We start from the raw sequence: 72,089 nt of genomic DNA, 5'->3' as shown, positions 1-72,089 counted from the left end.
ATGAAGTTGTCTCAACAGAACTGGATTCAGCGGCATTGGAACTTGATTTTTTGAGGTCTTGGATGAGAGCTTGAGCTGAGTCAACAATTCGTCTACCAGACTCAGAGGCAATGTTGTAATTAAAGGATCCATCCAGTGTTGGCCCAGATGCCGGAAGTGGAGTAGAACCAGTTAAAGGCAGTGTTTGGTTCTGCTCGACATTGGAAACCCCAGCATTGTCAGTTGAGGCTGACTGAAGCTGATTCTGCACATTTACTTGGTGAAGTGGAGGATCGGCAGAAAGAGTTCCTTGCACGGTGTCAGGCTGAAGCTGACTTGGTGATGGAATTTGAGGAAGATCAGCATCCACCTGGGCAGGAAATTCCTTATCTTGCTCAACAGTTTGAGGAGCGGAATCTTCGAGCAATTGCTCGGCATTGCTTGGATTGGCGGAGGCATTTAAGTCGACATGTTCCTTTGGAGAAACAGAGGCTTGATTTTCTAAGTGCCCTTGGTCAGACTCAGGAGGGTTGGAGAAGTATTTGAGATGTAACTCAGTTAGGTCAGTGATTTCATCTCTCAGCGGGGAGTCTCCCATTAGGTCAATGACCGGTTTTCTAACGGCGCTCTTCTTTCTGAGTCGTTTAAGCTGTGGAGGAGTGGGGTCACAAGGAATGGACTCAATATAGTCATGAGGTGAGGTTTCCCGTTGAACAGCGGGAGTAACTACTGTGTGCTCAGTTTCTTCTTCTTCTATAAACTCATTGTAGATTGGTTCAAGCTGTTCATCCTCAGCTGTTTCTTCAGTGTCATACTGACCACTGTCTTCCTCGTCAAACTCATCATCCAGTTCTTCTTCTTCAAACTGGTCATCCAACTCTTCCTCATCAAGCTGACCACCTACTTGGTCTTGATCTTGATCTTGTTCTTTCTCAGCTTGTTGCTCAGCGTCAATTCCTTGACTCTGTGCATAGTGTGAGTTAGGAGGAACAACGATATCTGTCGGCATGGCCTCAATAGGTCTTAACTCAAAGTTGAGCTTCTTCTTCTTTCTTAATGGTTGGTCAGCAACTTCTCTTTCTTCGATCTCAGGCTCAACTTGCCTAGGTCTTTTCTCAGCTGATCTAGATCCACCCAGACCTTGCTGAGTTTGCGTTGTTCCTTTACATACAACTTTGATCCTCTTTGGGGTAGAGGCAGCTCCTTTAGACGTGCTGTGCACAGCTTTTATCTTCCTTTGAGTTCTGCCCTTTTTGCTCACAGCTCCCTCAGCGTTTTCCCCTTCATCATTCTGGACAACTCCTCCTTTTCCTTCCTTCACCATAATGGGTAGGTCATGGGCCAAACCGAATAAGGTAGCAGCCGTAATTTCGGTTCCCTGAACTCGAATTTCCGAAACTGTGTCCACTTTGTGATCCTGGAGGATTCGCGTGATGAAGGAGCCCAGCCTAAGGGTTCCAGTACTTCGTAGAAATCCACCGATGATGAAAATAGGCATGTTAATCGGCGTGTAGGTCAGCATGTGCCATATGAAGCACTACTCGAAGTTAGTTGCTGAGTTGGTGCAGTTGATTTGGGGTAGAGGAAATTTGTCAGTATGTAATGGGCCATCTTTTGATGCTGACCCATGGAAGTGCTTGAGATTTCACCTACATGACCTTCAGGTTTGCAGAAGGTCTTAACGTAGTCTGTTTTTTCATGGTCACCTGACTTACGCAGTATAGCTCCTTCATTTTTTAATTTGAACAGTGAGGCAAGGTACGCTGGGTTAATGGAGATGTTCTTTCCTCGAACATTAGTTGCTAGATAGTTCCTGTTGTCATTTGCGACTCTCAGGTTGGCGTAGAATTCACGTACCAACTCAGGGTAAGTGGGATCCCGAACTGAGAACAGCTCGGTCGAGCCATTGTTCTTAATCCATTCACAGAAAGGTTGCTCGGCCTCCACAAATCCTTTCGAGAACCACCGGGATTGGTCAATCTTCCACCCCCGCACACTCTCGAAGACTTTAGAGTAGGTGCGTTGTACTACTTTCTTACCCTTATCCTTTTGCTGCTGTTTCCCTTTAGAAGAAGTAGATTGGACAGTTTGAGCTTTCTTGCTTGATGTAGTAGCTCCAGCGGGATTGCGCTGAGTAGGAGACGTGAGATTGTCATCGGAGAGGTTTTGGGAAACACCGACACCGGAGATGTTTAGAGAGACTCTTGTCATATTCTTAGAGAAGTTTTAGGAATTTTGAGAATTTTTGAGAGAGAGAGTATAAATGCCAAAGATTTCTAAGCGTAAAGAAATAAAAGTGGAAATTCATCTACTATTTATAGCGATGTTGAGTTAATCCAAGGCGTTGGGTTGTTCGTTTTACCTCGAGATTCTCAAACAACACAGATTCTGGCATTTATGACATATACGGCGTGTGTGTTTTCTAATTATAGCCTATACATCATCCTAGGTGGCTATTCAATTCGCGTGCCTTGCATTAAAGTTTGCAACGGCTCTTTACTCAGTGTTAGGAATTTCAAGCGTTTAAAATTCTGAGTGGTCAGTGTTATGCAAAGGAATAGATATAATGCGTAGAAGCTCAGCTTGAGGTAAATACTCAACATATATATATTTATCTACTCAGTATGAAATATCACAAATCATTCATCATGGAAACTCACTCAGCATGCATACCATACTTGGAATTTATTGAAGAGGATTAAACATACCAATGGCTTCTCTAAGTATGTTGAATTGCTCACGAGCCAGTGGCTTTGTGAAGATATCAGCAAGCTGCTCATCTGTTGGGACATAGGTCAGCTTGATCTCACCTTTGAGTACATGGTCTCTAATGAAGTGATGTCTGGTGCTGACATGCTTCATCCTGTTGTGCTGGATTGGGTTCTTTGATAGATCAATTGCACTTTTGTTGTCACATTTGACTTCAATCGTTTTAGTCTGAACACCATAATCTTCAAGCTGTTGCTTAATCCATAGGACTTGAGCAACACAGCTTCCAGCAGCAATGTACTCAGCTTCAGTGGTTGACAGGGCTACCGACGCCTACTTCTTGCTGAACCAGGACACAAGACAGCTCCCAAGGAAGTGGCATCCTCCTGAGGTGCTTTTTTGTTCAAGCTTGTCTCGTCCATAGTCAGCGTCAGTGTATCCAAGAAGTGTGAAATCTGAAGTGTTGGGATACCATAAGCCTGCATTCACTGAGCCTTGCAAATATCTAAGGATTCTTTTTACGGCTATGTAATGAGATTCCTTAGGGTTAGATTGATATTTAGCACAATAACATACTGAGAACTGAATGTCCGGTCTACTCGCTGTTAAGTAAAGTAGAGAGCCTATCATACCTCGATACAATCTGTTGTCTACCGACTTACCATTCTCATCAGCGCAGAGGACAGTGTCAGTGCCCATTGGAGTAGATATTGGCTTACAATTTTCAAGTTCATATTTCTTCAATATCTCCTTTGCGTACTTAGTTTGACTTATGAAGATGCCATTTTTCCCCTGTTTGATTTGAAGTCCAAGGAAGAAGTTGAGTTCTCCCATCATTGACATTTCAAACTCAGTTTGCATCTGTTTGCTAAATTCCTTGCACATTGACTCGTTAGTGGCACCAAAAATAATGTCATCCACATAAATCTGAGCCAGCAGGTTATCTTTACCCTTTATCTTAATGAATAAGATTGTATCAGCTTTGCCTCTGACGTAATTTCTAGTCAGCAGAAAACTGGTCAGCCTCTCATACCAAGCACGTGGTGCTTGCTTGAGGCCGTACAGAGCCTTTTTGAGTTTATAAACATGGTTTGGGAACTTAGGATCCTCAAACCCTGGAGGCTGATTAACATAGACTTCCTCGTTTATAACTCCATTAAGAAATGCACTCTTAACATCCATTTGAAATAATTTAAAGTTCATATAAGATGCATATGCACATAAAATTCTAATAGCCTCTAGTCTTGCCACTAGGGAAAAGGTCTCACTGTAGTCAATACCTTCTTGCTGACTGTAGCCCTGAGCTACAAGTCTTGCTTTGTTTCTGACCACGTTCCCTTGGTCATCCAGCTTGTTGCGGAAGACCCATCTTGTTCCTATGGTCTTCTGGCTTCTTGGTTTTGGCATTAGATCCCATACTTCATTTTGTCTAAACTGATCAAGTTCTTCTTGCATTGCATTCATCCAGAATTCGTCATACTCAGCTTCAGCAAAATTCTTTGGTTCCTGGATTGAGACGAATGCCACGTTGCTGAGGTATCTCTTGAGTTGATTTCTCGTCATCAGGGTATTCTCAGCGGCATCAAGAATGGCACTTTCAGAGTGCCCTCTTGGTATCCTAATCTCCTTTGGTAGATTGATGTCTTGCGCTGGCTGTGTTTCAACAATCTCTGCAGGTGTAGATTGGTCAGTGAAAGTAATTTGAGTTTCACTTTTACCTTTGGTCAGCCCTTGAGGGAATAACTCAGCGGCTGTTTCTTGGTCAGCGGGTGCTGAGTGTGGATCATCCTCGGTCAGTGGCTGGTACCTTCCTGCAGGGTTAGTTTCATTGAACTCAACATGTACTGACTCTTCTAAGACTTGAGTTCGTTGATTAAAAACTCTGTATGCTTTGCTATTTGTTGAGTAGCCTAAAAAGATAGCTTCATCAGCTTTTGAGTCAAACTTAGCTAGGCTATCTTTGGTGTTTAAAATAAAACATTTACAGCCAAAGGCACGAAAGTATCCAATGTTGGGCTTTCGTCCTTTCCAAAGTTCGTAGGGGGTTTTCTTTAGTATAGGTCTAATGAGAGCCATATTAAGAATATAGCACGCTGTGTTGACAGCTTCTCCCCAAAAGTACTTTGGAAGCCTATGCTCACTCAGTATTGTCGTTGGTTTCACAGAATTCAACAAACAGTTGGTTCTTGAATTCTCCACCATTATCACTTCGAATGTGAGCTAACTTAAGGTCTTTATCATTTTCAAGTTTTCTAACCAAATTTGAAAATGTCTCAAAGGTTTCATCCTTGCTACTCAGCAGGATGATCCAAGTGTACCGAGAAAAGTCATCTACAATGACCAAGGAAAATCTTCTTCCACCCAAGCTCAGCGGCTGGACTGGACCGAAGAGATCCAAGTGTAGTAACTCTAATGGACGCTTAGTTGAGACAATGTTTTTACTATGAAAAGATTGTTTGGTTTGTTTTCCAGCTTGGCAAGCGTGGCATAATTGATCTTTTTCAAATTTAAGTTCTGTCAGACCCTCAACCAATTGCTTTCTTGCTAATTTGGCCAGGAGGTCCATGCTTACATGACCAAGTCTCCTGTGCCATAGCCAGGAATTTTCTTCCTTTGACACTAAGCATACAGTTTTTGAAAACTTCTTTTCTAAGTTCAGCATGAAGACATTATCAATACGAGGGGCAGTTAAAATTAACTCATTTGTTTTACCCTCGAATATTTTACATCCAGTGTCATCAAATATAACTTTTCTCCCATTGTTACATAGCTGAGCTACGCTGAGTAAGTTATATTTGAGTCCGCTGACTAGGGAGACAGACTCAATAGTAGGATTACCACCAACGGTTCCTGACCCTACTATCTTACCCTTTTGTTGTCTCCAAAACTTACGTTTCCTCCTCGTTTACGCTTAAACGTGATGAACTGAGTTTCATCACCAGTTATATGCCTCGAGTATGCGCTGTCAATGTACCACATCTTTGACTTCTCAGCACACCTCAGGCTTACCTGCAATATAGCTAGTTGCTTTTAGGTACCCAATTCTTTTTGGGTCCTTGCTTGTTAGGTTCAACAGGTAAAGCATCATATTTTATTTTATGACGACATACTTGAACAGTATGTCAATTCTTTCCACAGAAGTCACAGCTGACCTTCCGTTTAGGATGTCTCACTGACTGGTCAGCACCCCAGTGCTGAGCATGCCAGCACACCTTAGTGGTGTGTCCTTTCTTCCCACAGAAGTCACACTAGACATTGCGCTGAGGATTCCATCTCTGCTGACTAGTACTTCGGTACTCAGTGTTCAGAGGATTATTTCTTTTATTTGGAACCTTAAGTTGGTTCTGAATTGATGTGACGTCCTTCCTCAGTTTCTTAGAATCTGATTGGACCTCAGAGACAAACTTTTGCATAATTCCTATGTTACTGTGCAAATCTGAGTTGTCCTGAAGAAGATATCGAAGGTCACTCAGTTTGACCTCCTCAACCTCGTCACATCGCCTGCTGAGTGCTCTAACCTTTTTATTACACTTTTTGACAAGTGTGTAGAGGTCACTCAGGGCATTAACCATTTCATTTCTGAGCAAGGGTAGTGATATTACCTCAGTTGAGTGTTCCTCATCGTTAGATGCAATGGAGGGGTCAGCATGCTCAGAAACACATGGCTCAGCAAGTTCGTCAGCCATGAAACAAATCTTTGCTGACTCAGTGGCATCAGCTTCAGATGATGATGAATCATCACTATCGCTCCAGGTTGCCACCATTGCCTTCTTGCCGTTCTTCCTTTCTTTCCTCAGCGAGGGACAACTTGACTTGATATGGCCAGTTTGATGACATTCAAAGCATATAATGGGCTTTGAGCTGTCCTTCTTGTACTTGCTGTCGCTGGAGTCAGCTTTGTACTTATCAAACTTCTTGTAAGGCTTCTTAGAATATTTGTCATTCTTTTTGAACAGCCTCTTCATCTTTCTACTGAACATAGCCATTTCTTCATCGTCTGTTGAGCTCCCATCAGTGGAGTCAGCTTTCATGACAAGAGACTTTTGCTTCTTGTCTTCAGACTTTTCCTTCACCTCGAAGTTCTTCATTGAGATCTCATGGGTCAGCAGTGAGCTAATGAGTTCATCATACTTGTAGGTGGTTAAGTCTTAAGCTTCCTCAACAACAGTTTTCTTTGCTTGCCAGCTTTTAGGAAAACTCCTAAGAATCTTTTTGACTTGCTCTTCCTCAGTGAAGATCTTTCCAAGTCTCTTGAGCTCGTTGATGATGTTTGTGAATCTTGCATTCATGTTTGAGATTCCTTCATCATCGTTCATTTCGAACAGCTCGTACAATCTCATATGCTGGTTCACCTTGGATTCTTTCACCTTGTTGGTTCCTTCGTAGGTGACCTCCAACTTCTTCCAGATCTCCTGCGCTGACTCACAACCTGAAATCTTGTTGTATTCTGCAGCATCTAGTGCACAGTGAAGCATGTTTATAGCCGAAGCATGGTTTTGTAGCTTCTTGAGATCATCCTCTGTCCATTTAGTCTCAACTTTGACAACTGTTTGGCCATCAATAGTTTCAACAGGAACAAATGGGCCTTGGACTATAGATAGCCATGCGCTCATGTTTGTTGCCTGAATGAAGTTCTTCATTCTATTCTTCCAAAAGGTATAGTTAGACCCGAAGAATAGAGGAGTCCGAGTTATGGACAGACCCTCAGGTAAAATCTGAGTTGTCAGATTTCCTGGGAGAAACCGAGTGCTGTTTTCAGCCATAGTGAGGATCAGCTTAAGGTAGTTAAACCTTGCACAGTGAGCTATTAAGCTCTGATACCACTTGTTGGTCCCTTATAACGTAACAAGTTAGTTCCAAGGGGGGGGGGGGGGATAGGAACTATTTAAAATTTTGGTACGTTACGGCTGACTTCTTTTACAATGAAAAGGAGTACACAGCGCGCTGAGTGAATTTAAGACACTAGCTTAGTCAACTTGTGACTAAGCTAGCTTCTTTCCTTGAGTCAGGAGATAGCACTTGAGTCTATTCCTGAACTCAGATACTCAATGCACACAACTCAGCGTGACCTCTTTACTTAGTCAGTTTTCGAGCAAGCAAAATATATAAAAGGAGTTTAAAGGTTAGAAAGATATTACTCAGCAGATTTATCCAGGTTCGGCCTCTATGCCTACGTCCTGTCCCCGGAACACGTTCCGAGCTTTCGAATTCTCTACTGAGCTCTTTAAAGGTAGAGTACCAAACCTTTTACAACTAGAAGCTGAGTATAACAAGAGTACCTTCCTCTATACCTCTACTCACTCCTATTCTACCGCTGAGTACTATAACCGAGTACTCAGCCTCTCCTTTCTATACTTCTAGAAATGATAATGAGATTGTCCTAAACAACAATTGCTAAGACACTTTAGATGATTGGAAATCACTCTAGACTTTTACACAATAATATGGAAATTGGTGTAAGGTATTTGCTTTGCTTTTTCTCACAGAATCTTCGAGTATGAAATTGGTCAGCATTTTGACAACTTTAAGTTCTGTATTGATTGAAGCATATCGATGGCCTTTATATAGTGACACTTGAGGCACCTGGTCATTTCGAATTTCGAAATAACCGTTGGAGGGAAACGGCTTCCTGTTGTTGTCACTCTGGGCGTGCTCAGCGTCGTTGGCCAATAGAATCCTTGCATCTTCTATCTTCGTCAGTCTTCAGCAGAATGTTTCGCCATTTATGGAAAAGTCCACGAGACAGCTTTCTGCGCCTTCTGATCTTTTCCCAAAGTAGAAATACCTTGTCTGGAAGTTGAACATTCTCTGCCGCTGTCCAGACTGCTTTGTCGTCCAACTCAGCAGCTTCGTCTTGAAGTTCTTGCCACGAAGGCTTCTCGATCCTTCTCTTGCTGAGTCATCGTTTTGGTTGATACGGCTTCGTTTTGAACTTCTAAGCCGAATGGTGTTGATGTGTTGACTTGGGCTTGACTTCCACTTTATGGGCCTTTGGGCTTTTTAATCTCAATGTCTTATACACAATTAAACTCAACATTGAACAAACACATTAGTGTAAATAAATCAAAGCATTATAAATTTTAATGTGTTAGAATATTTTTATCATTACTTAAATAATTTTGTCAAATCAAAATCATGTGGAAAGGTGTTTCAACAACACCATGAAAACCAATCTAGATCCGGTTTTGCAATGAAGACAGACATCAGGCGAGTCGGAACAAGGTATCACCATACATCCCTATTTTGCTGACAGTCACGGAGCGTGTGAGTTATATTCTCACAACCAAGAACACAACAAGAGCAAAGTTCCATAGAAACCAGGTGTCTACGAAATCTCTCTTGGTTTGTTAAAAGCTTATAGTGAGCAGTCAGCCAAGCGAAAACTGCGCAGTCTTTGCGAAAATCTTAAGGCCCAGATTTTTTTCCAATGACCTGAAACAACACCTACCATAGGTTCACGAACAAGGTCACATGCCGATTTGCAAGTAAATCGCCCAGAATTAGAACCACCCCAGATGCGAACATCAGAATCAGCCCCATCCAGGCTAAGTTTAACACTACGAATTCTTAAAAGCCAATCCATATTAAGAAACAGTTCAATCCTATCACAGTCCCAATCTCCATTACTATTGACATAGTCTGCCACCCTCAAACCAAGAGCAGAAGCATGCGGTTTTGGATTAGCTACATCAATCAGTTTAACATTGCTCACCCAAACATCACTCCAGAACCTCACATCAGTCCCATTTCCAACATTCCATTTAACCTCACTGCAAAATTCCTGGAATACAGAGTGGAAGCTCTTCCAAAGGAAGGAACAATTTTTAACACGACCAGTCCCTCCAAACACCTCGTCTTTCCTATATTTACCAAGGAGGATCCGTACCCACAAAGCATCAGGCTCTTTCCACATATGCCAAACAAGCTTCATAATAAGAGCCTTATTATTATCTTTATTTTTTTGAGACCAGCTCCGCCTTCATCTTTAGGGCGACAGACATCACTTCAAGGAATAGGATGAACCTTTCGATAACAAATTAATATATATAGAGTAGGAGTGAGCATGGTTCGGTTCGATTAAAAAACCAAACCAAACCAAATTGGACCGAACCAAATTATCTTTATTTTTTAGAATCAAACCAAACCAAATTATAATTCGATTTGGTCTGGACCGAACCAAATTATTTCGGTCCGGTCCAGTTTGGTTTATGTTTGGACCAAACAAAGCACTAGAGACCTACAACTACTTATGCATTGACTAACTAAACAATTATATAAAGACAATAATCATATAATTAGTTTTTCTTTTGTATATATAATTAGTTGAGAGAAAAAAAAACATATTTAATTGTTTTTTATTTTCTATATATAATTAGTTAATTAATTTAAAACCTTAAAACTAAAAGTAGTGCATATTGTATTTCGGTTTGGTTTTGTCTGGTTTTGGACTAGACCAAACTGAACCGAACCGAACCAAAAACCAAACTAGCTTAAAAATTAGGATCGAACCAAATTAAAATACAATTCGATCTAGTTTGGTCGGTCCGATTTTTTCGATCTTTGGGTTTTCGGTTCGGTTATACTCACTCCTAATATAGAGTGTAACAACAAATAAAATTTACAAATAAAAAAGAACTCTAATAATGTAAAAGATTTTTTGAAACAAATAATGTAAAAGATTAATTCAATATTAGTAGTGAATTATACCATTTACGGTACCCTTGAGTTGCAATGATTTTTCAACCTTTTTCGTCGTTATTTGTATTTTTCTACGTTGTCGTATGAGTTTGAATTTTGAACCCTGATTTTAAGTCTACAAGGGGACAGCTGGTAAGCAAAGTTTATACAAAAACCACTTAAAAAAGCACATAGAAATACCGTCACAGATTAAGATAAGATCTATAATTAATTAAAAGCTCGAGCTGATAATTAAGGTCCAATTATAGATCTTAGAGCATCTATAATAGAAGTTAATGAAAAGCTCATTAACCCCTAAAAGTAGTATGAACCATTGGGGAGAGTTTAATAAACTCTCACCATGATCATACATGCTTGGTACGTACCAAGCGGTATGATCACCTCAAAAGCTGCCTTGGCAGCTTTTGAGTTTTATATTATTTTTTTTATTTGTTTATTGGGATAAAATACCAAAATAGGTTTAAAGTTTTTGGGGAAGTACCAATTTAGGTTTAACGTTCAAAATAACACTAATATAGGCTTAATGTTTACAACATAATATCAATTTAGGCTCAACGTTTACAATACAGCATCAATTTAGGCTTCACGTACAAAATAGCACCAATATAGGCTTAACATTTACAAAATAATATGAATTTAAGCTTAATGTTTACAAAATATATCCAATTTAAGTTAAACGTCACAATTAAATTAACCATATTGTATTATTTTCCTATTAACTTTATATGTTATCTTTTTATTTAGTTTTATTTTCTTATTTATTATAATACAATTAATTAGTATTCTTGTTGCCCATTAAAGTCTTATATTTGTTTTTCATCAACCATTCCATGACTCCTAAATTCCATGGCTCATCTAATATATGCAAACTAAAAGTAATTGAATATCCACAATATTTCGAATACTAGTTCATGGGCAAAAATACTAATTAATTGTATTATAATAAATAAGAATATAGAACTAAATAAAAAGATAACATATAAAGTTAATAGGAAAAGAATATAATATGATTAATTTAATTATGACGTTTAGCTTAAATTGTATATATTTTGTAAACGTTAAGTTTAAATTCGTATTATTTTGTAAACGTTAAACCTATATTGGTGCTATTTTGTACGTGGGACTTAAATTGATACTATATTGTAAACGTTAAGCCTAAATTAATATTATGTTGTAAACGTTAAGCCTATATTGGTGCTATTTTGAACGTTGAGTCTAAATTGGTACTTCCCCAAAAACCTTAGACCTATTTTGGTACCTTATCCCTTTTTTATTAAAATAGTTATAATATATTATTAAATTAATTTGTAGGTCCCATATTATTGAGTGGTTGTAGTATTATCTATTGGATGAGATATTTTAATGGTATGAGAGTTTATTAAATTGGTTCCACATTGATGATGTGTCCTAACTATTAAGTGATTAGTAGTATTTACCGTTGCGCCAAGGCTCGTCCTCTCAAGTGATTAGTAGTATTATCCATTAGAAATGCCCTATCTTAATATCTGACAGATACCTGTGATTATGAACAGATTCAGAGGGACAAAGGAATTTGAGCACGTATTAATAGTTGAAAAATGTTAAATTTTTGATAGAAATTGTATACAGGGTTTTCATTTTTTTTTTAATCTAAATCACCCAAAAAAAATATCAACTTCCGTAAATCATAAAAGACCACCACAAATATCTTCTATAGTAAATCTTAGATATATTATTATTCATGAGCTTTTTGGTTCGTCTAAACCCGATTTTAATAAATTGAGTCTGGACATACATATTTAGCTCAGTTCGATCTTGACCTGTAAAAACCTAAACATAAAATTGATTAAGTTTGAGGTGCAAATCCAACTCAGCCCAGCCTGAATTATAAAACAATTAATAATTACATTTAACCTTTTACAATGTTAATTTTAATTATTTTATCTTTCATTTTCTTCGTACATTTCTCTATGTATGTAAATTATTCTCATTTTCTAATACATTTCACTATGTATTAATCTTTTGAAAAAAAAAGATTACAGTGCACGTATAAACTACTCTCTTTGTTCAATTATATAAATCGTGTTAGAACGTAATTTTTTTTTTCTAAAATATAAGTCGTTTTGATTTTTCAAAAACTTTTAGTTTAGTTTTTTGGTCCAAAAATTAAATATTTTATCTTGATCTATGTATTTTTTTTTAACATTCCAATATTTATTGCCCAATAGTTACACGAAAGAATTTTTTTTTTTAAGTTAACCAAGTCAAATTTATTAATTTCACTCAATATTAATTGTATTTCTTAATTTGTATGAAAATCTCTAGACTGACTTATATTATGGGACGGAGGTAGTATTTTTATTGTTGTTTTCAAACCGTTCTTTAGTGAGTTACATTGTATTATTTATAATTACAATTTAATTTTAATTTTTAATTTATTTCGTAGGATAAAGTCTAACAAAAAAATCATGCAAACAAGCATCAGTGGAATTTGTCCCAAACGAGGACTCGGGTTTTCATTTTTGTTAAAAACGATGATATTTTAGTTTGATATTATAAAAATGACCGTAACGATCTTAAAATGAAAAATTCTAAAAATTAAAGTTGTTTAGTACCATATTTAATGTGGAACCAAATTTTTTATTTCCCAAAATCATCATTTTCAGAGCTTTATCTTTCTCACTTAAATGACCTCAAAAAATCAAAAAGTTGAAGAATTAAAATTGTTTAAAATATCAAGTCCTTGAATTTTTCATTTTTTAGATCGGCAATGCTCATTTTAATTTTAAGGTTCTTGTTTTCAGCAAACAAAAAACTTCAGTCATCTTTTAGTTGCAAAAAAACTCTCAATCTCCGTTTGAATAAAAAAAATTTCACATGTGCCTGTTTGACAAAAACTCGAAAGCACATAATTTTTTTTAAGCTTTATCCTATTTTCTAATTCAAATATATTAGGTGGATGGGTCAGACTGGACTGAGCTTGAAAATTAGTTTTTCTTATCTAGTCAAGATTGACCCGAGCCTGATATAAATATAACAGGTTAAACAGGACGTGGACAAAATAATTAGATATAAAAATCTGATTAGATTTGGTCCGGACCTCTCCAACCCACGAACATGTCTACGTATCATAAAAGGATTATAGTGTATTCAATTTTTTTTAAACATAATTTAAGAGCTATTTAAGGTCAAAATCAAATAAATAAGTTGTTAACAAGTTGTTAATAACAACTCAAAAGCACAAATTTAGGACCCACACTACTCATAATACAAGCTGAGTCATACATCATTATTTATATTAGGTATAAAGTGTAAAAGTACATTAAAAAAGTAATTTTACTAATTTTATCTCCAACATTGTTAACTCTGTAATATTAATAAGTTAGGTTAATTTTAAATATTACTAAAAGCATAATTTTTTTTATATTCTGCATCAATTATATATTAATTGGTTCTAACTTTTTTTTTTACGTTCTTAAAATTTCATAATAAAATTAAAAATTCGATGAAATATTTGGATTTTTTTATCCAATTCGTACATAATACAATATGATTTTTAATTTTTTTAAATTATTTTTCACATGTATACACATATTATTTATTGCTAATGATTGATAAAATGACGTACGTATGAAGTGGAGCTAAGAAGATTCATGATTGGAAGACATAATTAATGAATTATTTTTAAATTGACTCAACTTATCCGTTAAGATAAATTTGGTTTTAGTTAATAATATTAAAAGTAAAATTACTTTTAATTATTAAAAATATTTTTACACTTTATCTCTTTATATTATATTATTGAGATTGGAATATCATATTAGCAAAGATAAAATAATAATAATAAAAAAGTAGTATGACAATAAAATATATATAATATTCTGCCTACATTTAGTTTTATTTGATTTTTTTTGGAAAAAAACTTTGTAGTTTGGATCATTTTCAAATATAAAGTATATGGTTTAAAAATTGATAAATAGATATATTGAGGTTGATTCCATTAGCAAACACAGTCCAAACTGACAATGTCAAAGAAAGTCAAATGTCAGTCAAAGTCAAATGACAAGGAGTTATTTTGATCTTTATATTTATTTTTTTATAAATTAACCCATTTATTATCTAATTATCACAAATAAATCCGAAAATAAAAAATAAAAATCAACCTCACCATAAAATAAATAAATAAAAAATCAAAATAAATCTTTGCCATTTAACTTTTTTTTTAACACCGTTAGTCAATTTGGACTAACAGAATCAACCTCAAGGTACCCATTTATCAACTTTTAAAGCATATAGTTTGAAAATGGTCCAAACCACTAAATTTATTTTTGTACTTTTTTTTTAAATCGATTTCTTTTTCTAGTTTTACTCTAAACAAGATATAAGATGGTTAATTAGGACCGAAAAATCAGCTATTGATCATCAATAAAAACAACAATAACAGTATCAAATAGACTTTACGTAAATAATTGTTTTTAATGATCAATATATGTATCGAAACGAATTACTCTATTTTAGAATCAAATACGGATTATCGAGATATCTCTTATAATGCAGAATTCCGATAAGTTATTGTAGTTGAATATAATTGAACTGTGATCTTATATTACCAGTCACATACCTCCTACGCCAATGTTAATCGGGAGGAGTGCGATAATTCCATGAATTGAGAATGAACGTTGAGAGAGAAAGAGAGTGTCGTGCCTAGGAGAGAGAGAAATTTCGTCTTCTGGATTCGATGTTTGGTCTAATTATGACTAACGTTTCCAATTTTTTCCTTCATGGATCTAATTTTTTCCTACCTGGATCTAATTTGTGCCTGGGTTTGATTTTTTCATGCCTGACTATCACTTGGCTTACCTTCTCATTCTTTGACTTGTCCTGCCTTTATACCCGACTTTTCTAACTTTGGTTGTTTCCTATGACTAAGTATACTTCAATTGGATGTCTCTAGAGAAATAATCCACACTACGTCATTTTCCCTTTCACATGATACACGATATATGACAAACACTTTTTTCGTGTCATCTGATTGTTTTTCGCAACAGTATTTGAAATTTCTATCTACTTCCTCTTTGCTCACAAGGTTCAATGAAAGATTTTCAAATGAAGGAAGGCTTGGAGACCAAAACCCCCGAAATTATTTTTCTTAATGGTTTCTAGATTTATTAGTAGTTGATTTTTTAATTTTCAAGTTAACTAATTCATTTTTCCAAAACAGTTGAGTTGAATGAGAATATATATAGCTTGGTACATTTTAGCTTAAATTTATGAGCTTTTGAACCTATAGAGCAATTTTCTTAAATAACATCAATTTTTATGGTTTGTTCCAAATTTTCTTGATGTGTGGATCCATATGCTTGGTTTGTAGCTCTAGAATTTGCATAAAATGATTTTCGAGACCACACATTTTTAATCGTGAGTGATGAAGGGAATTAGAATTAATCGTTTTAACTTTTTAAATAGCGTAATCATTTTTTTTATCCGTTAGTTAACCAAGTTTGAGATTTTAACATTTTCATTGTTTTACACTCTGAATTAGTTTACATATTAACCCATCATTGACATGTACCATTGATCTTAAGAATTAGTAAGCAAGTTAATTTTTTTTGTTCGAAAAAATGTCTACAGTAATCCTAGTTTGGTTCAATGGTTCAAAAATATTTGGACCCAAATACATACAAGGGAGATAAAAGAATGTTTTGAAAACAAAAAGTTTCTCACAGAATTAAAAGCTAGCACCCAAATTTATCCATCAGAAATAAATCTATTGGTGTGTATTGAATTAAAAAAGAGAAGAAAATGTGAAAGAAAATAACGAGATGTAGAATTTCCTTTTACTGTAGTTATTACAAAGCTTAAGTGTTTTTTTATTTGCTTACTAGTTTACTTTCTTTATGACATGTATTGTTTTACTTTATCGCGAGATTTACGTGGCTTTGATTATTTCGTAGATGTTAGCTTTTAAATAGAATAACAGAAATGGAAGTTGTTAGTTGTTACACTATATTAATTAGTTAGGATATTTGATTAACATCTTTTAAATAGAATAACAGAAATGGAAGTTGTTAGTTGTTACACTATATTAATTAGTTAGGATATTTGATATTCATAATGCAATGCTTATGATATAATAAACACAATAAACTATAAATATAGAAAGCTTAATCAATATGATTGTTTAATTTCAACTCAACTAGTGTTCACAATTGATTAAATAGATAATTAATGCACATAAGGATGGGTTGAGGGTTCTATAAATAGATCAGTTTTTATGCGAAGTTGTGTTAGAAATCAGGTGGTGGATATTAAAAGGATAAGCATGAGATGGAACAGAAGCATTGTATGCAAGATTTGCCAAAATTATGTTAGCAGCCTCAGTGGGACGATACCCATCCCAGTAAAAGTAATCCTTTCTGTTTATGCAACTCTTTCCCATACTATAACACATCCCGTCCAAGTCTGTTTCACAACATGCTTTTCCAATGTTCTTGAAACCTGCATAGGGTCATGTATATATAAATCATTCACTAATGGAAATAATGAGTAAAGATGTTTCAATTTATTGATCCCATGTATTGTAGAATTTCTCAGAAAAGTAAGTGTATATACCTTGAGAAGCTTCAGAAGTGTCGATATAGGTAAATTGGGCATTTTTCGTGTAATTATTAAGATTAAAAACCATGGTCCGGAGCTTGCAATTATAGAGTTGAATATCTTTGTTAATTATAGATATACACTTATGCTCATCTTGATTGCTTCCATTGCCATACATTCTAATAGCAGCTGGAGTGCACCCTAAAGAAGGAAGTCCAAACACCACAACTTTCTTTGCTCCAGAATTGTGCAAATTCTGTAAATTATATAAATAATTAAGAAAAGATAACCTATAATGGGTAACTAAATAATAATCAATGAATTTATTACTTACAAGTAAGTGAGTGAAAAAGAAATGATCAACAAGGTACTGTGCAAATCGATCAGGTGATTGTCTTGGAGTTGGGTCCGAGCCATCATTGTTAGGAATATAATTGTTGAAGACATCATTACTGCCAATTTCAACTGAGTATAAACATCTTTGTAGGTATTGTTTAGTCATGTTTTTACTTCCAAGAATGTTGCTTATGCGGCGAATTATTTTCTTGTGGTATTTTAGTTGTTGGCCTAAACTTATGGAATTTACCTGCATTACCCATTAATATCATCATTAATCCAAATAACTTTAATTTACCTAGAATAACAAATACTTTTACAAAAGGAATTTTTCAATTATAAATAATAGTATCAGTGAAGTATAATTCTGTAATTTTCTTATTCACTTTAAAAGATCCTCTAAAACCTCAGTTATTAATTAATCAACATTGAATTCTTAACAAATATCAATCACTAAATTTACCTTGCTTCCTGCAATTTCCAACTGCAGTATTGCACCAGAAGATGCATAATTCACACCTTTTAGCATTTGTCGGTTAGTTCCAATTGTTCTATAAGGGGAAATGGAATCTTTAATCCCAATCTTTTCAGTTGTTATAAAAATTATTAAATGAAAATATTAAGAATTCGATCATGCACTAATTATGCTTTAGCTGTCTAATTGGATAAAATTTAAATAAATTAATTAATTAAATGAGGCTAAAAGGAAAAAAAATCAAACCTATTATATCAACCATGATTTTTCCATTACTGAATCTTCCAGTAGGGCCATCAGGAAAATCAATTCCATATGGAAAGTAATTGGATTTAAAAGTATCAAGACCATTATCATTTCCATTAGCAGAAAATGAATCTCCAAAAATGAAATAGCAAGGAACTTGTTCATGTTGATTTTGTGGTTGTCGTTTTGTTTGTCCATAGACAATTAAGTCTTGCATGTTGAGAAGTAATACAACGTATGCAAACCAACAGAGTCTTAATTGCTGAGACATCCTCCCGTGTACTAGTTTGTATAATAATGTAGGCTAAGATAGAAAGTAGACCTTGTGATGGTAAAAAGAAGCATACAAATTCTTATATTTATATTAATACATTGCTTATGAGAATGGTAATAACTAGATGTTTAATCATGTGGTTTAAAAAAACCCAACATGTAATTGAATTTGTAGTTACTAATAACAAATAACTTTTTACCAAAAAAATACTATTTTTGGAAATCTTTTCATTTTTACAGCATATAAAAAACAATCTTGAAATCAAGAAGAAAAATCAATGAACTATGTAGATAATTGAATGTCTTAGAACTTTCTACTGTTATTTTTTTTTATTTCAGTTATTTTAGATTGAAACGAATCTAAGATGAATCACAAAAAATATATAAAATAAAGGAATAAGATAGAAATTCGTTTCTAATGTTTTTTAGAAGTGTAGATATATGCCATGTTTGGTAAAAAGTTTTTTGAAGGGTAAAATTAGAGGTTTGAGCCACTTTTCAAGGACATTTTTACCTCTAATTACCACCCTTTAACCCCCAAAAGAAAATAATAGCCATTAAATATCAATGTATTTATTTGGTATTTTATACAAATAGCTATTAGGAATCTACTAAGTTTTACCAAATAAGTTTACACAATCAGCCAGACAAATCACTTAACAAAAAAAGTAATAGCTAAGAGTTAATATAATCAGCTAACAGTTAACATCTATTTGCCAAACATGGCCACACTCTTTTAGATTGGGTTTAAAATAAACTCGACCCTTACTAGTTGGGTTTAAATTTTTTTTGTCCCAATCAATGTCAAACGAATATCATTTTGACCTATGCTAAGGCAGAAGTGCCAATCCCTTCATACATTGGAAAAATTATAAGATGTTATGTTAGTTTCAAGTAGATTTCCTACTTAGAACTAACAACCAATACGAACACCTTCATCTTATATATATAAAGATGGATGAATGGAAAAGATTATAATCATCCTTTAGCCACCTTGATAAAATAGGCAGGCATGGATGATAACGGGTAGAGTACCGGCGGGTAATGCCAATGTCAATGCCAATCCCAAATCCTTACCCTTTTATTTTTTAATTACCCATACCCGTCTCATTACCCTAACGAGTATATTTTTTACATCCCATACCCATCCCATTTAATTCACGGGTATCCGCGTGTACCCTTACCCGTTAAAAATCAATAAATAAAACAAAAATATTACAAATTTAACAAAGTACAAATTTAATAAATCATCTATATAAAAATTGAACAAATTGAACCTTAATTAATAAGAATAAATTAGCTTAGTGCTATCACTCAATGGTTAAAAAAAAGGTTGGGGGTTCAAATCTCATGTCTTACATCTAAAAAAACAATGATATTTATTAATATATAAAAAATTTATGACGGGTAACGGAACCGGATACCGGATACCCTGGGGGGTATTCCCATAATGGTTTTGATCTCATACACATCTCATACCCTTTTATACATGGTACGTGTAGTCCCATTAGGATCGGGTAGTACCGAGTATCCACGGGTACAGTACCCGTTGCCATCCCTTAGTAGGCACCAAATTCCAATTACTACATTTGTCTTAGGATTTGTCTCAAAGTCCAAGTCCTGTTAGTGTGGCTAGCCTTTGTATTATTTATTTTGGGGTTTGTTTGTGATAATTAGATAATAAGAGGAGTTAATTTATAAAATAAATAAATATAAAGACAAAATTAACTTTTTCCATTTGACTTTTGACTTTTTTTAACACCATTAATCAATTTGGCATGTGTTTGCTAACATAATGAATCTTAAGGTACTTTTTTTTTATCAACTTTTAAACCATATAGTCTATGTTTAAAAATGACCAAAACCATAAGGTTTATTTTTATACTTTTCCCTTATTTATATATTTGACATTTTCTTTTTGACATGTGGCGAGCACTTTGACACGTAGTAGAATGTGTCTCCCATTTTCTGCATCCAAAATTTTTTATTGAAAAATATGAGATTATTGAATGCAATTTGTAAACAAAGGCCTAACTCACCCCAAAAGGTACCTCAAATGGTGAGGATTGTCTCACATATTTAAGGAGCTATATAGCTTCCTCATTTAGCAATGTGGGATGTTTAACACGCCCCCTCACGCCCAATTCATTGGCGCGTGACGCCAATATCAGCGGGAGCCCCAACATTGAACTATGGCTCTGATACCATGTAAACAAAGGCCTAACTCACCCCAAAAGGTACCTCAAAGGGTGAGGATTGTCTCACATATTTAAGGAGCCATATAGCTTCCTCATTTAGCAATGTGGGATGTTTAACACAATTAGTCAAGAATATGGGTCATTTAAGACTTTTGAAAGTTTTGGGTACAATTGAACTAAAATCTTCCATTCAGTTCAATCACACTAAGTCTAGCAAAATCTATTGCCCCTGTACTTGAACTAAAATTTCAACTACCTACTTAAACTTTCAAAAGTTTCAAATGACTTTCGTTTATTGTTCAATTACATTAAATAACCTCATGTTTTTATCTAATTGCATTCAATAACCCCTTATTTTTGTCCAATTACATTCAACAGTCTCAAAACTTCAACTGACCTGTGAACTTTCAAATATTCCTAATTTTTTGCCAATTCTTTTTGACACGTGACAGAACCTGTCTCCCATTTTCTACATCCAACAAATTCTACGAGAAATATAAGATTATGGAATATAATTAGATAAATATGAATCATTTGAAACTTTTGAAAGTTCAAAAAGTTGAGTTGGAGTTTTGAACCGAGTACAGGAGCAACAGATATGTACGGGGGCGAATACATAGGGGCGGGTCCCTCCGATCGCCGGAACCACCATGACTACGAGTAGTTTCGGCCCCCTATCTCCACAAAATTTTAGGCAACGGTGGTTCCGGTCCCCTTGTCTCCAAGAAATTTAGATCGGGTGCTGAATTATCACCCCCAAAATTGGCCCAGGTCCTACTAAGCACTCTCTAAATCCAAAATTCTAATTTTTTTTTTCTTTTTTGCGTATTAGGTCATCTCTAAGTCTAAAATTCTATTTTTTTTTTGACCTGTTAGGCCCTCCTTAAATCCAAATTTCTAATTTTTTTTTTGCAATGTTAGGTCCTTAAATCCAATTTTTTTTTTACATGTTAAGAATCTTAAACACAATGTAGCTTAATTTTGAAAAGTTTTCCATCGGTACTTAAAAATTGGTTTTTGACTACTATATATATGGAAAAAAATTGAACAACTTCGATTTAACTATTTTTTTTGTACATACACGTGTAAAATCGGCCCCCCAACTGAACAATCCTGTATTCGCCACTGGATATGCATTAGGCTATGGGGAAACTATACATCAATGGTTGCAAAATCTTTACTAATTTCCCCAGCCATGAACTTACAAAATCTTCCATCCACTTCAATAACACTAAGTCCAGCAGTTTTAACAATGCCTGCCTCATTCATCATCTCCCTCCATTTATTTGCTTCTTCCCAATCACCACAAGCTGCATACAAGTTTGAAAACATCATTAACTCACCATCACTAAGCCCTTTACCTCTGCAAGACATCATCTTTATCATCACTCTCTTACCCCTCTCAACATCCTTATGAATCACACACCCATTAAGCAATGCACCCAACACGGATTCCCCGGGTTCGAACCCCATTGCTTCGATTACCCGAAACGCTTCATCCAAATACCCTGCCCTACTCAAAAGATCAATTACACACCCATAATGCTCCAACTTAGGAGATACCCCAAACCCCTTTTCCATGGAATTGAATAACTCGCAACCTTCTTGCACGAACCCCGAATGGCTACACGCATTGAGTAACCCAATGAAGGTTATATCATCAGGTTTTATGTTCTTCGCTCTCATGTTTCGGAACATTTGGATAGCGGAAATGGCGGAACCGTGGAGGGAAAGCCCTGTGATCATGGCGTTCCAGGAATAGATGTCGTTGGATTCGGATTTAACGAAGACGAGCAATGCTTGCTCTATGCTTCCACACTTGGCATACATGTCTATAAGAGCTGTTACCACATAGGGGTTTGATGCAATGTTATGATTCATAGCATAAATGTGAAATCTTTGCCCTAATTCAAGTGATCCCAAATGTGCAGAGGCAGATAAAACACTAACCATTGTGAGATAATCCGGTTTGCAATCTGTGTTCTTCATTTCTTCAAACAACTCAATAGCCTCCCGGAATTGATCATTCTGTAAACATCCGGTGATCATTGTGTTCCATGTAATACCATTCCGGATTGGCATTTTGCTGAATAATTCCAAACCCATCTTCATTTCACCAGCTCGGGTATACGCTGAAATCATTGAATTCCAAGAGACAGTATCTTTCTCCCCCATTTGATCAAATACCCTTCTAGCAGACAATACTTCCCCAATTATCGAATATCCAGAAATCAAAATGTTAAATGACGATAAATCCTTCAGAGGCATTAAATCAAACAGATAAATCGCATCATCCATCTGGTAATTACAAGTAAATGCATCTAACATGGAGTTCCAAGCAACCAAATCTCTCTCAGGCATTTTATCAAACACCTTACGAGCATCAACAATACAATGAAGAGTTCCATACATATCGATCAGAGCAGTCTGGACAAAAACATGGGCGGAGAAACCAGTTTTGATTGTGTGGCCGTGGAGGGAGAAACCCAAATTGGGGGCAGAAATCCTTCCAGCTGCTTTGAGTAAAAGGGGAAATGTATAGTTATCGCCATGAAAGCCGAGAGCTTGCATCTTTAGGTAAGTCATAATCGCGTTTTCTGGTTCACCCATTTCCATCTGCTTCTTGATTATCGAATTCCAGTTTCTTAGTCCTGGAGAGGGAAGTGAAGAATTGCAGGTAAAGAGTGCCATTGTGGGGCTTCACAAAACCTTCTTTGTCTCATTTTCCACAAAATTTAGTAGACTTTGGCTTAAAAAGCCGATTAGGCCCGTGAACTTACAGGATGGTCGTTAATTTAGTTGTTACGGAATAAGCAAGTTCAGGGAGCCAGTGAGATATTTGCGAAGTACATTGAGCTAATCTATTCTTATGGATAAATTTAGGGAGTTGACGATACGAAATAAGCAAGTTTGGGGAGCTGGTGAGACACTAACAAAGTTTAGGGAGTCAATCTACTTTTATGGACAAGTTCAAGGAACCGGTGATGTATTAAGCCATCTCAATTTATAATATGAAGTTGAGACATGTGACGTACCTCCCTTCCCATCGGGATCTATGTGGATACAACAAATTTTCCAAGTCAACCGCTTTATATAGAGCTATGTAGCACTAGTTTTCAGAAAATAGAGCCACATGACGGAAAATAGAGTTGCAGAGTCTGAAAAAATTTGAAAAAATGTAAATGCATTTTCAAGGTGAATTAAAGGGAGAGATTTTGGTTTTTTGAAAAATAAATCAAAATGATGCCGAACCCTTCAACACTGGTCTAGAAAAAAGAGATGAGTATCAGGAAGCAATGTTTCAGAACTTCTTGGAATAAATCTAGAAAATTTTGAAAAAAAATCTATGAAAAAATTTCGAAACGGAAAAAATGCACATCTCCTAGAAATAAGTTTGACTTAGATTGAAATGATCTTCGGGATGTGTTTTGAATATGAAATTTCTCCTGGAACTTGAATTTTGACTTAGTCGATCAAATCGATCGCTAAGGTATAATTAACTCATGATAAAATGAATGGAACCATGCTCACAGGTTGTCCCTAGCTCAACCTAGTCCAGACGCATAGGGAGCCTAAACATGAATCCAATTTGAGTTCGATTGAGCGACAGTTAGCACAATGAGATAGGGAAGAAGCAACAATACATGGGACATGGGATCGTGGGTCGATTTTTCTCTCGTCTCATGCTTCTGAATGACATGGGGTCGTCCGACCATTTGGAATCACCCCTTATCAAGGTGGTTAAAAGATGATTCTACTCTTATCCATCTATCAATTTTCATTTGTATGATGATGATTGCACCTCCAACATATAAAAGGCTTAACATCTTATTTTTTTTGTTATTTTCCTATTACAAGTCTTACTCTGTTCACATTGTGAATGAATATCAGTTTCATACTTTTAATCGTCAAATAAGTTGTAAAACTCAAAATTCGAGAGTCTTGTCAAAAGGTGATGATAATTCTTGTGATAAAGAGTACTATGGAACTTTGATATATGTTTGGGAGATCCAGTATTCGAGAATGAATTATGTTTACTTATTTAAATGAGAATGGCTTGGTGTAAGATGTAAAGGAAGTGGATATACAGTAGGTGATTTCTCGATCACAAGTGTCAAGGATAATGGTTGGTTAAATACGGATGAGCCATTTATTTTAGCTTACCAAGCTGAGCAGGTCTTTTAGGTTGAAGATCCTAAAACCCTAAATTGGCTTATGGTAGTGAAAAAGCAACCTATATAAATATATATATATATATATATATATAATGTTCAATCAGTAGATGATATTTCTGAAAATGGAGATGATGTTGCTTTTTAAGAGGGGGAGATCGCCGTTGATTCTCATGCAACAAGAACATTAGTTGATGATGAAGCCATGGAGAATGACATTGTTATTGGTTTTTAATAACTAACTCTTCCTATTGCTAATCAAATGGGAGAAACAAATCCACTTAACATAGATGATCATAATGATGATGAATACGATAACCGATGAAGAAATTAGTGATGATGAAAATATCAGCCTAATTAATACTTATGAACATGATGATGATGATGATGATGATGATGATTGAAGGTAATTTTTCCATTTCATCCTATTTTTTTAACATTCATTACTTGCATTTGTACAATTATTTACTTTATTATTTTATTTTGACAATCTGAATTTATGGTTTTGTTGATGAATAACAGCGAGTTTAGAATTCATTAAAAAAAACAGTGAGTTTAGAATTAAGATATGTGTGCATTTGCATTTTAAAAGGACTTAAGCAGAATAAAATGGTTGCTTCAATGTTATTGCTAAATTGATTTCTAATGCTATTTGGAAAACTCTAAATCAAAAGGAGTATTGTTAAACTGAAACAAAGAAGTGGATAATGATGATGGTATAACTATTTACATGATGTGCATTTTGCTAAAACACAATTTTCATAGAGTTTTTGGTTATGAAAAATTACTATTAAGGAATTAGATCCCCAAGATATTTAATTTCAGAATTAAATTAAGTTGTTTTATGCTAATGTGTTTATTAAGTGTTTATTCTAACTTAAGCATAAAATCAAAGACAACTTAAAAAGCCTTAAATCAATTAAAGGTCCAAACCTTAAGTCTGACCCAGAACCTAGAAGCCAGAAACGGAACTAAAGGGCGTTGACAACCTGTCCACTCAAGTTGTTCCAAAAGAAGCAAAAAGACAGAAGACCCTGTCACACAAATGTCTCTCTATCAACCAACTGAGGAAAGATTCAGATTGCAAGTCTACAATACCAGAAGTCAGAAGACGATCATTGACCCGTGACTTAACAATCGATAGAAGTCGGATTTTGTAAATTGAAACTTTTCTTATGTGGATAAATTGGCACAGTGGACAAAAGCACATCAGAAGACAGAAGATAGAAGACATTTCCTTCCAAACGGCTCTTTTGATATTCAAAACGTTCTTCTCCAAATGCTCCACTAAAAGCCAACTCCAAAGTTCATTTTCACAACTGATCTTCATGAAAAAAAGAGGTAAAACTTTCAAGTGAAAAACTAGAGCAAATTGCTATACACATTCATTTTCATATTTGTGTAATTTAGTAGAGAGAGAAGTGCAATTGATTTCTATATCAGAATCATTTGCTATTGTAAATCAGAAGCTCTGTTATTGCTTTGGTTATAAGCAAGTAACATGAGAGTAGATAGTTGAGTGTTGTTGTAAAGGAAGGTACTTTACTTAAGCTCTATCTATTGTAAAAGGTTTGTGCTCTACCCGTGAAAGAGTTCATTAGTGCATTAAAGCTCAGAAGAAGAAATTCTGAGGACTGGACAAGAGGTTGAACCGGTATAAATCTACCGAGTAACTTATTTCCTAATTCTGCGTTTACTTACTTTTGAACATTGCTTGCAAATTAGGGGTTTAATGGTTTCGTATCAACATAACATCATATTAGCATATAAATCTATATTTTTAAAACAGATTCATGATCACATATTTAATGTGAACCCTATTAAATTTTGAAAAGAAAATTTCAATAACGAAAATTTCAAATTTGAAGGGTGCCTTTGATATACTTCAAGTTCCCCTATCGATTCTAATTAGATCTGTACAATATTCATATAAACAGGTTAGTGCAATTTGTTCACAGAAATTGAAGTTTATGGACTGCATTTAAAATGTTGAATAGTTGTTGTTTCTAATGACTTGTATGTCAATTCCACTCTTTAGATTAATGCTTTCGCCTATGAATCATAGTGTGTACAGCTAAAGAACCTAAGTGGCATCGGTTAGTAACTACCGACCCTAATTATTAGGGTCATTAACATCGGTTATTTGTAAAGAACCGACGGTAGTGACCCTCAATTCATAACAAGCTCGAAATATTGATCTTTGGTGTCAGTGAATTGTATTAGCCATCGCCAATAAGGCATCATTGGAGTCGGTTATTTGAAACAACCGACCCTAATGACCTTTAGTAGCATTGGTTAATTAGATAAACCGTCGGTAATCAAACGGCAATAAAGGCCATTTTCCCACTAGTGTCACCAAGTTCAATCTGGGGCGTACTTGAACCAACACATGGATCAAACAAAGTGAAGCCAATGTGAATGCTAATAAGATTTTCAATAATAAGCTTAAGCCTCTTGTTGATCAATTCAATGGCAACACACCTGATGCCAAATTCATCTACATTAATGCTTCTCAATTACATAATTATTACTATTACTTATATCTATTCATAAGTCGAGTCGGGTCTAAATAGCCTTGTTAAGTAAGTATATTGTCCAACTCACACTATATTCACATTGAGTTCAAACAGAGTTAGACCACGCTAAAGGAACTAATTTTCAAATCTAACCTAGCCCACCTTGTACAACTAATATATTTGTATTTAAAAACTAATTAAAATGAAAACTAAATTGTGATTATGAACAATAAATATGTAGCAAACTATAATTTAATACTTAACCCATTCAGCAAAAACTCAACGAATATAATTTTAAATGATAATAATAAAATATTTAAAAAAATAATAAAAAAGATGAATCTAAATAAGAAAATATTATAAATAATACAAAGGCTAGCTGCACTAGAAGGGACTTGGACTTCGGGACAAATCCGAAGACAAATGCAGTGATAGAAAGTTGGTGCCTACCCATTTTATCGGGGTGGCTAAAGGATGATTCTTATCTTTTCCATCCATCCATCTTCATATATATAAGACGATGGTATTCTTATTAGTTGTTAGTTCCAAGTAGAAAATCTATTTGGAACTAACATAACACCTTATAATTTCTCCAATGTGTGAAGAATTGGGTATTTCGGACATAACATAGGCCAAAATGATATCGTTTGGCATTTCAGTAAGGATCGAGTTTATTTTAAACCTATTCTAAAAGAGTATATCTAAACTTTTGAAAAACATTAGAAGCAAATTTCTACCGTATTTCTTTATTTTATATCTTTTTGTGATTCATATTGGATTGGTACAATATAAAATAACTAAAATAAAAAATAACAATGGAAAGTTCTAAGACATTCAATTATCTTAGGTGTTCATTGATTTTTCTTCTTAATTTCAAGATGGTTTTTTACATGCTGTAAAGGTGAAAAAGGTTTTCCAAGAATAGTATTTTTTTTGGTAAAAGTTTATTTGTTATTAATAACTCAATTACATGCTGTATTTTTTAAAACCACAAGATTAAACATCTACTTATTACTATTCTTACAAGTAATGTATTAATATAAATATAAGAATTTGTATGCTTCTTTTTGCTATCACAAGGTTTACTTTCCATCTTGACCCACATTATTATATAAACTAGTGCACGGAAGGATGTCTCAGCAATTAAGACATTGCTGGTTTGCATATGTTGTATTAGTTCTCAACATGCAAGATTTAATTGTCTATGGAAAAACAAAACGACAACTACAAAATCAACATGAACAAGTTCCTTGTTATTTCATTTTTGGAGATTCATTTTCTGCTAATGGAAATGATAATGGTCTTGATACTTTTAAATCCAATTACTTGCCATATGGAATTGATTTTCTTGATGGCCCTACAGGAAGATTCAGTAATGGAAAAATCATGGTTGATATAATAGGTTTGATTTTTTTTCCTTTCAGCCTCTTTTAATTAATTAATGAATTAATTTTAAATTTTAGCCAATTAGATAGCTAAAGCTTAATTAGTTCATGGTCGAATTCTTAATATTTTCATTTGAATTTTTTCATAACAGTTGAAAAAATTGGGATGAAGGATTACATTCGCCCTTATAGAACAGTTGGAACTAACCGACAAATGCTAAAAGGCGTGAACTATGCATCTTCTGGTGCAATACTGCAGTTGGAAATTGCAGGAAGCAAGGTAAATTTAGTGATTGATATTTGTTAAGGATCCAATATTGATTAATTAATAACTGAGGTTTTAGATGATCTTTTAAAGTGAATAAGAAAATTACAAAATTATACTTCACTGATATTATTATTTATAAATTGAAAAATTCATTTTGTAAAAGTATATGTTATTCTAGGTAAATTAAAGTTATTTGGATTAATGATGATATTAATGGGCAATGCAGGTAAATTCCATAAGTTTAGGCCAACAACTAAAATACCATAAGAAAATAGTTCGCCGTATAAGCAAGATTCTTGGAAGTAAAAACATGACTAAACAATACCTACAAAGATGTTTATACTCAGTTGAAATTGGCAGTAATGATGTCTTCAACAATTATATTCCTAACAATGATGGCTCAGACCCAACTCCAAGACAATCACCTGATCGATTTGCGCAGTACCTTGTTGATCATTTCTTTTTCACTCACTTACTTGTAAGTAATAAATTCATTTATTATTATTTAGTTACCCATTATAGGTTATCTTTTCTTAATTATTTATATAATCTACAGAATTTGCACAATTCTGGAGCAAAGAAAGTTGTGGTGTTTGGACTTCCTTCTTTAGGTTGCAGTCCTGCTGCTATTAGAATGTATGGAAATGGAAGTAATCAAGATGGGCATAAGTGTATATCTGTAATTAACAAAGATATTCAACTATATAACAGCAAGCTCCAAACCATGGTTTTTAATCTTAACAATTACACAAAAAATGCACAATTCACCTATATCGAAACTTCTCAAGCTTATCAAGGTATATATTCTTACTTTTCTGAGAAATTCTACAATACTCCTAGAATGATACATGGAATCAATAAATTGAAATATGTTTGCTCATCATTTCCATTAGTGAATTATTTATTTATACATGTCCATATGCAGGTTTCAAGAACATTGGAAAAACATGTTGTGAAACAGACTTGGATGGGATGTGTTATAGTATGGGAAAGAGTTGCAATAATAGAAAGGATTACTTTTACTGGGATCGGTATCGTCCGACTGAGGCTGCTAATATAATTTTGGCCAATATTGCATACAATGCTTCTGTTCCATCTCATGCTTATCCTTTTAATATCCACCACCTGATTTCTAACACAACTTCCCATAGAAGTTGATCTATTTATGGAATCCTCAACCCATCCTTGTGTGCAATAGTTATAAGTTTAATCAATTGTAAAAGTTAGTTGAGTAGAAGTTAAACAATGATATTAAATTAAGCTTTTTATATTTATAGTGTATTTTGTTTATTATATCATAAGTAGTGCGTTATGAATATGAAATATCCTAACTAACTATGTAACAACTTTATTTTCTGTTGTTGTATTAAAAAGATAACATCTAATAAAAAATCGAAGCCTCGTAAATCTCGCGATAAAGTAAAAAAAATACATGTCATAAAGAAAATAAACTAGTAAGCAAATAAAAAAACACTTAGGCCATGTTTGTTTGGGGAAAAATATTCTGCAGGAAAATATTTTTGCAATTTTCCAGTGTTTGTTTGGGCAGAAAAATAAGTCAAAGGAAAATGAGTGGTAATTCAATGGAAAAGGAAGGAAGAAATAAAGGAAAATGTTTTACATTTTCCCCAAAACATACGCGTTTAGAGAAAAATGGGGAAACGTTAAAAAATGTAAAAATATGAAAAATATGAAAAATATGAAACACGAAAAACATGAATATGAAGTTGAGACATGTGACGTATCTCCCTTCCCATCCGGATGTACGTCAATACGACAAATTTTCCAAGCCGACCGCTCTATCTAGAGCTATGTAGCGCTAGTTTTTAGAAAATAGAGCCACACGACGAAAAATAGAGTCGCGGAGTCCGCATTTTTTTGAGAAAATGTAAATGCATTTTCAAGGTGAATTAAAGGGAGAGATTTTTGTTTTTTGAAAAATAAATCAAAATGACGCTGAACCCTTCAACTCTGGTCTAAAAAAGAGACGAGTATGAGGAAATAGTGTTCCAGAACTTCTCGAAAAAATCTAGAAAATTTTGAAAAAAGTCTATGAAAAAACTTCGAAACGAAAAAAATGCACATCTTATCGAAATAACTTTGACTTAGATTGAAATGATCTTCGGGATGTGTTTTGAGTATAAAACTTCATCGGGCACTTGAATTTTGACTTAATCGATCAATCGCTAGGGCGTAATTAACACATCATAGAAATGAACGAAAATCTGTGCTTACAGGTTATCCCTAGCTCGACCTAGTTCACATACATATGGAGCCTAAATAGGAATCCGTTTTGAGTTCAGTTGAGCGACAATTAGCACACTAAGATATGGAAGAAGCAACAATACATGAGACATGGGGTCGTGGGTCGATATTTCTCTCATCTTATGCTTTTGAATGATATAGGGTTCATCGGACCGTTTGGAATCACCCCTTATCAAGGTGGTTAAAAGATTATTCTACTTTTGTCCATCTATCAACCTTCATTTGTAGGATGGTGATTGCATCCTAACATGTAAATGGCTTATCATCTTATTTTTCTTAGTTTCCTATTACAAGTCTTACTCTGCTCACATTATGGATGGATATTGATCTCTAATGCTATTTAGAAAACTCTGAATCAAAAGCAGTATTGCTAAACTGAAACAAAGAAGTGGATATTAATGATGGTATAACTATTTATATGATGTGCATTTTGTTGAAACACAATTTCCAAAGAGTTTTTGGTTATGAAAAAAATAACTATTAAGGAATTGGATCCCTGATAGGGGTATTTTACCCCTATCTTTTAGCGTGATTTACGGGTTGATTTTGGATAAAATAAATAAGTTTAATTACAAAAATAAAGTGTTTTGACAAAATAAAGAAATAAAAATAAAGCTCGTACTTTCAGTTTATTTTCCTCGTTTTTGATTAGTTTAGGAAATAAAAACGTCAAACTAACTCGGCTCTCAAGTTTTGTATTTCAGGTACGAGAAAGGAGCAAAAATCCACTCCATACGCGGGGCGTATAATCCCCTACGCGGGGCGTGAAACATGGTGTCGGTAATGATTGCCTTATCCGCAGAAGCCATGTGGAACTGACTCAGCATACGCGGGGCGTATGCCACTCTACGCAAGGCGTATGACACATGTCGAAAATGATTGGCCTAATCCTGAAAGTCAGACTGCATTGTCTCCTAGAGTCAACTCTCCTTACGCGGGGCGTACCACCATATACGCGAGGCGTAAAAGACAATTCTTCAACGTAAAAAGATCAGAGACTCTTTTACGCGGGGCATACTTCAGCTACGCACGGCGTAAAAGCTCCAATTCAAGCAATAAAACTCCAGAGACTCAAACACGCGGGGCGTACAATCCTTTACGCAGGGCGTGCTTGAGACAACAAGACAACGAATTGGTCCACATGCAGGAGATTTCTGACGGAATGGGCATTTACGCGGGGCGTAGACCAATTTATGCGGGGCGTATCATGGGATTTCTGCACCAAATAATGTTGCTCCATACTTTTGCTTTGTGAAATTACAAGCTTGCCCTTGCTTGATGTCTATAAATAAGAACTTGAACTTCATTTGACACCAATTACATACTAGAGAGCTACACTATACTCTTTTCTTTCCTTGTAATTTAGATTCAAATTTTGTAAGTTAAACTCTCCTCCTCGAGAGCTTGTTCGTTGTTCGGGCGTTCCATTGACGCTCCGTTCCACCATTCGTCACCAAGCTCCAGAGTTCCACCTCCACGACCTAGGAGACGGCTTTGAGTCCGGTTAGCTAGTTCCAAGGGCGGATTCTCCCTTTTTACTTGCTAATTAGCTTGTACTCTTCCTATGTACTAGGCTTGGTTGTATTTCATCTAATCACTTTCCATATTTATAATTTATGATTTATAATCTCTATTTCCCTTTATGTGTTAATGTTTATTGCTTGTTTTGATATTGATAATTGATTATTGTGTAGGGGAACGCGATTACCGCCGCCATTCGGGCTATCTTTAGGGAGTTATATAGGTGTTGCCTTACCGGAAGTGACAAACCGGAAACCGTAGGAATTGACAAGCCACGGAACTTACGGGCCCTAGTTTCTAATTCCCCCGCATTAGACACGCCTTAACTAGGAATCACGTAGTCTAAGTGCTTCACGGGTCGGTCCTACTACACTTGGTCGTCTTTGCAAGAGTAAACTATTATCCGTATACATTTAGAGTCATTATTTATCATGGTTATAACTTATCATATTCATCCCACTTCATAGAGTTTTAGCTACATAAATCTGTGTCGCCAATAGGGAGGAATAGTGTATAGTTGTGTCTTACTTAACCCCAAAGTAATTACCGCTTAAATAACATACGAAACCGAGTCGTCTTATACTTGTAGTTATAAATCCCGTGGATTCGATACCCGGTCTTAACCGGATTATTACTTGATACGACGGGGTACACTTGCCTCTAAGTAGTGACGTCTAGTAGATATAAAGCACTTAGAAAGACCACATCCATATTCGTAGCGTAATCATCGTAATATACATTTTGTCGTAGAAAAGCACTACTAGCGATACGCTATCAAGTTTTTGGCGCCGTCGCCGGGGATTTATAATTTCCTACAATATTAGACAAAAACGTTTCATTGTTAGTTTAAGCATTCTTTTTGTATAAATTGTTTATATATACTCTTACTAACATTATTCTTTCTTGTTGATAACCTTTTATACTTCTTTTTACTTTATGCACACCCGATCGAAAAGTGATTCTCTTATTCCTATTGATCTTGAAATTGAACGTACTCTTTGTAGGATTCGAAAAGAGAAAATGGCAAATCCCAACGCCGAGGTCAACCAACCCGACGGAAACCAAAGGCCACACGTGAACAACATCCGCGGGGGCAATGATACGCGTTCGATGATGGAGATCCTTGAGCCGCATCGTCCCTAGAATCGTAACGGCATTGTCGCTCCCACGATCCCGGCCAACACATACGAGATCAAGACCGGAATGATCCAATTGATACAACAATGTGGTCAATTCGGAGGGGAACTCCATGAGAACCCCAACGAACACTTGGATAAATTTCTTATGTGTGCCGATACCTCTCGGCAAAATGGTGTTCCCGTTGAGGCTGTAAGACTGAAATTGTTTCCTTTTTCATTGACAGGACATGCGTTGGAATGGCTACACTCGTTAGAGGCGGGATCCATCACATCATGGGAAGAGCTCGAAAAGGAGTTCCTTTCCTACTATTTTCCGCCGTCCAAAACAGTCAAGTTACGGACCGATATCACATCCTTCAGGCAGTTGGAATGCGAGGCCCTTCATGCAGCTTGGGCTAGGTTCCGGAAATTGCTCCGAAACTGCCCCCACCATGACATCCCAAAGCACGACCTGGTAAGCACTTTTTACCACGGGTTAACTCCCACTAACCGTGCGACTGTTGATTCCGCTGCAGGTGGGGATCTATTTCGGAAGTCAGCTAGTGAGGCCTACGAACTCATTCATGAGCTCGCAAGGAAAAGTGTGCAATGGCAAGAGGATCGGCTTGCCGGCCCGTCGCGGCACCAGACATTCGCTGTGGAGAAAGAGGCCCCGAAAAGCTCCATAGCTGAAATGAACAAGAAGCTTGACTCGTTGATCGCCCAATTAAGCCTCAATAAAAGTGTGCAGGTCCTGATGTGCACTCACTATGGTGGAGACCATGATGCGTTTAATTGCCAAATCGGTAGCCCCTTCGCCGGCGATACCGAAAACGTAAGTTATATAGGAGGTAACCAAAGGTATAATTCCCATCCAAACTCCTATTCTCACCACAATAATAATAATAATAACAGCGGATGGAGGCCTCGGTACCAACACCCAAACTTATCATATGGCAACAATAATAACGTGTTGAGGCCCCCATCCGACTTTGAGCAAGAATTTCGGGAAAACGGGCTCGGGCAATCACAAGCCGCGCCCGGTAATCGAAACGCTCCACCTTCCAACAATGTACATGACCAATCGGTCACGTCTTTGTTGAAGGACATATTAACCCGTCTTTCCGATAGCGAAGTGTTTTGTAGGGATCTTAGCCGCCAGGTGGCCCACCTAAACCGTCAACAACAAGAAAGGCCACTAGGAACCCTCCCGGCGAACACTGAACAAAATCCGCGGGGTAAGAATAGGGAAGCCGGATAAGTAATAACGCTCCTCAACAATAGGAGTTCGGACCCGTCAAGCTCCAACGCGGACGTCTTGCAATAAGCCGCCATACAAGAAAGTCGAGCTACTTCGACTTAAAACGTAGCGTCGGTTTGAATTCCTCGAACCATTTGTCTATATGTATTATAAATGTTATCTCCTTTCTTTATTTTGCACTATTGTCTTCATCTTTACTTTATTTTATTTTCTCCCTTTTTCTTTTATTTTCTTAAAATCAAAAGAAAAACAAATCCCACGTTAATCCAAAATCTTAAAATACGCGGGGCGTACAACCCATTGCGCCCCGCGTAGTTGTATGTCTGCTCCTTTTTACTTAATAAAGGACACACTACGCGCGACGTATCTGAATTTGCGCCCCGCGTACGCTCCCCCTAAAACAAGCTCTTTTTAATAATGCCACGTAGAGGACACGCGGGGCGTACCCCAGGGTAAGCCGTGCGTATCCTCGGGGAGTTGTGAATCACAACTCCCCATGGCAACTCCCCATCTCTCAAACTTCCCATCACTCCTCTTCCCTATACACCTTTTCCACTTCCACACTCCACCTCCTCTTCCACCCAATCAAACTCCATCATTTGAAATTTAAATCTTTAACTTCCCTCCATAATAAATTTTCATTAACTACCCCCTTAATTACAAATTAATGAAAAAAATTTTTAACACTCATAAATAAACCATAAAAATCATAAAATTATTAAAAATCATTAAACACTCATAAATTCAAAAAAATCAAAAATCAGAAAATTACCAAAAACCACAAAAATCCTTCATCTCCCGTCCGCTTACGCAGGGCGTAACCCCAATTACGCCCCGCGTCTCCGCCCTTTTTGTCATAAAAAAGGGTAGGAGGTCAGATACGCGTGGCGTAACCCTGTTTACGCCGCGCGTATCTCACCGTTTTTGCGTAAAATAAACATCAGGGGGAGGGATACGCATGACATGGCCCCCTCACGCCCCGCGTACCCCTCTGGGAATCCGAGCTTTGCTTGGATTCCCCACTTCTCCCCTATATATATCTCTTCTTTCCCCTTCTTCTTCCCTCACTATTATCCCAACCTCCTCCCACCTTCTCTCAACCCTTCTCCATTCCTCATATAATCATGACCCGAAGCAAATGAGCCGCCGTTAACACCCCCCTCGACCAACAAATGCAAGCTCGTCGAGCTCGCACCTCACGCTCCTCCCGCTCCGCCCAAAATCAACAACCACCACCACCCGACCGGGAGGAAACACCCCCACTTACACGACAATACCGGGCCCCTTTTCATCTTCTCACCGAGGAGGAGGCCATCCGGTACGAGGAACTTTGTGCGGCTACCGTCATGGAGCTTCCCTATATCCCACGAAGCGTGCTCGATCAACACGATCTCGGCACGCCTTTTGAGGATCATCTCCGTGCCCTCGGATGGTACGACATCTATAGTACCGAGTACCACGTGTACCCCTCCTTGGTCCTCGAGTTCTACACCACCCTCACCTCCAACAACGTCCCCGGAGCCGCACTCTTCAACTTCCGCCTCCACAACCGCCCTTTCTCCATTGACACTCAATGGCTCCAACACCATTTCACTTTCCAACCGGAGGGGGGGAGATCTAGTTGGCCCCCCGACGTTGCCGCTCGTGAGTTTTGGGCCTCCATTACGGGGTCCGATGACTATCACGTCTCCAACCTCCGCCTATCTCTCATCCGTGACCCTATTCTCCAACTTCTCCACCGCTTCATCTCATTTTACTTCTCGGGGAAGTCCGAGGCATCTAAAGTCAACAAACACGAACTGTTGGCCCTCTACTGTTATGTCAATGGGCTCACCTATGACCTCGCCTATCACGTGGCTGCTCACCTCCATTCCACACCCATCCGGAAGAGGGGCAAGCTCGGTTTTGGCCACCTCATCACCATCTTCGCCCTTGCCGCTCTCGGTGAAGCGGCCCTCGAGCGCCTCCCGCGTCTTGTGCCTCGGCCATTGGACAAGAACGATTTTAAATCCCTCTATAATCCAACTTCCGGCCCGGGCGAGACCTCGGGGGCTGCCAACTCCAATGCGGAGGGTGATTCGGACTCAAGCTTGGGTCTCAATTTTAGTCCTCCACCCCTCCATGATTTTAACTCCCTTTATGCCCGGTTGGATATTTTGGAGGATAACCAACGTCGGGATCGGGCCCATTTTGACACCCGCTTCGACACCATTGCGGCACAACAACGTGAGGACCAGGCCCATATCGACTCTCGTTTCGATGCTCTCACCGCTTCCTTCGCCTCCTACTTCAACCTCAATGGCAATCCACCTCCACCGCAATCATAGTTTCCGTTTCTTTTCTTTTCATGTCTTCTTTATTTTCTTTTTTTTAATGTTGTTTTTATTATGTCCTGTGTTGTTTTTATGTTTGTAATGTAGGATGTTCTTTTTAATTACAATTGTTAAGTTCCGTTTGTGTTTTGTGCTTTCGTTCTTTTCATTTTATTGTTTAAGAATACCACCACGCAGGGCGTACCCCATGGCATGCCCCGCGTACCCTTCATTTTCATGCGTAAAAAAAAGTTCAGAAACTCAAACACGCAGGGCGTCTTCTTCTTGCGCCCCGCGTCTTTGAGTCTCTGACTCCAAAAACAATAAAAACAACACCTTACGCGGGGCGCCTCCGCCATTGCGCCCCGCGTACTTAAGTCTCTGCCCAAATTAAGGATTTAAACGCCACCCTACGCGGAGCGCCCCCCTAGGCACGCCTCGCGTAGGGCCCCTGGCCACTTAGGGTCTTCTTCTTTCCCTTCCTTAACTTTATTTTTGTTTTTGTTTTAGTTTCTTTTTGCGACGCCCTTGGAATAGGCGTCATTTTAAATAACGCGGAGGGACGTGCAACCCCGCACTTAACGTTTGTTTTGCACTACCAAAAACAAAAATAAAAATTTAATAACTACAAAATAATTAAACTAATTTATTGACTCTTTTAAATTTTCCCGACATGCTATCCCTCCCTCGGAAATTAATTAAAGTTCCGTTATTTGTCATAAAAAATAAAAGTGTCGGAACATAAAGGAATGATTCGATTAAGAAATTTTAGTCTTGATCTTAAAGTTAGGGAATTTGTGCAAAACTTAGGATTAGTACTAAACTAAGGCATTGAGTCTTAAACCCGAATGTTATCTCCATAATGAACTTTGAAAAGGCAATAAAAACGGGATAGTTGAGAATTTAGCGAAAACTTGATAGTACACAATTTAAACCCGAATCTTTGTGAGGTATTTTGAGCCTAAAAGAGTTCGTACGAGAACTCTAATTCTTTCACACTTTTTCGAGAGCTTTGACTTCACTCGACTCATAGAATTTGCATCTAATACCGGGTTAAGTACACTTACTGTGGTAAAAAGGCAATAGATGATAAACCGAACCCACTTAGGCTAATTTTTCTTAATTTATTTTTCTCGTTTTCATTAAACATTAGGAAACCCCCTCGAGCCTATTAACCAACTTTTTTGATTAATACCCTCTTAACATCTAACCCTTTTTCCTCTTGTTCAATTACCGACATAATCAAGTTGCACCCGAATTACCCGAAATGAGTCACAGCCTTAGCAAATGAGCACCATTAGTTCTCAAAATATTGTTTTTGTGCCTCTGTCAAAACAAAGGATACAATAAAAAATAAAAAGGCATTCTCAAGCTCCACCCGAGCAATTTTGAAGTAAATCTTGTAAAATTCGCCAAGGCCAAAATGAGCAATGATACGGTGCAATCACAAAACGGTATTTTTGAACTCGAGTTTCTTTAAACTGACCACTAAAGTAGCCATCCATATTACAACCCCCCTCCGGGTTCATTTTTAATATTGCCTAACCATATTTTAGGAGGAAAAACCCGGATAAAAATGCAAATTCAACATGATCTCGAGTAAGTGCAAAGAAGAGCGATAAAACACCGACCCACCTAAAATTGAGCGTAAGAGCGAAATCCCTTGGTGAGGTACTATCGGGTTCTCAAAAGATAATCAACCCCCATTAATATTGCCTATTAAATCTTGATCATGGAGGTTTCAAACAAGTTTTTGTACTCAATTGTTTGCGTAGGTACTTACCGAAACCTTTGCACAAAACCATAACTTTGAAATCACGCACTTGGCAAAACCAACCTTCGGTTTGTTTCTTAATTTTCTCAGTCCCTTGTCTTTCGATTTCTTTTACTTGAGGACAAGTAAAACTTTAAAGTCCGAGGAGGTTTGATAGGGGTATTTTACGCCTATCTTTTAGCGTGATTTACGGGTTGATTTTGGATAAAATAAATAAGTTTAATTACAAAAATAAAGTGTTTTGACAAAATAAAGAAATAAAAATAAAGCTCGTACTTTCAGTTTATTTTCCTCGTTTTTGATTAGTTTAGGAAATAAAAACGTCAAGCTAACTCGGCTCTCAAGTTTTGTATTTTAGGTACGAGAAAGGAGCAAAAATCCACTCCATACGCGGGGCGTATAATCCCCTACGCGGGGCGTGAAACATGGTGTCGGTAATGATTGCCTTATCCGCAGAAGCCATGTGGAACTGACTCAGCATACGCGGGGCGTATGACACATGTCGGAAATGATTGGCCTAATCCTGAAAGTCAGACTGCATTGTCTCCTAGAGTCAACTCTCCTTACGCGGGGCGTACCACCATATACGCGAGGCGTAAAAGACAATTCTTCAACGTAAAAAGATCAGAGACTCTTTTATGCGGGGCGTACTTCAGCTACGCACGGCGTAAAAGCTCCAATTCAAGCAATAAAACTCCAGAGACTCAAACACGCGGGGCGTACAATCCTTTACGCAGGGCGTGCTTGAGACAACAAGACAACGAATTGGTCCACATGCAGGAGATTTCTGACGGAATGGGCATTTACGCGGGGCGTAGACCAATTTACGCGGGGCGTATCATGGGATTTCTGCACCAAACAATGTTGCTCCATACTTGTGCTTTGTGAAATTACAAGCTTGCCCTTGCTTGATGTCTATAAATAAGAAGCTCTTGAACTTCATTTGACACCAATTACATACTAGAGAGCTACACTATGCTCTTTTCTTTCCTTGTAATTTAGATTCAAATTTTGTAAGTTAAACTCTCCCCCTCGAGAGCTTGTTCGTTGTTCCGGCGTTCCATTGACGCTCCGTTCCACCATTCGTCACCAAGCTCGAGAGTTCCACCTCCACGACATAGGAGACGGCTTTGAGTCCGGTTAGCTAGTTCCAAGGGCGGATTCTCCCTTTTTACTTGCTAATTAGCTTGTACTCTTCCTATGTACTAGGCTTGGTTGTATTTCATCTAATCACTTTCCATATTTATAATTTATGATTTATAATCTCTATTTCCCTTTATGTGTTAATGTTTATTGCTTGTTTTGATATTGATAATTGATTATTGTGTAGGGGAACGCGATTACCGCCGCCATTCGGGCTATCTTTAGGGAGTTATATAGGTGTTGCCTTACCGGAAGTGACAAACCGGAAACCGTAGGAATTGACAAGCCACGGAACTTACAGGCCCTAGTTTCTAATTCCCCCGCATTAGACACGCCTTAACTAGGAATCACGTAGTCTAAGTGCTTCACGGGTCGGTCCTACTACACTTGGTCGTCTTTGCAAGAGTAAACTATTATCCGTATACATTTAGAGTCATTATTTATCATGGTTATAACTTATCATATTCATCCCACTTCATAGAGTTTTAGCTACATAAATCTGTGTCGCCAATAGGGAGGAATAGTGTGTAGTTGTGTCTTACTTAACCCCAAAGTAATTACCGCTTAAATAACATACGAAACCGAGTCGTCTAATACTTGTAGTTATAAATCCCGTGGATTCGATACCCGGTCTTAACCGGATTATTACTTGATACGACGGTGTACACTTGCCCCTAAGTAGTGACGTCTAGTAGATATAAAGCACTTAGAAAGACCACATCCATATTCGTAGCGTAATCATCGTAATATACATTTTGTCATAGAAAAGCACTACTAGCGATACGCTATCAATCCCCAAGATATTTAATTTTAGAATTAAATTAAGTTGTTTTATGATAATGTGTTTGTTAAGTGTTTATTCTAACTTAAGCATAAAATCAAAGACAACTTAAAAAGCCTAAAATCAATTAAAGGCCCAAGCCTTAAGTTTGGCCGAGAACCTAGAAGCCAGAACTGGAACTAAAAAGTGTGACAACCTGTCCACTCAAGTTGTTCCAAAAGAAGCAAAAAGATAGAAGACCCTGTCACATGAACGTCTCTCTAACAACCAACTAAGGAAAGATTCAGATTGCAAGTCTGCAATACCAGAAGTCAAAAGACGATCATTGACGCGCAACTCAATAATCGATAGAAGTATGATTTCGTAAACGGAAACTTTTCTTATGTGGATAAATTGGCACAGTGGAAAAAAGCACATGAGAAGACAGAAGACGTTTCCCTCCAAACGGCTCTTTTGAAATTCAAACGGTCTTCTCCAAATGCTGCACTATAAAAGCCAACTCCAAAGTTCATTTTCACAGCTGGTCTTCACACGAAAAAGAGATAAAACTTTAAGTGAAAAATTAGAGCAAATTTCTATAACATTCATTTTCATATTTGTATAATTCAGTAGAGAGAGAAGTTCAATTGATTTCTATATCAGCACCATTTTCTATCGTAAATCAGAAGCTTTCTTATTTCTTCGGTTATAAGCAAGTAACAAGAGAGTGGATAGTAAAGTGTTGTTGTAAAGGAAGATACTTTACTTAAGCTCTGTGTATTGTAAAGGTTTGTGCTCTACCCATGAAGGAGTTCATTAGTGGATTAAAAGCCCAGAAAAGGAATTCTGATGACTAGACATAGGGAGAAGGTTGAACCAGTATAAATCTGCTGAGTAACTTATTTCCTAATTTTGCCTTTACTTACTTCTGAACATTGCTTGCAAATTAGGGGTTTAATGGTATCGTATCAACATAACATCATATTAGCGTACAAATCTATATTTATAAAACAGATTCATAAGCATATATTTAAATGTGAACCTATTAAATTTTGAAAAGGAAATTTCAATAAAGAAAATTAAATACCAATGTACATGTTCTGTATGAAATGATTATCAAATTTGAAAGGTGCCTTTGATATACTTCAAGTTCTCATATGGATTCTAATTAGATCTGCACAATGTTCATATAAACAAGTTAGCCCAATTTATTGGTCTTTGGCATCAGTAAATTGTATTAACCATCGTTAATAATTGGAGTCAGTTATTTGAAAGAACTAACCCTAATGACCTTTAGCATCGGTTGATTAGATAAACCGTCGCTAATCAAACTAAAGGACATTTTCCACTAGTGTCGCCAACTTCGATTTGGGGCATACTTGAACCAACACATGGATCGTACAGAGTGAAGCCAAAGTGAATGCTAATCAGATTTTCAATAATAAGCTCAAGCCTCTTGTTGATCAATTCAATGGAAACACACCTGATGCCAAATTCATCTACATTAATGTTTCACAATTACACAATTATTACTATTACTTAGATCTGTTCATAAGTCGAGTCAGATCTAAATAGTCTTGTTAAGTAAGTATCATGTCCAACTCACATTATATTCACATTGAGTTCAAACAGAAGTAGACCATGCTAAAGGAACTAGTTTTCAAATCTAACCTAGCCCACCTTGTGCAACTACTATATTTGTATTTAAAAACTAACTAAAATTAAAACTAAATTGTGATTATGAACAATAAATATGTAGCAAACTATAATTTAAATACTTAACCCATTCAGCAAAAACTCAAAGAATATAATTTTAAATGATAATAATAAAATATTTAAAAAATAATAAAAACTATGAATCTAAGTAAGAAAAAATTATAAATAATACAAAGGCTAGCCGCACTAGACGAGACTTGGACTTTAGGACAAATCCTAAGACAAATGTAGTGATCGAAAAGTGGTGCCTACCCATTTATCAAGGTGGCTAAAGGATGATTCTAATCTTTTCCATACATCCATATTCATATATAAGACGATGGTATTCTTATTAGTTGTTAGATCTAAGTAGGAAATCTACTTCGAACTAATATAACACCTTATAATTTCTCCAATGTGTGAAGAATTGGGCATTTCTGCCCTAACATAGGCAATATCGTTTGACATTGGTTGGGACAGAAGAATTTTAAACCCAACCAGTAAGGGTCGAGTTTATTTTAAGCCCAATCTAAAAGAGTATATCTACACTTCTAAAAAAAAAATTAGAAGCAAATTTCTACCTTATTCTTTTATTTTATATATTTTTTGTGATTCATATTAGATTGGTTCAATTTAAAATAACTACAATAAAAAAATAACAGTAGAAAGTTCTTAGACATTCAATTATCTATGGTGTTCATTGATTTTTTTTTTTCTTAATTTCAAGATTGTTTTTTACATGCTGTAAAAGTGAAAAAAGATTTTCCAAAAATAGTTTTTTTTGGTAAAAGTTTATTTGTTATTAATAACAACTAATTCAATTACATGCTGTATTTTTTAAAACCACAAGATTAAACATCTACTTATTACTATTCTTACAAGTAATGTATTAATATAAATATAAGAATTTGTAAGCTTCTTTTTGCTATCACAAGGTTTACTTTCCATCTTGACCCACATTATTATATAAACAAGTGCACAGAAAGATGTCTCAGCAATTAAGACATTGTTGGTTTGCATATGTTGTATTAGTTCTCAACATGCAAGATTTAATTGTCTATGGAAAAACAAAACGACGACCACAAAATCAACATGAACAAGTTCCTTGTTATTTCATTTTTGGAGATTCATTTTCTGCTAATGGAAATGATAATGGTCTTGATACTTTTTAAATCCAATTACTTGCCATATGGAATTGATTTTGTTGATGGCCCTACAGGAAGATTCAGTAATGGAAAAATCATGGTTGATATAATAGGTTTGATTTTTTTTCCTTTCAGCCTCTTTTAATTAATTAATTAATTTTAAATTTTAGCCAATTAGATAGATAAAGCTTAATTAGTTCATGGTCGAATTCTTAATATTTTCATTTGAATTTTTTCATAACAGCTGAAAAAATTGGGATGAAGGATTACATTCGCCCTTATAGAACAGTTGGAACTAACCAACAAATGCTAAAAGGCGTGAATTATGCATCTTCTGGTGCAATACTGCAGTTGGAAATTGCAGGAAGCAAGGTAAATTTAGTGATTGATATTTGTTAAGGATCCAATATTGATTAATTAATAACTGAGGTTTTAGATGATCTTTTAAAGTGAATAAGAAAATTACAAAATTATACTTCACTGATATTATTATTTATAAATTGAAAAATTCATTTTGTAAAAGTATTTGTTATTCTAGGTAAATTAAAGTTATTTGGATTAATGATGATATTAATGGGCAATGCAGGTAAATTCCATAAGTTTAGGCCAACAACTAAAATACCACAAGAAAATAGTTCGCTGCATAAGCAACATTCTTGGAAGTAAAAACATGACTAAACAATACCTATAAAGATGTTTATACTCAGTTGAAATTGGCAGTAATGATGTCTTCAACAATTATATTCCTAACAATGATGGCTTAGACCCAACTCCAAGACAATCACCTGATCGATTTGCGCAGTACCTTGTTGATCATTTCTTTTTCACTCACTTACTTGTAAGTAATAAATTCATTTATTATTATTTAGTTACCCATTATAGGTTATCTTTTCTTAATTATTTATATAATCTACAGAATTTGCACAATTCTGGAGCAAATAAAGTTGTGGTGTTTGGACTTCCTTCTTTAGGTTGCAGTCCTGCTGCTATTAGAATGTATGGCAATGGAAGTAATCAAGATGAGCATAAGTGTATATCTGTAATTAACAAAGATATTCAACTATATAACAGCAAGCTCCGAACCATGGTTTTTAATCTTAACAATTACACAAAAAATGCATAATTCACCTATATCGAAACTTCTCAAGCTTATCAAGGTATATATTCTTACTTTTCTGAGAAATTCTAAAATACTCCTAGAATGATACATGGAATCAATAAATTGAAATATGTTTGCTGATCATTTCCATTAGTGAAGTATTTATTTATACATATCCATATGCAGGTTTCAAGAACATTGGAAAAGCATGTTGTGAAACAGACTTGGATGGGATGTGTTATAGTATGGGAAAGAGTTGCAATAATAGAAAGGATTACTTTTACTGGGATGGGTATCGTCCGACTGAGGCTGCTAATATAATTTTGGCCAATATTGCATACAATGCTTTTGTTCCATCTCATGCTTATCCTTTTAATATCCACCACCTGATTTCTAACACAACTTCCCATAGAAGTTGATCTATTTATGGAATCCTCAACTCATCCTTGTGTGCAATAGTTATTAGTCTAATCAATTGTAAAAGTTAGTTGAGTTGAAGTTAAACAATGATATTAATTAAGCTTTTTATATTTATAGTGTATTTTGTTTATTATATCATAAGTAGTGCGTTATGAATATGAAATATCCTAACTAATTATGTAACAACTTTATTTTTTGTTGTTCTGTTAAAAAGATAACATCTAACAAAAAATCGAAGCCTCGTAAATCTCGCGATAAAGTAAAAAAAAATACATGTCATAAAGAAAATAAACTAGTAAGCAAATAAAAAAACACTTAGGCCATGTTTGTTTGGGGAAAAATATTCTGCAGGAAAATATTTTTCCAATTTTCCAGTGTTTGTTTGGGTAGGAAAATAAGTGGTAAGTCAATGGAAAAGGAAGGAAGAAATAAGGGAAAATGAAAACATTTTCCCCAAAACATACGTGTTTAGAGAAAAATGGAGAAATGTTAAAAAATGTAAAAATACGAAAAATATGAAACACGAAAAAATATGAATATAAAGTTGAGACATGTGACGTACCTCCCTTCCCATCCGGATGTACGTCGATACGACAAATTTTCCAAGCCGACCGCTCTATCTAGAGCTATGTGGCATTAGTTTTTAGAAAATAGAGCCACACGGCGAAAAATAGAGTTGCGGAGTTCGAATTTTTTTTAGAAAATGTAAATGCATTTTCAAGGTGAATTAAAGGGATAGATTTTTTGTTTTTTGACAAATAAATTAAAATGATGCCGAACCCTTCAACGCCGGTCTAAAAAAGAGACGAGGATGAGGAAGTAGTGTTCCAAGACTTCTCGAAAAAATCTAGAAAATTTTGAAAAAAGTCTATGAAAAAATTTCGAAACGAAAAAAAAGCACATCTCATCAAAATAACTTTGACTTAGATTGAAATGATCTTCGGGATGTGTTTTGAGTATGAAACTTCATCAGGCACTTGAATTTTGACTTAATCGATCAATCGCTAGGGCGTAATTAACACATCATAGAAATGAACGGAAATTTGTGCTTACAGGTTATCCCTAGCTCGACCTAGTTTTATGGAGCCTAAACAGGAATCCGTTTTGAGTCCGGTTGAGCGACAGTTAGCACAATAAGATAGGGAAGAAGCAACAATACCTGAGACATGGGGTCGTGGGTCGATATTTCTCTCATTTTATGCTTTTGAATGATATAGGGTTCATCGAACCGTTTGGAATCACCCCTTATCAAGGTGGTTAAGATTATTCTACTTTTGTCCATCTATCAATCTTCATTTGTAGGATGGTGATTGCATCCCAACATATAAATGACTTATCATCTTATTTTTCTTAGTTTCCTATTACAAGTCTTACTCTGCTCACATTGTGGATGGATATTGATCTCTAATGCTATTTAGAAAACTCTGAATCAAAAGCAGTATTGCTAAACTGAAACAAAGAAGTGGATATTGATGATGGTATAACTATTTATATGATATGCATTTTCTTGAACTACAATTTCCATAGAGTTTTTGGTTATGAAAAAAATAACTATTAAGGAATTGGATCCCCAAGATATTTAATTTCAGAATTAAATTAAGTTATTTTATGATAATGTGTTTGTTAAGTGTTTATTCTAACTTAAGCATAAAATCAAAGACAACTTAAAAAGCCTAAAATCAATTAAAGGCCCAAGCCTTAAGTCTAGCCCAGAACCTAGAAGCCAGAACTGGAACTAAAAAGCGTGACAACCTGTCCACTCAAGTTGTTCCAAAAGAAGCAAAAAGACAGAAGACCCTGTCACACAAACGTCTCTCTAACAACCAACTAAGGAAAGATTCAGATTGCAAGTCTGCAATACCAGAAGTCAGAAGACGATCATTGACGCGCAACTCAACAATCGATATAAGTATGATTTCGTAAACGGAAACTTTTCTTATGTGGATAAATTGGCACAGTGGAAAAAAGCACATGAGAAGACAGAAGAAGTTTCCCTCCAAACGGGTCTTTTGAAATTCAAACGGTCTTCTCCAAATGCTCCACTATAAAAGCCAACTCCAAAGTTCATTTTCACAACTGGTCTTCACACGAAAAAGAGATAAAACTTTAAGTGAAAAATTAGAGCAAATTTCTATAACATTCATTTTCATATTTGTATAATTCAGTAAGGAGAGAAGTTCAATTGATTTCTATATCAACACCATTTTCTATTGTAAATCAGAAGCTTTGTTATTTCTTCGGTTATAAGCAAGTAACAAGAGAGTGGATAGTTAAGTGTTGTTTTAAAGGAAGATACTTTACTTAAGCTCTGTGTATTGTAAAGGTTTGTGCTCTACCCATGAAAGAGTTCATTAGTGGATTAAAGCCCAAATGAAGGAATTCTGATGACTAGACGTATGGAGAAGGCTGAACCAGTATAAATCTGCTGAGTAACTTATTTCCTAACTTTGCCTTTACTTACTTCTGAACATTGTTTGCAAATTAGGGGTTTAATGGTATTGTATCAACATAACAATCATATTAGCATACAAATCTATATTTATAAAACAGATTCATAAGCACATATTAAAATGTGAACCTATTAAATTTTGAAAAGGAAATTTCAATAAAGAAAATTAAATACCAATGTACATGTTCTGTATGAAATGATTATCAAATTTGAAAGGTGCCTTTGATATACTTCAAGTTCTCCTATGGATTCTAATTAGATCTGCACAATGTTCATATAAACAAGTTAGCCTAATTTATTGGTCTTTGGCATCATTAAATTGTATTAACCATCGTTAATAATTGGAGTCGGTTATTTGAAACAACTGACCTTAATGACCTTTAGCATCGGTTGATTAGATAAACTATCGCTAATCAAACTAAAGGACATTTTCCACTAGTGTCGCCAACTTCGATCTGGGGCATACTTGAACCAACACATGGATCATACAAAGTGAAGCCAAAGTAAAATGCTAATCAGATTTTCAATAATAAGCTCAAGCCTCTTGTTGATCAATTCAATGTTAACACACCTAATGCCAAATTCATCTACATTAATGTTTCTCAATTACACAATTATTACTATTACTTAGATCTGTTCATAAGTCGAGTCAGATCTAAATAGGCTTCTTAAGTAAGTATCATGTCCAACTCACACTATATTCACATTAAGTTCAAACAGAAGTAGACCATGCTAAAGGAACTAATTTTCAAATCTAACCTAGCCCACCTTGTACAACTAATATATTTGTATTTAATAACTAATTAAAATTAAAACTAAATTGTGATTATGAACAATAAATATGTAGCAAACTATAATTTAAATATTTAACCCATTCAGCAAAAACTCAAAGACTATAATTTTAAATGATAATAATAAAATATTTAAAAAATAATAAAAACTATGAATCTAAATAAGAAAAAATTATAAATAATACAAAGGCTAGCCGCACTAGACGGGACTTGTACTTTAGGACAAATGCTAAGACAAATGTAGTGATCGAAAAGTGGTGCTTACCCATTTATCAAGGTGGCTAAAGGATGATTCTAATCTTTTTCATCCATCCATATTCATATATAAGACGATGGTATTCTTATTAGTTGCTAGTTCCAAGTAGGAAATCTACTTAGAACTAATATAGCACCTTATAATTTCTCCAATGTGTGAAGAATTGGGCATTTCTGCCCTAACATAGGCAATATCGTTTGACATTGGTTGGGACAGAAGAATTTTAAACCCAACCAGTAAGGGTCGAGTTTATTTTAAGTCCAATCTAAAAGAGTATATCTACACTTCTAAAAAATATCAGAAGCAAATTTCTACCTTATTCCTTTATTTTATATATTTTTTGTGATTCATATTAGATCGGTTCAATATAAAATAACTGCAATAAAAAAATAACAGCAGAAAGTTCTAAGACATTAAATTATCTATGGTGTTCATTGATTTTTTTTCTTAATTTCAATATTGTTTTTTACATGCTGTAAAAGTGAAAAATATTTTCCAAAAATAGTATTTTTTTTGGTAAAAGTTTATTTGTTATTAATAACTACTAATTCAATTACATGCTGTATTTTTTAAAACCACAAGATTAAATATCTACTTATTACTATTCTTACAAGTAATATATTAATATAAATATAAGAATTTTTATGCTTCTTTTTGCTATCCTAGGGTTTACTTTTCATCTTGACCCACATTACTATATAAACTAGTGCACGGAAGGATGTCTCAGCAATTAATGTTGGGGTTTAGTGTCCTATAGACAATTATTCTAGGATACAAACTTAATGTAAATGAATTGTTCTTTATATCATTTGTTTTAAAGAGATATATGTTTTATAACTATATAAAGGCAATCCCTTTTAAGCACTAAATAAAGTCTAATAAAAGGAAATCCGTAAGTTTGTTTAAAGTGATTATAAAGTGTTCATACAAGCATGAAGTGAGACAAAACTTTATAATAAACTAATAAACTTAAAACCACCCCAAGTCAAGTGATATGTTTAGGATTGATATATCACTGTTGAGACTTGTATGTAACAATGTCTTCTGTCAGACAGAAAGCTGATCTCACAAGCTTCATATATATAGATATCTGGACAGTTACATAGATCCGATGAAACGTCGTTCATTAGGATTGGGGATCCGATTTGAGATAACAGGATGGGTAGATTCATCCTTGTCACCTGTTCATCTCATTGGTATTAATAGGTATAACTAATCCTCAGACTCAAAGGAATGTTAATTGGTCATCCTGAATTACTGAATGTGAGACTTTGATCCTGCTGTCCCACGATCCTTAACAGAGATGACTCTGGGGTGTGAACGGCAAAGGTTGGGTGTCACAGGAGGTAATGTCAGGGTAGTTATACATTGGATTGAGCATTTATCACTCCCGATTAATGGGAGATACATCCAAGGATCGCTTGTGGAAGACTCGACTCTAAATCCTTGCAAGGTGATAGCTTAAGAGTAAGAAATACAGATTTCACTTAACCTATCTATTTGAGTTGACTCGGCCTATACAAGTAAAACGAACGTCTCGCTATATGTGACTTGACATCACCCATAGTCATAAGATTCAGTTCAAGGATGTAGTTGATAAAGGATCGAATTATACTGTAACTAATACGGAAGGGTTAACGACAGAATCAACCTGTCTTCTTAACGGACTCTGGGGGAATGATTACAGACTTGCCAATGACATACTCAATACATCATTTTGTTTTCTTGAAGAAATTAATTTAATAGTTGCATACGGCCAGAAGTAGTAAGAACCTAATGGATCACACATAAGACTTGGAACCAAAAGAGAGATGGATGTCATTAATAGATGGAAGCCCAATTGAGCCCAGTAAGGCCCATTTAATTAGAGGGGGCCGAAATTTATATGTAATAATAAGGAATTATTTTAATTCCATTAATCCTAATTTGATTAGGAATATGAATTAAATTAATTAAGAGATAATTAAGTTAGGAGTTTTAATTAGATTAATATACTCCAATTATTATCCAATTAGGTTATTTATTATTATCCTAGATATATTAGATATATAATGAGATAATAATTGGGGATTCTATTCCGAATTGAATTCCTATTAAGTAACCTATTCCTATCTAACTAGGGTTTAGATACAAGCGATTATATATACCCCTCTATACATGAATTTCGACGAAGCTCCCTAATCCCCCCTTTGTGATTTTCGAAATTGCAAGTAAGAGAGAGAAAGAGAATTCGATTCCCCTAGTTCGTGGACAAGAATTCATACGGCTTCCATCGATCGATTAATTTCATCTATCTCCTTTTTCTTTGATCTTGTGTTGGTTAATTAGAGGCAATCTATTTTGGTTGCATCTCATACGGTTGATTCTAACTTAACCTCACCGTGTTTTACTTCGTGCTTTGAAACTCGGAGAAGAGTTGTGGGCGCTTCATTAACAACGGTAGATTGTTCTTCAAAAGGTATTTCTTCTTATCCCTCTTTATATGAAATAACGATTAACGGATCCTATGGTTAAAAGGAAGTAGGCTAAAATTTTTATATTTCCGCTGCTATACCTTAGCCTAATTTTCCTTCAGTGGTATCAGAGCCATCGTTAAATCCGTTATTTCATATATGAAAATTTAGAAGTTTTTCAATAGGATTGAATAAATATTTATGGTTAGGATTAATTAACAAATTGTTTGATTAATTAATTCTAAAGATAAATAAATTTTAATTAATTGTTAATTAAAATAGATTAGGCGTATGTTCCTAATTATTTCGGTTGATAATCATTATAACAAAATCTATTAGTTTTATAGTTAGGTTAATAAAATTAGTTTTATTAATTCTAAAAGATAAAATGGAAATCTATTGTAGTTTTTCCTATTTCTGAAAATCGTTTTTAAAACCGTTTTAAAATCTGATATATATATATATACATATATATATATGTTTTATAAAAAAAAATTAAATATGACAGCGGCTCGGGTCGCGCCTCACGGCGCGACCAGCCGCCGTCGCGCGGTTGCTGCCTCGCGGCAGCAGCCGCGTGCGCTGCCGCGGGGCTGCTGCCAAACGGCAGCAGCCCGGTTTCGGGCCCCCGGCCCAAATCCCACTTGATTTTAATTGTTAAAATCGGCTTGAATATAATTTGTATATATATATATATATATATGTTTCGGAAATTAATAGTTTTCTGTTTTGATTATCGAATGAAAATTCGTTTAAAAGTTTGTTTTTACCAAGTTGTAAATCAAAGTGTTAAATGAATTGAAATCAAAATAATTGGGACATGCATAATCGACGTTTTATATGGTTATATTAATCTAAGAATTAATATAAAGATACAAAACGATTAGAAGTAAAATTGGATGAAAGTTAATTTGACGAGTTAATGTGATTAACCTAAATATTACATAAGCCGGTTATGTAATCAACCAATTAAATTTATTTAGTTGAGTCTATGTATGTTTGGAGTTATGGACATATTTCGACCCTCTTTTAGTCTTTTGGTATTTTTGAAATAGGGCCTGCGCGTCCTGCCTTTCTACTATCTATTGTAATTTCTCCTCTCATCTGATTCCCTTCAATTCAATTGAAGTTTTCTTATAGTAGTATAGAAATTAATATGTAATTTCAAGGCGCCATGGAGAAGACGGATGACCTAAAGAGAAATATGTAATAGTTAGTATTTCCTTAGGTTTTCCCTTTTATTCCGTCTCTGGCTCGACGGAATAATTTAGATGATATGTCCATAACGCCAATGTATGTGAATGTATGTGTCTGATGTATGCTAAAGCAAATCAAGACTAAGTTAGATTATAAGACCTAAATAAAATCCCTCGTTAAAAAGTTAAGTAAATAAGCAAGTTATTAAAATCGGTTGCCCCTCCCTAATATTATAATTCAGCCAGCAGTACTGGGGGCCTTTGGGTTGTTGAGCAAACTCAAGCTCGGGGTCTTATGGTAACACCTGAATTATCGAAAGTCATTCTTTCATGAATATGGGGTAATACTTAAATTAGATTATGATAATTGGATGAGCAAACTCATGTTGTCATAAACTAATGGGCAATATGGTTGGGATTAATGTGAATAGCATATTAGTTACTAATGTGGTTAGTAACCCAATAACCTAGGAGTCACATTCGAGATGTGATTGATTACATGAATCTACCTAACAAATGAGACTAGCTTGTTGAGCAAACTCAAGGCGAAATCTCAGGAGTTAGGATCCTAGCTCACTAAAGGATTTGTGAAATTCTTCGAATTAATATGGAGGGCTATTAATTTGGCAAAATAGTGGGAGCAATCTGAAATAAATTAAAAGGCCTATAATTTTAGATTGTTATACTTTAAAGCAAATGAATGACATACGTTTACTCTTTCTCACTCTCAGGTTTTGTTTAAACACACACTCTTAAAATCATGACTAAAACCAATCTGCAAAACATTCTTACCGATAACAAACTGAATGGTTCAAACTTCACCGACTGGTTTCGTAACCTCAAAATTGTTTTCAAGTTCGAGAAAATTGGGTATGTACTTGATACACCGATACCCCCTGTCCCTGAAGATGATGCTCCCATCGAGGAAATTGATGCTTATCAGAAGCACAAGGTTGATGACGATCATGCCGGATGCATCATACTTGCATCGATGACATCGGAATTACAAAGGCAACATGAGGAGATGAATGCCAATTCCATCATCATGCACCTAAAGGAATTGTTTGGGAAACAAACCAGGTGCGAACGCTACGAGATATCCAAGCTGTTATATCGTTGCAGGATGCAAGAGGGCACATCAGTCATGACACATTGTGTCAAGATGATTGGCTACATTACCAAATTTTCTAGTATTGGATTTGCGATGGATAACGAATTAAGTGTAGACTTAATTCTTCAATCCCTCCCAGAAAGTTATTCACAGTTCATTATGAACTATCAGATGAATGACTTGCAAACCTCTCTTGAAGAGCTTGCAAATATGCTCAAGTCAGTTGAGCCCAATATGAAGAAAGACAAGACCATACCGGCTCTTGTAATTGAGGGATCAAAGAAGAGGAAAGGGAATTTTCCCAATCCTAAACATCCCAAGAAAGGTAAGAAAGCTGTGTCCAAGGGAAAGGAAGTGAAGAAGCCCAAAGGAGAGTGCCACTTCTGTGGTAAAGACGGGCATTAGAAGAGAAACTGCAAGGAGTATCTAGCCACCCTCAAGAAGGGCAAAGGCGGTGCTTCTACATCTGGTATGTTTTATATTGAAATAAATACAGTTTCACAGTCTGAATCTTGGGTACTTGATACCGGATGTGGATCTCATATTTGTACAAATATGCAGGAGCTAAATCAGACTAAGGAACTAAAGAAAGGAAGCATAAACTTGCGAGTAGGAAATGGAGCAAGAGTTGCCGCCCTCGCAATTGGAGATTATGTTTTACCTTTTCCCTCTGGGCTTGTAATAGAATTAAGGAATTGTTTATACGTTCCTGAGATGTCTCGTAACATTATTTCTATTAGCCGTCTTGTTGACGACGGTTTTCATATTTCAATAAAAGACAAGAGTTGCAATTTTTATAAAGATTCGATCTTTTATTTTTCAGGAATTTCACAAAATGGGATTTATGTGTTAGATAACAAAATTCCTGCTTTTGCAATTGATACCAAAAGACATAAGCTAGATAATTCAACTTACTTGTGGCATTGTCGTTTAGGCCATATAAACAAGAGACGCATGCTAAAGCTACATTCAGATGGGCTTATAGATCCAATCGATTCCGAATCATTGGAAACATGCGAATCATGTTTAAAAGGTAAAATGACAAAGACACCCTTTAGCAATAAAGGTGAGCGTGTATCAGACACTCTAGGACTCATTCATTCAGATGTATGCGGTCCTATGTCGATCCAAGTGAGAGGAGGAACCGTACCCTATTAGATATGGTACGATCCATGATGAGCATGGCCTTACTTCCAAAGACGTTCTGGGGCTATGCCTTAGAAACTGCCCTCTTCACCCTGAACCGAGTACCAACTAAGTCCGCTAGTTCCACACCATATGAATTGTTCGTTGGTAGGAAACCCGTGTTCTCGTTTATGAGAGTATGGGGTTGTTCAGCGTATGTCAAACGCATTGCATCCGACAAACTAGATTCTAAATCTGATAAATGTTTCTTCATTGGATATCCCAGGGAAACCGTAGGGTATTACTTCTATCATCCAGATGATCAGAAAGTAATAGTATCCAAACACGCAACCTTCTTAGAGAAAGAGTTTCTCGAAGAAACACAAAAGGGAAGCGTGATTGAACTCGACGAAGTTCAAGAGGAAGAAACACCGACTGAAACAACAGAAGCGGTTGAGGTACCCGAAGTAGTCCCATTAGATGAGACTCCAGTGGCACCTATTCGTAGATCACGAAGAGTTCGTGAACTCCCAGTTAGATATGGTTTTCTAGTGGGAGATGATAATGAGGTTCCCGTGTTAGACGACGAACCCGAAAACTATGAAGAGGCTCTTACTAGTCCAGATTCTAAAGCATGGCTTGAGGCCATGGATTCTGAAATGGATTCCATGTATACTAACCAAGTGTGGACTTTGGTTGATCCACCCGAAGGGATAAAACCCATCGGGTGCAGGTGGATCTTCAAAAAGAAGACTGACATGGATGGAAAGGTTAGCACCTACAAGGCTAGGTTGGTAGCGAAAGGATATCGTCAGAAACAAGGTGTTGATTATGACGAAACCTTCTCTCCTGTAGCTATGTCCAAATCAATCAGAATCATGCTTGCTATTTCCGCTCACTACGATTATGAGATTTGGCAAATGGATGTGAAAACAGCTTTCCTAAATGGAAACCTGCTTGAGGATGTATACATGATGCAGCCTGAAGGTTTCATATCGAAGGATGCAAATAAAGTTTGCAAACTTCAGAGATCCATTTATGGACTCAAGCAGGCATCTAGAAGCTGGAATAAGCGTTTTGACGAAACCATAAAACAATTTGGTTTCGAACAAAATTGCGAAGAAGCTTGCATTTACAAGAAAGCAAGTGGGAGATCTATAACATTTCTCATACTATATGTGGACGATATACTGTTAATAGGAAATGACATTGCTCTATTACAGTCGGTAAAAGTATGGTTATCCGGTAACTTCTCAATGAAAGACCTTGGTGAAGCAGCTTATATACTTGGTATAAAGATCTATAGAGATAGATCGAGAAGACTGCTTGGTTTTTCACAGGCTACATACATTGAAAAGGTGCTAAATCGGTTTAGCATGCTTGAATCGAAACGAGGTAACTTACCCATGCTACATGGAGTAAAGTTAAACAATCATCAATGTCCTAAAACTGATGATGACAAACGACGCATGGCTGTAGTCCCGTACGCCAGCGCGATCGGTTCGATTATGTATGCTATGCTATGCACTAGACCTGACGTAGCATTCACGTTATCTATAACGAGTCGTTACCAAGGGAATCCGGGAGACGAGCATTGGATTGCCGTCAAGAACATTCTTAAGTACTTGAGAAGGACTAAAGATATGTTCCTAGTGTACGGAGAAGGAGATCTGAAAATTGAAGGATTTTCAGACGCTAGTCATCTCACAGATGAGAATGATTTTAAATCCCAATCAGGATACCTGTTTATCTTGAATGGGGGCGCGGTCAGTTGGAAGAGTTCCAAGCAGGGAAGCGTAGCTTTCTCTACGACCGAGTCAGAGTACATCGCTGCTGCGGAAGCAGCAAAGGAAGCAGTTTGGATTAGAAAGTTCATTACAGAACTAGGTGTGGTGCCTGACATTGTCAATCCCATTACTCTATACTGTGATAACAATGGAGCCATTGCGCAAGCAAAGGAACCACGGTCTCATAATGCAACCAAGCACTACCTAAAGCGATACCACATCATAAGAGAGATTGTGGCTAGAGGAGATGTGAGAATAGAAAGAGTACCTACAGAGGACAACGTTGCAGATCCGTTGACAAAGCCTTTAACCCAAAAAGTACATAATCGTCATTTAACTTCTACTGGGATAAGTTTTAGAAACAATTGGCTTTAGTCCAAGTGGGAGTATGTTGGGGTTTAGTGTCCTATAGGCAATTGTTCTAGGATACAAACTTAATGTAAATGAATTGTTCTTTATATCATTTGTTTTAAAGAGATATATGTTTTATAACTATATAAAGGCAATCCCTTTTAAGCACTAAATAAAGTCTAATAAAAGGAAATCCGTAAGTTTGTTTAAAGTGATTATAAAGTGTTCATACAAGCATGAAGTGAGACAAAACTTTATAATAAACTAATAAACTTAAAACCACCCCAAGTCAAGTGATATGTTTAGGATTGATATATCACTGTTGAGACTTGTATGTAACAATGTCTTCTGTCCGACAGAAAGCTGATCTCACAAGCTTCATATATATAGATATCTGGACAGTTACATAGATCCGATGAAACGTCGTTCATTAGGATTGGGGATCCGATTTGAGATAACAGGATGGGTAGATTCATCCTTGTCACCTGTTCATCTCATTGGTATTAATAGGTATAACTAATCCTCAGACTCAAAGGAATGTTAATTGGTCATCCTGAATTACTGAATGTGAGACTTTGATCCTGCTGTCCCACGATCCTTAACAGAGATGACTCTGGGTGTGAACGGAAAAGGTTGGGTGTCACAGGAGGTAATGTCAGGGTAGTTATACATTGGATTGAGCATTTATCACTCCCGATTAATGGGAGATACATCCAAGGATCGCTTGTGGAAGACTCGACTCTAAATCCTTGCAAGGTGATAGCTTAAGAGTAAGAAATACAGATTTCACTTAACCTATCTATTTGAGTTGACTCGGCCTATACAAGTAAAACGAACATCTCGCTATATGTGACTTGGCATCACCCATAGTCATAAGATTCAGTTCAAGGATGTAGTTGATAAAGGATCGAATTATACTGTAACTAATACGGAAGGGTTAACGACAGAATCAACCTGTCTTCTTAACGGACTCTGGGGGAATGATTACAGACTTGCCAATAACATACTCAGTACATCATTCCGTTATGCAAAGATTAAATATAATTCTTGAAGAAATTAATTTAATAGTTGCATACGGCCAGAAGTAGTAAGAACCTAATGGATCACACATAAGACTTGGAACCAAAAGAGAGATGGATGTCATTAATAGATGGAAGCCCAATTGAGCCCAGTAAGGCTCATTTAATTAGAGGGGGCCGAAATTTATATGTAATAATAAGGAATTATTTTAATTCCATTAATCCTAATTTGATTAGGAATATGAATTAAATTAATTAAGAGATAATTAAGTTAGGAGTTTTAATTAGATTAATATACTCCTATTATTATCCAATTAGGTTATTTATTATTATCCTAGATATATTAGATATATAATGAGATAATAATTGGGAATTCTATTCCGAATTGAATTCCTATTAAGTAACCTATTCCTATCTAACTAGGGTTTAGATACAAGCGATTATATATACCCCTCTATACATGAATTTCGACGAAGCTCCCTAATCCCCCCTTTGTGATTTTCGAAATTGCAAGTAAGAGAGAGAAAGAGAATTCGATTCCCCTAGTTCGTGGACAAGAATTCATACGGCTTCCATCGATCGATTAATTTCATCTATCTCCTTTTTCTTTGATCTTGTGTTGGTTAATTAGAGGCAATCTATTTTGGTTGCATCTCATACGGTTGATTCTAACTTAACCACACCATATTTTACTTCGTGCTTTGGAACTCGGAGAAGAGTTGTGAGCGCTTCATTAACAACGGTAGATTGTTCTTCAAAAGGTATTTCTTCTTATCCCTCTTTATATGAAATAACGATTAACGGATCCTATGGTTAAAAGGAAGTAGGCTAAAATTTTTATATTTCCGCTGCTATACCTTAGCCTAATTTTCCTTCAATTAAGACAGTGTTGGTTTGCATATATTGTATTAGTTCTCAACATGCAAGACTTAATTGTCTATGGAAAAACAAAACGACAACCATAAAATCAACATGAACAAGTTCCTTGCTATTTCATTTTTGGAGATTCATTTTCTGCTAATGGAAATGATAATGGTCTTGATACTTTTAAATCCAATTACTTACCATATGGAATTGATTTTCTTGATGGCCCTACATGAAGATTTAGTAATGGAAAAATCATGGTTGATATAATAGGTTTGGTTTTTTTTCCTTTTAGTCTGTTTTAATTAATTAATTAATTTTAAATTTTAGCCAATTAGATAGCTAAAGCTTAATTACTTCATGGTCAAATTCTTAATATTTTCATTTGAAATTTTTCATAACAGCTGAAAAGATTGGGATGAAGGATTACATTCGCCCTTATAGAACAGTTGGAACTAACCGAAAAATGCTAAAAGGCGTGAATTATGCATCTTCTGGTGCAATACTGCAGTTGGAAATTGCAGGAAGCAAGATAAATTTAGTGATTGATATTTGTTAAGGATCCAATATTGATTAATTAATAACTGAGGTTTTAGAGGATCTTTTAAAGTGAATAAGAAAATTACAGAATTATACTCCACTGATACTGTTATTTATAAATTGAAAAATTCCTTTTGTAAAAGTATTTGTTATTCTATGTAAATTAAAGTTATTTGGATTAATGATGATATTAATGGGCAATGCAGGTAAATTCCATAAGTTTAGGCCAACAACTAAAATACCACAAGAAAATAGTTCGCCGCATAAGCAACATTCTTGGAAGTAAAAACATGACTAAACAATACCTACAAAGATGTTTATACTCAGTTGAAATTGGCAGTAATGATGTCTTCAACAATTATATTCCTAACAATGATGGCTCAGACCCAACTCCAAGACAATCACCTGATCGATTTGCGCAGTACCTTGTTGATCATTTCTTTTTCACTCACTTACTTGTAAGTAATAAATTCATTGATTATTATTTAGTTACCCATTATAGGTTATCTTTTCTTAATTATTTATATAATTTACAGAATTTGCACAATTCTGGAGCAAAGAAAGTTGTGGTGTTTGGACTTCCTTCTTTAGGTTGCAGTCCCGCTACTATTAGAATGTATGGCAATGGAAGTAATCAAGATGAGGATAAGTGTATATCTGTAATTAACAAAGATATTCAACTATATAACAGCAAGCTCCGAACCATGGTTTTTAATCTTAACAATTACACAAAAAATGCACAATTCACCTATATCGAAACTTCTCAAGCTTATCAAGGTATATATTCTTGCTTTTTTGAGAAATTCTACAATACTCCTAGAATGATATATGGAATCAATAAATTGAAATATGTTTGCTCATCATTTCCATTAGTGAATTATTTATTTATACATGTCTATATGCAAGTTTTAAGAACATTGAAAAAGCATGTTGTGAAACAGACTTGGATGAGATGTGTTATAGTATGGGAAAGAGTTGCAATAATAGAAAGGATTACTTTTACTGGGATGGGTATTGTCCAACTGAGGCTGCTAATATAATTTTGGCCAATATTACATACAATGCTTCTGTTCCATCTCATGCTTATCCTTTTAATATCCACCACCTGATTTCTAACACAACTTCGCATAGAAGTTGATCTATTTATGGAATCCTCAACTCATCCTTGTGTGCAATAGTTATCAGTTTACTCAATTGTAAAATTTAGTTGAGTTGAAGTTAAACAATTATATTAATTAAGCTTTTATATTTATAGTGTATTTTGTTTATTATATCGTAAGTAGTGCGTTATGAATATGAAATATCCTACCTAATTAACATTGTGTAACAACTGACAACTTTCTTTTCTGTTATTTTATTAAAAAGATAACATCTAACAAAAAATCAAAGCCACGTAAATCTCGCGATAAAGTAAAAAAATACATGTCATAAAGAAAATAAACTAGTAAGCAAATAAGAAAAACACTTAACCTTTCTAATAGATGCAGTAAAAGGAAATTTTACATCTCATTACTTTTTTTCACTTTTCTTCCTTGTTTTTTTACTTCGGTGCAGACCAATATATATATATTTCTTATGCAGAAATTTGGGTGCTAACTTGTAATTTTGTGAGAAACTTTTCAAAACATCATTTTATCTCTCTTGTATGTATTTGGGTCCAAATTTTTTTGAAACGTTGAACCAAACCAGGATTTCAGGGGGAATAGATCAAAATAAGGTCAAACCCTTTCAACATCAGTCTAAAAAGAGATGCGATTGAGGAAGAAAGTTGGTCCAATACTATGTACATATTGTTCTATTTGGCCGAAGTCCCGTTCTTTAGGTCGACGGATGAGGAAGCAGTGTTTCGGAAACAGTTTGGTCCAATATTATGTACATATTGTTCGATTCGACTCAAGTCCCATTCTTTAGGTTGGACGGTCTTTAAAAGCATCGATGTCTATTACAAACATATCGACGTGTATTACAAATATACTTTACTAATATATTTCAGTGAATTTCTAATGTGGAATTTAATTCATTATTGTCCCTATAGCTATCATTTAGGATTTTTCCTTACTCGCATCTTCCTACCTAGAACCATCTCCTCATAATCGGGTTATTACAGGCTAACAAACTTTCGTATGTGTCGTCCACGAATAGTGTTCTAAAAATTGGCTCATGCGGGGATTTTTGGAACATCATCCAGATTTCATCAAGTTGGCGCTATATATTGTTTTACCAATTTTTGGTCGTTAGACCTAGGCAGCTCCAGAGGGCGAGCCTTGGCGCAACAGTAAACGTTGTTGTCGTGTGACCAAGAGGTCACGGGTTCGAGTCTTAGAAGCGGCCTCTTGCCAAATAAATTGGTAGGGGAAGGCTTGCCCCCAGTACACCCTTGTAGTGGGACCCCTCCCCAGACCCTCGCTCAGCGGGGACGCGTAGTGCGACCGGGTCGCCTTTTTTTTTTATAGACCTAGACAGCTCCCAAGCGGATCTAGACGGTCCCATGCAGCCCTTTTAAAAAAATATGGCACTTTATAAATAAAATATTAAATAACCAAAAATTAAAAGAAAATACTTAAAGCTATCGAATGTTGTTTTTAAGGATATTAATCTTATTTTGCAACCATTGATGCATAGTTTCACCAATAGGCTTATACAATTATAATAGTGTGGTACAATAATATTTTGTCCGTTTTAGTCTAAATCTCATTCTTTAGTCTCACGACTTTAAAACTCTACGTGTATTGAAAACATACTTTACTAATGTACTTCAGTAACATTCTCCATTTCCAAAGTGAGATTTAATTCATTCCTAGCTCTTTGGTTATATCATAGAACTGATCTTTACTCGTGTCTTCCTATCTAGAACCATCATCTCAAGATCAGGTTATTATAGGTCCACCAACTTCGATTTGGAGCGTATTTGAACCAACACGTGGGTCAAATAGAATGCTAATCAAAATTCAAGAACACACCTGATGCCAAATTCATCAAATTCAAGAACAATGTTTCCTAATAATATAATTATTACTATTAATTAAATTTGTTCATAGCTCGAGCCTGGTCTAAATAGGCTTCTTAAGTACTACCTCCGTTTCATATTACATGTCTTTCTAAATATTCTTTTTTATTTCATATTACATGTCATTTTATATGATCAGTACGTGTTAAGTCATCTTTTTTTCTGCTATAAAACGCGAATTTACGAAAATTAATTAGCATAATGGACTTATTATAGAATAAATAAATATTGAAATTAGTAAATAAGTGGCAATAATGTCTTTTTTCTAATATCCTTAATTTCTGTATAACTCTCTAAAAAGTCATGTAATATGAAACGGATGGAGTAATTATTTTGTCCAATTTAGACTATATTCATATCGAGCTTAAGAAGAGCTAGACCATGCTAAAGGAATGAATTTTCAAATCTAACTTAGCCCACCTTATCCACCTAATATATTTGTATTTAAAAACTAATTAAAATGAAAATTAAATCATGAATATGAACAATAAATATGTAGCAAGCTATACTTTAACGGGCGTTTGATATTCTATTGGGATAGAGAGAAGGATAAAGGTTGAAATAGGGATAAGGATAAATTATTGGAATAAAGATAAAAATATGATAGTCGAGAATTATTATTCAATGTTTGGTATGTGGGATAGGGATAGGGATAAAATAATTCGTTTTACTATTTTAACCTTATTTAAACTACATAACATTAATTTGAGGGATAAAATGGATTTTTCCATCCTATTAAAATCGCAAGAGCTTATCCCACCTCCTTATACCACCCCCCTCTTGGATATAAGATTTGAGGGATAAGAGGCTTATCCCTCATTTGTCTCACTCTTCTATCTCCCAAACAAACATGGGATAACTTATCTCGTATTTTTTACCTCTAACAAACATCCCGTAAATAATTAATCAATTCAACAAAAACTCAACGAATCTAATCTTAAATAATAATGATAATAAAATATTTAATAAAATAAGAAAAAATGAATATAAATAAGAAAAATTATAAATAATTCAAAACCCATCTTCATTTCACCGGCTCGGGTATCTTTCTCCACCATTTGATCAAATACCCTTCTAGCAGACAATGGCCCTGTTTGGTAAAGAGGGTTTTAGGATAAAAAGAGCGGTTTTGACCAATTTTAGAGGTTTGACCACTGAAACCGCTGATTGGAGTGTTTAGTGGAGAGAAGTTTGGGAGAGAGTTTTGGGATGAAAACGCTAATTTAGAAAAAGCTCTTAAAATGAGCTTTTTCAATTAGCGTTTTGCAATATTAAAATTAATGGACTTCTTTAACCCTAATAAATAGACTCCATCTTCTCTTGCGCCAAAATTAATGTCCTCATTCGTCTTTTTGCACAAACCGCTATTATCAATCAGCTAATTTTTACCAAATAGGTCTACACAAACAGCTAGTTAATATAATCAGCTAACCGCTAACAGCTAATTCCCAAAACAGGGCCAATACTTCCCCAATTATCGAATATCCAGAAATCAAAATGTTAAATGACGATAAATCCTTAAGAGGCATTAAATCAAACAGATAAATAGCATCATCCATCTGGTAATTACAAGTAAATGCATCTAACATTGAGTTCCAAGCAACCAAATCTCTCTCAGGCATTTTACCAAACACCTTACAAGCATCAACAATACAATGAAGAGTTCCGTACATATTGATCAGAGCAGTCTGAACAAAAACATGGGCGGAGAAACCTGTTTTAATTGTGTGGCCATGGAGGGAGAAACCCAAATTGGAGGCAGAAATCCTTCCAGCTGCTTTGAGTAAAAGGGGAAATGTATAGTTATCACCATGAAAGCCGAGAGCTCGCATCTTTAGGTAAGTCATAATCGCGCTTTCTGCTTCACCCATTTCCATCTGCTTCTTGATTATCGAATTCCAGTTTCTTAGTCCTGGAGAGGGAAATGAAGAATTGCAGGTAAAGAGTGCCATTTTGGGGTTTCCCAAAACCTTCTTTCTCTCTCATTTTCCACAAAATTAGTAGGCTTTGGCTTAAAAAGCCGATTAGGCCCGTGAACTTAAAGAGTATGTTGTTAATTTAGTTGTTACGGAATAAGCAAGTTCAGAGAGTCGGTGAGACATTTGCAAAGTACAGTGAGCTAATCTACTCTTATGGACAAATTTAGGGAGCTGACGATACGAAATAAGCAAGTTTAGGGAGCTGGTAATACGAAATAAGCAAGTTTAGGAACTGGTGACACACTAATAAAATTTAGAGAACCAATCTGCTTTTATGGATAAGTTCAAGGAACTTGTGATATATTAAGCCATCTCAATTTGTAATATGAAGTTGAGACATGTGATGTACCTCCCTTCCCATCCGGATGTACGTCGATACAACAAATTTTCCAAGCCGACCACGCTATCTAGAGCTGTATAGCACTAGTTTTCAGAAAATAGAGCCACACGATGAAAAATAGAGCTGTGGAGTCCGATTTTTTTTGAAAAAATGTAAATGCATTTTCAAGGCGATTTAAAGGGAGAGATTTTTGGTTTTTTCGGAAAATAAATCAAAATGATGTGGAACCCATCAACATTAGTCTAAAAAGGAGACGAGGATGAGGAAGCAGTGTTTCAGAACTTTTCGAGAAAATCTAGAAAAATTTGAAAAAATGAAACAAAATAATGCATATCTCCTCGAAATAACTTTGATTTAGATTGAAATGATCTTTGGGATATGTTTTGAGTTTTGAGTATGAAACTTCACCGGGAAGTTGAATTTTGACTTAATCGATCAAAACGATCGTTAGGGCGTAATTAACTCATCATAAAAACTGAATGGAAATCCGTGCTCACAGGTTGTCCCTAGCTCGACCTAGTTCAGACGCATAGGGAGCCTAAACATGAATCCAGTTTGAGTTCGGTTGAGCGACAATTAGCACAATGAGATAGGGAAGAAGCAACAATACATGAGACATGGGGTCATGGGTTGATTTTTCTCTAGTCTTATGCTTCTGAATGACATGGGATAGTCGGACCGTTTGGAATCACCTATTATCAAGGTGGTTAAAAGATGATTCTACTTTTGTCCATATATCAATCTTTATTTGTAGGATGCTGATTGCACCCCAACATATAAAAGGCTTATCATCTTACTTTTCTTATTTTCCTATTACAAGTCTTATTCTGCTCATATTGTGAATGAATATTTGTTTCATACATTTAATCGTCAAATAAGTTGTAAAACTTAAAATTCGAGAGTCTTGTCAAAAGGTGATGATAATTCTTGTGATAAAGAGTACTATAGAACTTTGATATATGTTTGGGAGATCCAGTATTCAAGAATGAATTATGTTTACTTATTTAAATGAGAATGACTTAGTGTAAGATGTAAAAGAAGTGGATATACAGTAGGTGATTTCTCGATCACAAGTGTCAAGGATAATGGTTGGTTAAATACGGATGAACCATTTATTTTAGCTTACTAAGTTGAGCAGGTCTTTTATGTTGAAGATCCCAAAACCCTAAATTGGCTTATGGTAGTGAAAAATCAACCTACACACACACACACATATATATATAAATTGCATGTTCAATGAGTAGAGGATATTTCTGAAAATGGAGATGATGTTGCTTTTTAAGAGGAGGAGATCGCCGTTGATTCTCATGCAACAAGAACATTAGTTGATGATGAAGCCATGGAGAATGACATTGTTATTGGTTTTTAATAACTAACTCTTCCTATTGCTAATCAAATGGGAGAAACAAATCCACTTAACACAGATGATCATAATGATGATGCATACGATAACCGATGAAGAAATTAGTGATAATGAAAATATCAACCTAATTAATACTTATGAACATTACTTTATTATTTTATTTTGACAATCTGAATTTATGGTTTTGTTGATGAATAACAGTGAGTTTAGAATTCATTAAAAAAAACAGTGAGTTTAGAATTAAGATATGTGTGCATTTGCATTTTAAAAGGACTTAAGCAGAATAAAATGGTTGCTTCAATGTTATTGCTAAATTGATTTCTAATGCTATTTAGAAAACTCTAAATCAAAAGGAGTATTGTTAAACTGAAACAAAAAAGTGGATAATGATGATGGTATAACTATTTACATGATGTGCATTTTGCTAAAACACAATTTCCATAGAGTTTCTAGTTATGAAAAATAACTATTAAGGAATTAGATCCCCAAGATATTTAATTTCAGAATTAAATTAAGTTGTTTTATGCTAATGTGTTTATTAAGTGTTTATTCTAACTTAAGCATAAAATCAAAGACAACTTAAAAAGCCTTAAATCAATTAAAGGCCCAAACCTTAAGTCTGACCCAGAACCTAGAAGCCAGAACCGGAACTAAAGGGCGTTGACAACCTGTCCACTCAAGTTGTTCCAAAAGAAGCAAAAAGACAGAAGACCCTGTCACACAAATGTCTCTCTATCAACCAACTGAGGAAAGATTCAGATTGCAAGTCTGCAATACCAGAAGTCAGAAGACGATCATTGACCCGTGACTTAACAATCGATAGAAGTCGGATTTTGTAAATTGAAACTTTTCTTATGTGGATAAATTGGCACAGTGGACAAAAGCACATCAGAAGACAGAAGATAGAAGACATTTCCTTCCAAACGGCTCTTTTGATATTCAAACCGTTCTTCTCCAAATGCTCCACTAAAAGCCAACTCCAAAGTTCATTTTCACAACTTATCTTCATGAAAAAAAGAGGTAAAACTTTCAAGTGAAAAACTAGAGCAAATTGCTATACACATTCATTTTCATATTTGTGTAATTTAGTAGAGAGAGAAGTTCAATTGATTTCTATATCAGAATCATTTGCTATTGTAAATCAGAAGCTCTGTTATTGCTTTGGTTATAAGCAAGTAACATGAGAGTAGATAGTTGGGTGTTGTTGTAAAGGAAGATACTTTACTTAAGCTCTATCTATTGTAAAAGGTTTGTGCTCTACCCGTGAAAGAGTTCATTAGTGCATTAAAGCTCAGAAGAAGAAATTCTGAGGACTGGACAAGAGGTTGAACCGGTATAAATCTACCGAGTAACTTATTTCCTAATTCTGCGTTTACTTACTTTTGAACATTGCTTGCAAATTAGGGATTTAATGGTTTCGTATCAACATTAACATCATATTAGCATATAAATCTATATTTTTAAAACAGATTCATGATCACATATTTAATGTGAACCCTATTAAATTTTGAAAAGAAAATTTCAATAACGAAAATTAAATACAAGTGTATATGTTCTGTATGAAATGATTAGCAAATTTGAAGGGTGCCTTTGATATACTTCAAGTGCCCCTATCGATTCTAATTAGATCTGCACAATATTCATATAAACAAGTTAGCGCAATTTGTTCACAGAACTTGAAGTCTATGGACTGCACTTAAAATGTTGAATAGTTGTTGTTTCTAATGACTTGTATGTCAATTCCACTCTTTAGATTAATGTTTTCACCTATCACTCGTAGTGTGTACAGTTAAATAATCTAATTGGCATCGGTTAGAAACTACTGACCCTAATTATTAGGGTTATTAGCATCGGTTATTTGTAAAGAACCGACGCTAGTGACCCTCAATTCATAACAAGCTCGAAATATTGATCTTTGGTGTCAGTGAATTGTATTAGCCGTCGCCAATAAGGCATCATTGGAGTCGGTTATTTGAAACAACCGACCCTAATTACCTTTAGTAGCATCGGTTAATTAGATAAACCGTCGGTAATCAAGCGGCACTAAAGGCCATTTTCCCACTAGTGTCACCAAGTTCAATCTGGGGCGTACTTGAACCAACACATGGATCAAACAAAGTGAAGCCAACGTGAATGCTAATCAGATTTTCAATAATAAGGTCAAGCCTCTTGTTGATCAATTCAATGGCAACACACCTGGTGCCAAATTCATCTACATTAATGCTTCTCGATTACATAATTATTACTATTACTTATATCTATTCATAAGTCGAGCCGGGTCTAAATAGCCTTGTTAAGTAAGTATATTGTCCAACTCACACTATATTCACATTGAGTTCAAACAGAGCTAGACCACGCTAAAGGAACTAATTTTCAAATCTAACCTAGCCCACCTTGTACAATTAATATATTTGTATTTAAAAAACTAATTAAAATGAAAACTAAATTGTGATTATGAACAATAAATATGTAGCAAACTATAATTTAATACTTAACCCATTCAGCAAAAACTCAATGAATATAATTTTAAGTGATAATAATAAAATATTTTAAAAAATAATAAAAAAGATGAATCTAAATAAGAAAATATTATAAATAATATAAAGGCTAGCTGCACTAGAAGGGACTTGGACTTCGGGACAAATCCGAAGACAAATGCAGTGATAGAAAGTTGGTGCCTATCCATTTTATCGGGGTGGCTAAAGGATGATTCTTATCTTTTCCATCCATCTATCTTCATATATATAAGACGATGGTATTCTTATTAGTTGTTAGTTCCAAGTAGAAAATCTATTTGGAACTAACATAACACCTTATAATTTCTCCAATGTGTGAAGAATTGGGTATTTCGGACATAACATAGGCCAAAATGATATCGTTTGGCATTTCAGTAAGGATCGAGTTTATTTTAAACCTATTCTAAAAGAGTATATCTAAACTTTTGAAAAACATTAGAAGCAAATTTCTACCGTATTTCTTTATTTTATATCTTTTTGTGATTCATATTGGATTGGTACAATATAAAATAACTAAAATAAAAAATAACAATGGAAAGTTCTAAGACATTCAATTATCTTAGGTGTTCATTGATTTTTCTTCTTAATTTCAAGATGGTTTTTTACATGCTGTAAAGGTGAAAAAGGTTTTCCAAGAATAGTATTTTTTTGGTAAAAGTTTATTTGTTATTAATAACTCAATTACATGCTGTATTTTTTAAAACCACAAGATTAAACATCTACTTATTACTATTCTTACAAGTAATGTATTAATATAAATATAAGAATTTGTATTCTTCTTTTTGCTATCACAAGGTTTACTTTCCATCTTGACCCACATTATTATATAAACTAGTGCACGGAAGGATGTCTCAGCAATTAAGACATTGCTGGTTTGCATATGTTGTATTAGTTCTCAACATGCAAGATTTAATTGTCTATAGAAAAACAAAACGACAACTACAAAATCAACATGAACAAGTTCCTTGTTATTTCATTTTTGGAGATTCATTTTCTGCTAATGGAAATGATAATGGTCTTGATACTTTTAAATCCAATTACTTGCCATATGGAATTGATTTTCTTGATGGCCCTACAGGAAGATTCAGTAATGGAAAAATCATGGTTGATATAATAGGTTTGATTTTTTTTCCTTTCAGCCTCTTTTAATTAATTAATGAATTAATTTTAAATTTTAGCCAATTAGATAGCTAAAGCTTAATTAGTTCATGGTCGAATTCTTAATATTTTCATTTGAATTTTTTCATAACAGTTGAAAAAATTGGGATGAAGGATTACATTCGCCCTTATAGAATAGTTGGAACTAACCGACAAATGCTAAAAGGCGTGAACTATGCATCTTCTGGTGCAATACTGCAGTCGGAAATTGCAGGAAGCAAGGTAAATTTAGTGATTGATATTTGCTAAGGATCCAATATTGATTAATTAATAACTGAGGTTTTAGATGATCTTTTAAAGTGAATAAGAAAATTACAAAATTATACTTCACTGATATTATTATTTATAAATTGAAAAATTCATTTTGTAAAAGTATTTGTTATTCTAGGTAAATTAAGTTATTTGGATTAATGATGATATTAATGGGCAATGCAGGTAAATTCCATAAGTTTAGGCCAACAACTAAAATACCACAAGAAAATAGTTCGCCGTATAAGCAAGATTCTTGGAAGTAAAAACATGACTAAACAATACCTACAAAGATGTTTATACTCAGTTGAAATTGGCAGTAATGATGTCTTCAACAATTACATTCCTAACAATGATGGCTCAGACCCAACTCCAAGACAATCACCTGATCGATTTGCGCAGTACCTTGTTGATCATTTCTTTTTCACTCACTTACTTGTAAGTAATAAATTCATTTATTATTATTTAATTACCCATTATAGGTTATCTTTTCTTAATTATTTATATAATCTACAGAATTTGCACAATTCTGGAGCAAAGAAAGTTGTGGTGTTTGGACTTCCTTCTTTAGGTTGCAGTCCTTCTGCTATTAGAATGTATGGAAATGGAAGTAATCAAGATGAGCATAAGTGTATATCTGTAATTAACAAAGATATTCAACTATATAATAGCAAGCTCCGAACCATGGTTTTTAATCTTAACAATTACACAAAAAATGCACAATTCACCTATATCGAAACTTCTCAAGCTTATCAAGGTATATATTCTTACTTTTCTGAGAAATTCTACAATACTCCTAGAATGATACATGGAATCAATAAATTGAAATATGCTTGCTCATCATTTCCATTAGTGAATTATTTATTTATACATGTCCATATGCAGGTTTCAAGAACATTGGAAAAACATGTTGTGAAACAGACTTGGATGGGATGTGTTATAGTATGGGAAAGAGTTGCAATAATAGAAAGGATTACTTTTACTGGGATGGGTATCGTCCGACTGAGGCTGCTAATATAATTTTGGCCAATATTGCATACAATGCTTCTGTTCCATCCCATGCTTATCCTTTTAATATCCACCACCTGATTTCTAACACAACTTCCCATAGAAGTTGATCTATTTATGGAATCCTCAACCCATCCTTGTGTGCAATAGTTATAAGTTTAATCAATTGTAAAAGTTAGTTGAGTAGAAGTTAAACAATGATATTAAATTAAGCTTTTTATATTTATACTGTATTTTGTTTATTATATCATAAGTAGTGCGTTATGAATATGAAATATCCTAACTAACTATGTAACAACTTTATTTTCTGTTGTTGTATTAAAAAGATAACATCTAACAAAAAATCGAAGCCTCGTAAATCTCGCGATAAAGTAAAAAAAATACATGTCATAAAGAAAATAAACTAGTAAGCAAATAAAAAAACACTTAGGCCATGTTTGTTTGGGGAAAAATATTCTGCAGGAAAATATTTTTGCAATTTTCCAGTGTTTGTTTGGGCAGAAAAATAAGTCAAAGGAAAATGAGTGGTAAGTCAATGGAAAAGGAATGAAGAAATAAAGGAAAATGTTTTACATTTTCCCCAAAACATACGCGTTTAGAGAAAAATGGGGAAACGTTAAAAAATGTAAAAATATGAAAAATATGAAACACGAAAAACATGAATATGAAGTTGAGACATGTGACGTACCTCCCTTCCCATCCGGATGTACGTCGATACGACAAATTTTCCAAGCCGACCGCTCTATCTAGAGCTATGTAGCGCTAGTTTTTAGAAAATAGAGCCACACGATGAAAAATAGAGTCGCGGAGTCCGCATTTTTTTGAGAAAATGTAAATGCATTTTCAAGGTGAATTAAAGGGAGAGATTTTTGTTTTTTGAAAAATAAATCAAAATGACGCCGAACCCTTCAACTCTGGTCTAAAAAAGAGACGAGTATGAGGAAATAGTGTTCCAGAACTTCTCGAAAAAATCTAGAAAATTTTGAAAAAAGTCTATGAAAAAACTTCGAAACGAAAAAAATGCACATCTTATCGAAATAACTTTGACTTAGATTGAAATGATCTTCGGGATGTGTTTTGAGTATAAAAATTCATCGGGCACTTGAATTTTGACTTAATCGATCAATCGCTAGGGCGTAATTAACACATCATAGAAATGAACGAAAATCTGTGCTTACAGGTT

General features: G+C 35.1%; 3 protein-coding genes and 2 pseudogenes across 3 annotated transcripts; 4 read left to right on the top strand and 1 right to left on the bottom strand.

Annotated features, from left to right (window-relative positions):
- Nucleotides 1-21,521: 21,521 nt before the first annotated feature.
- LOC136202229 (pentatricopeptide repeat-containing protein At3g29230-like) lies at nt 21,522-23,255 on the bottom strand. The gene has a single exon (XM_065992732.1). It carries the CDS (start codon nt 23,179-23,181, stop codon nt 21,643-21,645), a length of 1,539 nt encoding a protein of 512 aa, XP_065848804.1. The 5' UTR covers nt 23,182-23,255; the 3' UTR covers nt 21,522-21,642.
- Nucleotides 23,256-28,309: 5,054 nt separating this feature from the next.
- LOC136203848 (GDSL esterase/lipase At1g29670-like) lies at nt 28,310-29,989 on the top strand. The gene is made up of 5 exons (XM_065995074.1): nt 28,310-28,580; nt 28,716-28,843; nt 29,058-29,309; nt 29,388-29,628; nt 29,757-29,989. Exons 1-5 carry the CDS (start codon nt 28,310-28,312, stop codon nt 29,987-29,989), a joined length of 1,125 nt encoding a protein of 374 aa, XP_065851146.1.
- A 13,677-nt stretch (nt 29,990-43,666) lies between these two features.
- LOC136203847 (GDSL esterase/lipase At1g29670-like) lies at nt 43,667-45,343 on the top strand (annotated as a pseudogene).
- Nucleotides 45,344-58,853: 13,510 nt separating this feature from the next.
- Nucleotides 58,854-60,424, top strand: LOC136203846 (GDSL esterase/lipase At1g29670-like; annotated as a pseudogene).
- Nucleotides 60,425-69,337: 8,913 nt separating this feature from the next.
- Nucleotides 69,338-71,016, top strand: LOC136203845 (GDSL esterase/lipase At1g29670-like). The gene is made up of 5 exons (XM_065995073.1): nt 69,338-69,608; nt 69,744-69,871; nt 70,085-70,336; nt 70,415-70,655; nt 70,784-71,016. The coding sequence occupies exons 1-5, from the start codon at nt 69,338-69,340 to the stop codon at nt 71,014-71,016; spliced, it is 1,125 nt and encodes a 374-aa protein (XP_065851145.1).
- Nucleotides 71,017-72,089: the final 1,073 nt, after the last annotated feature.

The sequence above is a fragment of the Euphorbia lathyris genome, chromosome 8 (genome assembly GCF_963576675.1).
Source record: "Euphorbia lathyris chromosome 8, ddEupLath1.1, whole genome shotgun sequence".
In the NCBI taxonomy this organism is placed as follows: domain Eukaryota; kingdom Viridiplantae; phylum Streptophyta; class Magnoliopsida; order Malpighiales; family Euphorbiaceae; genus Euphorbia; species Euphorbia lathyris.
This window is presented reverse-complemented; position numbering and strand designations above follow the sequence as displayed.

Excerpts from the sequence above, each read along its gene's own strand:
- LOC136202229 (XM_065992732.1), bottom strand. The coding sequence starts at position 23,181 with ATGGCACTCTTTACCTGCAATTCTTCACTTCCCTCTCCAGGACTAAGA.
- LOC136203848 (XM_065995074.1), top strand. The coding sequence starts at position 28,310 with ATGTCTCAGCAATTAAGACATTGCTGGTTTGCATATGTTGTATTAGTT. Across the intron at positions 28,844-29,057 it reads TGGAAATTGCAGGAAGCAAG|GTAAATTCCATAAGTTTAGG; the intron begins GTAAATTTAGTG and ends TGGGCAATGCAG. Across the intron at positions 29,629-29,756 it reads AACTTCTCAAGCTTATCAAG|GTTTCAAGAACATTGGAAAA; the intron begins GTATATATTCTT and ends GTCCATATGCAG.
- LOC136203845 (XM_065995073.1), top strand. The coding sequence starts at position 69,338 with ATGTCTCAGCAATTAAGACATTGCTGGTTTGCATATGTTGTATTAGTT. Across the intron at positions 69,609-69,743 it reads AATCATGGTTGATATAATAG|TTGAAAAAATTGGGATGAAG; the intron begins GTTTGATTTTTT and ends TTTTCATAACAG. Across the intron at positions 70,337-70,414 it reads TCTTTTTCACTCACTTACTT|AATTTGCACAATTCTGGAGC; the intron begins GTAAGTAATAAA and ends TATAATCTACAG.